The sequence below is a fragment of the Cololabis saira genome, chromosome 23 (genome assembly GCF_033807715.1).
Source record: "Cololabis saira isolate AMF1-May2022 chromosome 23, fColSai1.1, whole genome shotgun sequence".
Taxonomy (NCBI): domain Eukaryota; kingdom Metazoa; phylum Chordata; class Actinopteri; order Beloniformes; family Belonidae; genus Cololabis; species Cololabis saira.
The window spans coordinates 16907283-16975936 of record NC_084609.1 but is presented as its reverse complement, the minus strand read 5'-3'; the positions used below and the strand labels follow the sequence as shown (position 1 = coordinate 16975936).

The window sequence follows — 68654 nt, the reverse complement described above, 5'->3', positions numbered from 1 at the left end:
CCCTGCACAATTTTACAGTTCTCAGGAAAAATACTAGAACCCAAGACGAATCCCCTGTATGTGAAAACATTCTAATTTTGATTCTTATTGAACATAGGACTTTACATTTACATTTGTATCATAACAATTCTGTCTCCCTTGTCGGACATCCCTCCTCGTCTTTCATCTCACGCCAGCGAGTGAACGCCGGGCCAATGTTTATTCTTGTCCGGGCATTTTTTTTTAATTTATTTATTTTTGTAAGGGCATTTAGCTTGTTACTCTCCCGCTTTCTTTTTTTGTGCCTCCTCTGATAAAACTTTTATTTTCTTCGTTTTTTTCGCTGCTTCGGCCATGATACCAGCTTCTGCTGAGCTCTGCGCTCCACGCCCCGCCCATTTTTGTCTCGACTACGAATCGGGAAGGAGGGGGAAGTGACGTATGCCGTAAAGCAGTCAAAGCCGTAAAAATTTGTAGTTTTTTAGTGTGGCAGGGTTCCTACCATGTTCCTCAAAGTTACATAGTGCCAGTTAAGGCGATACAGACCCCTCAGACCATGACAGAGGTGACATTAAACCTGTTGGAAGTTGATGTACCATCACAATGACTCTGGAAATATGATATTAAGGTGGAAAAGTTACATAGTGCTGCTTTAAGTGCTGCACAGATACGTATATGTCATAAGTATAATATTAAGTATAATAATATTAATATAATATTAATATTATAATATTCGTATATAATAATATTATATAATGTCATCTTGTTTCGGCCAGAATAAACGGGAAAGAGCGGAGCGGTGCTACTGCTGCTGTGACTGGAGTTGTTACCATGGTAACAACTCCCCCTCCCAACGGCAGGAAGTGCCGTGTGGCTCTGAGTAGTACGTCCGAATTAATGCATACTACTGATATTTACTCAAAAGTGTGCCGGACTTAAGTATACTTTTTGAGTATATACTGTTTAGTATGGCATTTCGGACGCACCGACTGACTAATTCTATTACTGATTAAAAGAACATTCTGGTGTTCAAAAAAAGGAAAAAACTCTGCATCTACTATAAGATGGTAGTAAGTGTAAGAACCGTTAGAACAGATTGTTTGTTTTGCAGCAAAACAGTAATTAATGATTGCACTCGGGGGGTGGACCTTCTTATAAAAAGATGATAAAGTACAACAGCCTGAAAACAAACTCTTGACTTTTGACCTGCCCATAAAGCATAGACTGGGACATTTCTTTAACCTATATAATTAATATTTCTTGGCATAAAAGTGTGCTTCTGGTACACTCACTAACTGGTGCAGAAATCTGCAGAAACCACAAGTAGATGAGTGCTACTTACCTACTTTCAGTAGTGTAGGTTCATTTTGGAGCTGTGTGTCAGTCTGTATTTCAGAGTACAAACTGAAAGTGTGTTTGATGGTGGGCTCATTCACCTCAACAACGACTCACATTTAAATTAAATGTATGTATAACAGAACTAAATAGATTGCGTCGCTAAATGTGTGTTCCTGTTTAATGTGTATGGGTGGGTGATGTAATGTATGTATTTATGTATCTTGAGGTTGTGTGTGGCGTACGGGGGTGAAAACAAGTTTCCTTGCAAAGGACAAATAAAGCTGAATCTGAATCTGTTGTTGCAGCTTCAGTCACAAAAGCTTGAACCCAAATATACAAATATTACAGATATTCACCTTGGTGTGGTTTTGTGAGTTTAATTGAATTTTATTTTATTCATATCGTGGCCATTACAATACAAATCGTCTCCAGGCCCCACAGCATGACCCCTGAGCAATCATTTGATAAACAATAGCAGGTTAAAACTCCCCTCGCAAGAGAAAAGCCCGACAGTGGTAAGAAAAAACTCCCACCCTAGATTTCATAATGTAATGTCGGTTATATGTCTTTTGAGGCCACTGTTAATTCAGAATTAAGGTTGCAAAGGTGCAAAAAAATCATTAGTTGTTAGATGCAGTGGCCAAGAACAACAACAAAACACACACACATCAGCTATCTGTACTCAAGACAACTCCAGTCAAGAAATACATAAAACACTGGGTGATGCAAGAAGTAAAACTACAATAATTATTAATGTGGCATTTCCCTGTAGAATAAAGCCATTGTGGCTATGTTTCTGTTAAACCATTAGTTATCCTTTTATCTTTTCAGATACTTGCTACTCAGATGAAACATGAGGAGAACTTATCTCTGGCTTGCCGCCTTGCCCCAAGCACCGAGGCGCAATTTCCATCCATGTCAACAACTACGTAGCTCTGTGATGCAGCGGGCACTGAGCTGCATGGACTTTCCCCATTGTATTATGTTTGCTGGTCACTTCAAAGTTTCTGTCCCAGTGTCTAAAACAATAAAACTACCAGCTTCCTTTAATGAAATGACACAAAACAACTTGAGGCCAAAGCCAAATAAAATGGATCTGTAAACCCAGGCTGAAGCAAGTTTAGTGATTTAAGTAACTATTTCAAATTTGAACAAAGGCAAGTAAGGAGAAGTGCTGCTGTTAAGGTGTTATTTTAATGACGCTTTGATTTATCTTTTTCTGCACTTAGCATGGAGTTAATCTAAAACTAAAAACATAGGTTATGTGAATTTTTTAATGCCTGAAAATGTTTCTCTCTTTCATCTTCACTATCTTTCAGTAATTTCTCTCTTAGAGGGGGGCGGGGTCGGCAGATTTCTACCTGTGTTATGTCACCCCAGGGGATTTCCTCAACAGGTGCGACCAGGAAGACAAGAATCACCAGCAAACTTCCCACCCGTGTGTCTTTGAGGGAGATCTATATTTAGCTGCTGTTTGGGTTGACACAGAAGCGAGAGCAGATAAGATCTGTTGCTTCAAACAATGATGCTTTATGGTTTTAAGATAAGATCTTTCAAATTTGAAATATCAAATGCCTAAATAATTACTGTTAAATTCTGTCACATTTGCTATTCACTTAATTCTTTGTTAATAGAAATTTGGATTAGAACCAAATTTGAGACTTGGATATGCAGTTGTTATTTATAAGGGTGAGATCCCCAACACTCCACAAGGAGGTGCTAATGTCTTTCAAGACCCTAACTGAATCTAAAACGTTCAAAAGCAGTCCAAACTGTAAATCCACTTAAAGGAGCTTGAGGCCGGATTGTGGCAAGATTTATGAAAAAAATCCGTATACATTTTAAGTTTTCTAGTAATAATGTCAGATGAAGCGTTCCAAACCCAAAAGGATGATTCCTCTAGTGTATCTCTCCTTTGCCTTGAACAGGCTGTGTGCTGCAAAATGTGCTGCAATTCGGTCCCGAATTTCCCGCGCTGGGCTGCGGATGTGACGTCACATGACGCTGCATGCACGTTCTCCCCGTTCTCCCATGCCGGCTTCACTGTTGGCTGCAGTACCCCCAACGGCCGTCGTGGTGAAGGGTGGCGCTAGAGAGTCTCATTTCTTAAAAGGAGCCTCATGCTCCTTTAAAGCACAAGTTTGAATAAAGTTTAAAAATCAGGCAAAAAAAAAAAAAAGGGTCTGAAATCAGCCTAAAAAAATGGGCACGGAAGCTATTTGAAACTGTCCAAAAACGGTCAAAAATCAGTTTACATCCATATCAAAACAAGACAAAAGTAGTATAAACTATAGTCCAAAAGCTAAACCATTTCTAAAACCTGTGCTAAAAAGTAATTAAAAAATAGTTAAAAACCAAATTTAAGCCTAAACATCCCAAAGCAATCTAAAACCATGAATAAAAGTAGTTCAACCAGACTAAAAGCAAAGCAAACAAACCGCTCAAAATCAGTCCACTACAAACGCTGAAACTAGTTTTACACCTGTCCAAAACAAACTTACAAACACATATATAATCATGTTCCACAGCACTTGTGTTCCTCTGCATAATGACTTTTGGAAACATATCCAGATAGTTTTCTTACTTTAAAGATGAAGTAAAATGTGAATCTGTGGACAAAAAAAATGCATAATGGGGACAGTCGCTAATTTTGATGCAAAATGAGGTTATGCATATCATCCAAGTGACAATGAAATATCCTCATATCTTAGAGCAATGCGATATTTATTTTTAAATCGACTGTCTTCAATTTTACTTATAAAGCATATATTACAATGCAAATTGTCTCTTGGCACTAAAAACAGAACATGACCTCCAAGCAAATTTTTAAAGAAACCATGGCAAGTAAAAAACTCAGTTACTTCTAAACATGACCCATCTACAACATCCAAATATCATTAATTATTGAGGGAATGAAGATACTTTTAAAATCGGTTTCACTGAGGTAAACAGAGTGAAATGTGCAGTTTGTTCTTGACTAACCGCTGGTATGTCAGGAATGTTGATATGGCTGGCATTTAATAGCTTTCATCCTCAGATATGGTGGCAAAAGCTGCTAGTCCATGGTTGTATCGTGTTCCTACAAAACATAACTTTTTTTACTGACGTAAAAAAAAAGTTATGATGACGAACTCCAATGACAAACGCTAGTCAGCACCCAAGAATGTCGTCTCAGCTCGTGTGTTGCGTTACAACTCACAGAGCTGCAGACTGCTCTATATTATTTTTTTCTTTTGATGTAGGCCATTGCATGACTATGGAAAGTTTATTGCTGTTCCGCCTTCTTCTCAGCATATTGAAGAAATTGTAGTTTTCTGTCTTGTTATTTTGCCCACACCGACTCTATTTTATACATGATCAAATAGGATCCAAACACCAAACATGTGGCCAAGGTGAATATACTGAAAACCTTGTGATGTAAAGTCCAAATTCATAACTGAAGTAGGTAGAGCTGCCCTACAAGACACCAAATGAACAAAAAGTCTTGGTAATCGTCCAACTTTTACTTTCAGTTGCTCTTAGCACCTGTTTAGTCACATATTTTTTGCAGCCATCCTTCTGATGTTGACTCACATCTCAGACTGATTAACAGTGACAGATTAAGCTGCAGGGCTCTGCATTGTTTCAGGAACTGTAACATCCAGGGAAAAATCCAGAGAAAATCCACTTAAATGCCAAGAAAACATGAAAAACTCCACTTAAGAAGATCTGGTGTTCAAACTCAGGACTGCCCTTCTTCCTTTCCAGGATTTGAATTCCCCGAAAGCTGACATCATGAGCTGTTTGTTGCAGCCACTGAGGTAGTTGATCAGAAAAAAATGTATTGTGGCATCACTTTCTGAAAACTACTCAAACCGCATAGTCACCAATTTTCAGAAAAGCGGCAACCTACTTTTATCTGATCCGTCATATGAAAACCTGCCAAACAAGACTGTTAATAAACAGCTCTCATCACAAAGGCTGCATCAATTCAACGCATTTATCAATGATTTGTCAGTGCACTGACAAACTAAAAATATCCAAAGATAGTGAGGTTACAAAATCTTTTTTTAATAACGCGTCTCACATCTAAACATATATAAAAGAACTGAGCTTATATACCTAAAGGAGGCCATGCAACAAACACTGTACTTAGAGATCTGCAACTACATAATCGAGAACATTTCAACTCAAAAAACTAAATTAACTCAGAAATAGTTAGGGTGAAAATTTTTTTTCTTAATTTTCTTCATGCCTTTTTAACTTTTTATGCCATCCATGTTCTTTGGTTTTTTATTGCTCAGTACATTTTATATATTTCAGGTCACATATTATATTCATGTCTGAATATTATTCCAAATTTTTCTGCACATTTTATATCGAAAATGTAGCCGATACGTTTTTTCTCTAGTTGTGCTTGGTGGTCCACGTGCTTGGGGAAAAAACAGACACGTTAGAGACCAAGATAGAAGCCTAGGGGTTGTAGTTTCTTTTCTTTCAGGAAAGGCCGGTGTCGGTTTGGACCGAGGAGATGTGACGTAGCGGCACCAGATTTGATGACGAGACAAGCCTCCAGGACCAGCCAATGTTTACGCGTTTACGTTAGCCACGTGGTGGTCGTCTTTTATATTTCACCTGAGGTTTAGTCGGCGTTAATCGCCTGAGGATCAGTGGGTGAAGAGCCATGAACTCATGATATTCTGTACAATAAACACGTTTTGATCAGATTTTGATCAGATTACTTCCTCCTTCCAAGTTTGAACACGCGGTCAGACTTTCTTTGGAAAAAAACTATCATAGTGCAGCAATCTTATAAAGCCAAACTTTGAGGCTTACTGTTGAATTAAAACTGAAAGAAGAAAATGTACAGAACATGGACATTTCTTTAGACTGCGCTATGGTTGAATTTCAAGAAATTGTATGAATTCCTAAAAATTGTGGAGACTTGTGAGGCTGGTGCTGCTCAAGTAAGCTAGGCTATTTAACTTTCACCCACACTTCTTAATCTGGTGTTATCTATTTTTGTATCCATAATGACTTATATTTTAACTTATTTAAGATCTAACTAAATCTTAAAGGAGCATGAGGCTCCTTTTAAGAAATGAGACTCTCTAGCGCCACCCTTCGCCACGACGGCCATCATGGGTACTGCAGCCAAAAGCGAAGCTGGCACGGGAGAACGGGGAGAACACGTATGCAGCGTCATGTGACGTCACATCCGCAGGACAGTGCGGGAAATTCCGGCCCGGAATTGCAGCACATTTTGCAGCACACAGCCTGTTCAAGGCAACGGAGAGATACACTAGAGGAAACATTCTTTTTGGTTTGGAACGCTTCATCTGACATTATTACTAGAAAACTTAAAACGTTTACGATTTTTTTTCATAAATCCTGCCTCAATCCTGCCTCAAGCTCCTTTAAGTAAGGGGGAAATGGCTTGAATTAGCATCAGCTGAAGCTAACATCTAAGCACAGTTCCTGCAGTTAGATTTTTAGACGCGTTTAGTCTCGTTCAATTTAAATGCTATTAGACATTGTTCATTGTCACCAGCTAAGATGTTAAAAGATTTAACTGTGGCCAGAAATTGCTCTTGATCTAAGAGTGTAACTGTATTGGTTTTTGGGGGGAAATATTGCTGCTGAAAGTTGGGGTTGGGCAGCAGGTAAATGTGGGTAACTATTTGTTTAAAATATACTTACAAGGATAGGCAACATCCTCTTGCATTCACGCCTACTTCCATTGGTACAAAATGTACCGAACCAATCAAAACAGTGCAGAGGCAGTTTTTATGTGAAGACTCATACAGGAGTGTCCAAGAGCCATTAATTAAAAAAAACAAAAGCTGCCATTAAATGCTTCTTTACTGGGGTTTTATAACTATCTAATGGCATCTTACCCAGACATCAAAATTTGTTTTACACATTTAATTGATCTTATGTGACTTGCAAAATTCCAGACTTTTATTTCATGCTAAAAAACAGGAAACAGCAGAGTCCAGCTTTGTTTTCAGTATATAAAATAATAACACAACACAACCATAAACATAGATCACACAACCATCCATGTTCACTGGGCATTCACACACAAGTGAAAATCGGTTGAAAATTTTACTGGAAATAATATTTGGTGAATTGGTGCAACAATATCAACGTTTCCAGATTTACATTTATGTCCATCTACATTAGACGGCCAGAGTTGCATTTCCGAACTGAAATGGGGTCTATAGCAGGTCAAGCTTTTAATGTTCTTGAGGGTCGGAGTAGTGTGGATGCCTGGTGTATCTTTAAAAAAAGATGGATGTTTGGAAATGACAACGTATTAATGTGGATGTCGTCTATGCCCACTAAATGGCAGACTACATACATTTGTCATCAGTGCTCAGTGAACTGTCTGAATTGTTGTTGAAATTGAATTAGTTGAGATAAAATAAAGATAAAACAAGTAGATTGACTTTTACTCTAGGTCCGATGCCAAAAAGACGCGGGAAAAACCAAACTGAAATAGGTTGTCAGTAATTCAAAAGGAAATACCCTTGGCAAACACAGTAACGTGAGACATAGTGTCTCCTGTAATGGCAACACCTCTCACTAGAGGATAAAACCAAGAGGATAAAAGGAGACTAATATTACAAAAGACAACAAGCTATTTATACTGTTAAGAATATATAAAACTGAATGATTGTAATTTCTATTTAACCAACACATTTCTAAAGTTACAAGTGTTGCAGTTAGCACAGTAGAAATTTGCGCAATTGCGTTGTCGATTTAAAATGCACAGCCTAAAAATTGTAAGGGGCTTCAATAATAGCAGTAAATTCAGTATGGAACCCTGAAATGCAGCAGTAATCGGATAGAGATATACATGACTCAACAAAATCCCACTTATGCCCTTTAAGCATACAATAATACATTCAAATAGTCTTAGTGTCAGTGTGGCTCCTTGACCTGGTTACCGTTGAGACTTCCAGGAACAACAACACATTTTTTGACTCAGAAGTTACTTTGCTTCGTTTTCTTCCTCTCCTTCGTCAGTGCTGACATCTTTGTTGTGTCTTTAATCTGGGTCGGATCTGGGACGGCGGCTTTCTGAAACCTGACGAGGTGAAGAACCTGCACCCTCACCAAAGTATTAGCTGCATTTATCAAAGCCACAACCTAGTTTTATCTCACCACACATCTGAACACCAAACCCAGATGCTGCTCACATGTGACATCATCTCTGGAGCTGGAGACAGAGACTCAGCAAAAAGTAGATAGTACAAGGAAAGTTAGAAGAAGGGTAGAACATAGAAGACCAAAAGGGTGGGAGAAAGGAAAGAGGCGAAAGTACAGGGGAATAGGAAATTAGAGAAAAGGAAGATGAGATCACCAAGGGAACTCCTTGGAATTTTGCAGCTATTTATCAGTGATGAAGAAATTTCTGAAACAGGAGGAGAGTAAAAAGGAGGGGGAAGTGTCATCAGAGAAGGAAAGGTGAAGGAGGAGGAGGAGGAGGAAGAGGGGGATGTATAAATGGAGCACAGGGTGGTGGACCTGCTACAGTTGAAGAGGCCTCTCATCATTATCAGGATGTCTGCTCTTACTTTGCTCATCACTCTCATCACTGGCGCCATCGCCACGGCAGCATCTGCACCGGCAGCATCTGCACCGGCAGCATCTAAACCGGCAGCACCTAAACCGGCCCTCACCTGCCGGCAGGAGATACACGCAGAGCTGATTCGAGAACTGTGGAGCCGGACTAAACTTCTGACCAATAAACTCCCGGTAAGATCAATTATCTGTCAGAATGGTTTTATAATGATGCCCATTTAAAAATCAAAATATAAATAGGTTTGTCATTTAACAACTAATCAATATTTCAGTTTACTAACCAATGTCCTGACCACACTGATTGTTATTGTTAATAAATGATTAAGTCAATGTTAATATCTTGAACATTATTTTATTTATTAATTAAAAAGCTCAGTTTTTTGTCAAATCAAAGTTTAACTTATTTGTCATTCCACTTGGGTATGATCTGAGCAGTTTGTGTCAGTTAATTTCAGAAAGATATTGATTATCAATCAATATCCCAATTGACAGTGACTATTAAAAAGACAGCAGGATGTTTTAATTTTCCTTGTTAATAATCAATACTTTTTTGTAACTCCAAAAAAAGATTAATAATTTGTATTGATTAGCCAATGGAAAAATAGTCCACACTGCAATAAATGTAACATCTCAATAAAACTATTTATCCATCTATCCGATGTCAATTTACTGATAAAATATTTATGGTTATTACATTTGCTTTTGAGTTTAAAGTCAATGTAGTACCAATGAGTAACACTTATTGATTTGTTTATTAGTCATCATATTTTACTTGTTGTTTTGCTTATATAAACTAAATGATCAACTATTTATCAGCAATGTTATAGTTAATAACAGTTCCAAAATCATTTAAAAATGAATGATTAAGATTGATTTTAGTTGTCACTTTTTCTTGCAATAGTACAATTTACATGTTGGTGGGAATTTTTTAACGGAATGTTTGTTAATATTTTTAACTTCCAAACCTTTAACAACTAGTTCACTTGCACAAGTGGCTTGTTTGACATTTACATAAAAATCAATTGAAAAAATATACATACATGAATAATAATGCCTTGTATATGTATTTAATAATTTAAAATGAAGCCAGTAATATAAGCCTGGTTTCTGTTTTTATCTGCAGAGAAATGAAAGCATCACCACGGGACAGAGACTACTGCCCAAGTTCTGCACCAAGTGCTCAAAGGTCAGTAAAATCAACCTTTGCTTGAACTAATTTGTAGATCTTTGAGTCCGGAGGGCATTAATAGAGGTGAATCTTTCCCCGAGGTTCCAGCTCTCAGTCAGGATGGTGCTCGGTTTACCTCAACCACAACCTCCGATCCGTCACCAGGCCTGAATCGTAAACCCTGAACCCATAAACTCAACACAATCACAACGGCACGTTCTCAGATCAGATCAGATCAGATCAGATCAGACATTTTTTCCACAGAAAACATTAACATGTCAAAACAGTGATTCACAGCATTTCCAAATAGTTCAGAGATGACACCTGCCCAGTGGAGCATACTGTACAATGTGGATTCCAAGGAGGAAGTATTTTAGCTGAGTTTCCTCAACTAAATTGGTGATCTATTTGTGCCTCACTCATGCTCAACGCTTGTTTATAAAGCACCTGTTGTTGCTTCTATAGCTTCTTCATTCGACTGAATTGAACAATACTTTAATGTAATCTGAAGGCTAGTCTCAGTGTGTCCACCTCAATTGTCCCCCATTCTCCATTTTGTTCTTGGCCTAGATCCACAATGTCTTTACTACAATTTTGGGGAAATTTGGGATCTTGTTCCAGGCATTAATCCCCGCCCCCCGTCTGCATATATATTAATGGTTGATTTAATCTTGTAACGGAGGGGTTTTTTTGTGTGCGTGTGTGTCACGGGTGTGTGCGAGTGTGTTTCCTTCACCAGCCCAGTTAACAGTCTACCATATTTAATTGGTCCTTTGAGCGAAAGTAAAAAACATGAAAGAGAATTTTAAGAATTCGGCCAAAGATGACTAAGATAACCGAAGGTGAAAGGTGAAAAAGTAGAAAAGAAAAGACAAGACAGTGATGGACACAGTTTGGTGTGTGATGTGTTGGAGTGTGTGTATTAATGTATAATGGGTTGTGTGTTGGAGAAAAAGAAGACATAAGACAACCAGGTATTAATAAACAGAAGAGCCAGAAAGGAGCATTCTGTTGACCATTGACTAAATTTAATGTGCGATATGTGTGTGCAGTTCGCGTGTGTTTGGGATTCATGTAAGTCTTTGAGTGTATTTAAGTGTCAGGGGAGGGGGGCTGTGTACATATTATATATATATATATATATATATATATATATATATATATATATATATATATATATATATATATATATATATATATATATATAAGCTTAACTTCCTGGATTAAACCTGAGGTAACTAGTCTTGGCGTCATCCTTGACTCAGACTTGAATTTCAACTCACACATAAACAAAGTGACCAAAACAGCTTTTTTCCACCTCAGAAACATAGCAAAGGTTCGTCCATTCATAAATCAAAATGATGCTGAGAAGCTAATTCATGCGTTCATATCTAGCCGACTGGACTACTGCAATGCACTCTTCACTGGTCTTCCTAAGAAAACCACTGAAAGACTCCAACTTATTCAAAACTCTGCAGCTAGACTATTAACCAAAACCAAGAGGCGAGAACACATTAGTCCAATCTTAGCTACTCTACATTGGCTACCTGTGACTTTTAGGATTGATTTTAAGGCCCTCCTTCTCACATACAAAGCCCTAAATGGACAAGGACCAAGCTACATTGCAAACTCCCTAACAAACTACACACCAGCTAGAACACTCCGATCATCTGATGCAGGTCTATTAGAGATCAGCAGAAGTAGACATAAAAAGATTGGTGATGCAGCCTTTTTTAACTATGCCCCAAAGCTGTGGAATGCACTACCCTCAAATATCAGGGAAGCAAACACCTTAGAGATATTCAAAAGGCAGCTTAAAACATATCTGTACACCAAAGCATTTGATTGATCATCACCTTCATCACCACCTTGACCCACCTTCATCATTAAATACCCTAAATACTTGTTCCAGTTCTTACTGCACCGACTTGCACTTTTAACTTACTCTGCACTGTACGCACTACTGTTTAATGTTTTGTAAACTTTTATATTTTTAAACTTTACATTTTTTAACTGTCACTATTTATACTCCGTAATGAGATTATGTTAATTCAGGTAACCTATTAGAACACTAGGATCTGATATGATGCTGATTAATGTTTTTAATGTGTGTTTGTAATGAGATTATGGTAACTAAGTAACCTATTAGAACGCTAGGATCTGATATGATGTTGATTGTTATTTTATACCTTTCTCTTTATTTAAACTGCACTTGCTGTTTGCCTTATTATTGATGTAAAGCACTTTGAGCTACAATTCTTGTATGAAATGTGCTATACAAATAAAGTTTTATTATTATTATTATTATATACACACACACATACATACATACATACATACATACATACATACATACATACATACATACATACATACATACACACACACACATATTATAATATATATACTGTATATATATATATATGTATAAAAAAAAAAATATATATATATATATATATATATACACACACACACACATACATATATTATAATATATATACGCACGCACGCACGCACGCACGCACGCACGCACGCACGCACGCACGCACGCACGCACGCACGCACGCACGCACGCACCACAGATAATATACATACAAATATACACCAATACCAATACATTAACTCATGTTCCATTACGACAAACAAAGCCATTGGGTGCGTGAAGTTTGACAGACTGAGATTCACACTGGAAATACCAGTTTTTAACTTCCATACACACACAACTTCTTGTTCAAACAAATGGAGAAGTGTGTCCAAACTGCATGTATTGCATGACTTCTTATATGTACGAGCAGTCAAATATATTATGGATATGTCTATATATATCAACCATTTCTCTATTATATATATATATATATATATATATATATATATATATATATATATATATATATATATATATATATATATATATATATATTTTTTTTTTTTTTTAATTATTTTAAATTTTTTACCAAACTTGGTATTAACCATTAATATATATGCAAACAAGGGAAGAAAAAAAAAAAACTGCAGCGTACAAGATGTGCTAAATGTATGGATCTTTAAGACTTTCCAGTTCACTGTTCACCATTTTTCTAATTTGATACAACTGGCTTATTGTTTTTGAGCGGGGCATAGTTGGTCTGGAAAACAAAAACAAAAAAAAACCTGGTGCTAACAAGGTTAAAGTGGGCACATCGCCAGCAGTGTGTGGAATACTTATTGTCAGTTAAGCAATTATCTCCATGTGCATTTATATTGGGATTAAGAAAGAAGTCTGACTGGTTGATCTTGGGTTGAGGCCAATCAAGCTGAAAAATCGCTCATCAGCTAGATTGATTCAGTCATTCAGTCATTTCATCTCACGAACATAGTATGGACGTTGTGACATCAAGGAAAAAATCCTCCATTTATCTCCATGATCCGTTTGGACAGTTGTGAGTAAATATGCTGTTGTTTTCTCAGAATGCAGTTGGCTGGGTGGAGATGAAGGAGCTGATTGACGTCTACCAGAGGAGTGTGTTCAAAAGAGGAGAGGTCAAGAAGCTCTTCCCCCTCCATTATGACGACCTTCTCTACCGACTGCAGCAAACACTGGAGGAGTGTGTGAGTACACAACTATAAACACACACACACACACACACACACACACACACACACACACACACGTGCACACACACACACACACACACACACACACACACACACACACACACACACACACGTGCACACACACACACACACACACACACACGTGCACACACACACACACACACACACACACACACACACACACACACACACACACACACACACACACACACACACACACACACACACACACACACACACACACAAAAATCCTAAATGTAATTATTGTTGTGTTCTTTGCGTTTTAGGTTACTTCCCCAGAGCCTTCAAAACATTTGGAAAGCATCAAGGCAATGGAGAGGAAAATTAAAAAGGTAAACATGAACACGCTGTACAAACAATTTAATTCTATTCACAAATTAAAAACACTTTTCAGTTTACTACAAATTATTATTTATTCTAAAAGGACCATCAATTACAGCATCCAGTGTATAAAAAAAACATTGAAATTGCTTGAAAATGTATATGCAGTTTCCAGAGTTACATGGAATTTTTGTTTTCTTTTAAATTGAAGTGACAATAATACAAGCACATTAAGTTATGTCATGCAGCCTTGGATATCAGTTAAATATAAGTGCTACCTACCACACATCCTTCTGCAGGCTCCATTCCTTTACTATACGATGAATGCATGCTGTACCATACTGAACGGATGACATAAAGCGGTCTGAAATGTAGGGGCAATCATAAACATGCACCGTGTAGGTCTTTTCAACAGTGGAGAGTAAGACAGTCTCCTCTAGGCCTGCAGCCTCTGCTACGTCACTGACATCTATCATGTATTTGAAACACATCGTTCAGCGTAATTGTTGTTGATCACGTTCAATGTCCAACAGCAAGTAGTTTCATTCATTTCTATTAACTGATCCCAGCGCTTTATTGGCTTTAACTTATTTATCAGACTGATCATTTGTCTAATAGATATTGTGCATCCCTAATTAAGATTTACAGTAAGAGTTGGATGTTAGTTTTTTCCTGCAAGTTCATACGTTGCTGGACGGTTAGTAAAGTGGTGCAGCTTGCATTGGTCAGCAGCTGGATGTTTAACCTCTGGATTATTGTAGATGAGGCGATTTGTGGCGCTTGTGACCAGAGTTAAAATAGTTTTGAATTTAACAGGTTTTACGTTTATTTCATTTTTCAGTTTCTCTAATTATTTCAGTTTAACAAGTGCAGCCATAGTTTTAGTTTCATTTCAGTTATAGTTTTCATCGTGGTGTTCACAAACAAGTCATGTCTGGCTCCTTCTTCCTTTGAACATTATAAGCAGAAAGTTGATGAGCAGTGTCTAGGTAACTTCAGGAACAACTAACATCTCAGAAAAACATCTTTTGAAGGAAAAGATTAGTCCATTGTGTCATTTCGAATCAAAAAATAAAAACAATAAAGCCATTTTTATATACTTTATGAAAACGTATTTTTCTTGTAATCTAAAATGAAAAAAACAAAACACTTTTTGTTGCTCTCTAGAAGAAAAACAAAGGAGCACTAAAGGCTGTGGGAGAATTCATCTTCATTATCAGATGGATGGATGAGCTGGCAGGAAACCATATTCAATAGATCATGATCATCATCAAGGATTTCCTTCACCTCCACCAAACACCAGCGACAGCAGCTTAAGAGTCTTCATCATAAATGTTATCATCATCATAAGGATTTTCATCAAGTCTACTAACACCAGCAGCGGCAAGATAAAAGTCTTTATCGGCAGCTCTATCATCGTCATGTTCAGTATTATCCCTATTATCTCCATCATCACCCTCATTATCATCAGAGTTTTATTTTTTATTTAATTGTAGAAATTATGTGCTTAACTGACTTGAAATATGATTTTGGCTGCATAAAAAGTACTTTAATGTTTCACTGCAATGGAAAAAAACAAAAAGCTCCTGTTTTTACTTTCATCAGCTGAAAAATGTATCTAAAATGTGAAGCCTTGAATTCAAAACAGGTGAAACATGAAAAATATTAGTACAAATAATCAGATATGCAAGCAGCTGCTTTGTTGGTAAAGTCAGAATTTTTTTTTAAAATGTGTATCAATGTAGCTTTATTTACAAATTAAGTTATTTTTTAGAAAATATTTATTATATTTGAGTTTTAATTTATATTCTTGAGAGCTGAAAGGAGTTGAAAGTTTAATATATTGAATATTTATGTATAAATTTGACACATTCTGAGTGAAATAAACTAGACCTATTTTCATCTCGACTGCTGCGTTTGTGTTTGGTCTCCCTCTGCTGGTCATCGCTTGACACTACAAGATGAAAAATATTTAGAAAACAGGACATTATCTGCATGTTTTGTGTACACTATTAGTAAATACTAATAGAGGTGAATTATACCAGGCCTCGAACTACAACTTAGCAAAACAGTGAATCTCAGTCTAATGCAGGAGTTTTTTGGTTGCTTTTTTGCATGCAGCCCTCTGTTAGGCCCCCATCTACAGGTAGGATTATCAGTACTGGACTTTTTTTTCCCGATACCAAATGAAAAGCTATGTCTCAGTTTATTCAGAGTATTTTCATCTTTCCCATGATCACAATGTGACTTACAGTTGATCAAAGCCAAATGAGTGTCATTTGAATGCCCAATTGAGGTGGAAGGATACAAAGTCTGTTAGTGTGTGTCTATCGTCTGCTTCACATTGATTACACTGAAAACAGCAGAGTCAATTTTTTTCATTGTCATGAAAAACGATGTTTTTTTTCATGCCCCACCCCGAAAAAAAAAAGAAACATACCTGCCATTTAAACGGAAAGGGGTGACAAACTAAATGAGTGGAAAATTGATCTTACGAGTGTCTGGATTTTGAAGTGGAGGAATTCAAGAAACGAACATAAAGCTGAGTCATGATCTCCTCCTGTACTTGGAAACTCCTACAAAGACGTTTAGGCAACAGATCTGCATCCCCCGTAGCTCCGCCCCCACAACTGCAGCGATGCATCAACAAAATCTTTGATACATCTGCTTATTTAGCTTTCTGTGTTATGGTCAAAGTATTCCTGCATGGACTTTTAAAAGTAAAAAATAACAACTGCATTATACATGATCGTTTTAGGTATTTTTGTTTATCTATTCAGTTTCATTAGTCTTGCATTGAAGAATCATATTTATCATTTTTAACAAGCCTTTTAATAGTGATTAAACTATGTGCCTAAACTACAAGAAATACCTTTACTACGACATCAGTATGACATCAGTAAGTGAGCTTTCTGAACCTCCCTCTACCACTTTTAAACGTTTCTGCTGATGTTACACATTAATTGAAAAGGACAAATGGACAAAAGGACAAATAAGATCAATAATCTGTTTTCAAACAGAGAAAAAAAACCCATCTGGGCTCCAACTTCTTGACCAAATCTGCTCAGTATCAGCTCCTAAAAAAGGCCAAAATGGTGTCAGTCAAGCGCCAAACTCTGCAAAACAGCAGTCCACAAATCGGAGAATAGTTGCATCAGTTACAGTCCATTAAAAGGAGAAGTCTGCACCCTGAAATATTACAATCTCACCCAGAAACAAAGTGATTTTCCCTTATACAGTCTTGAAAACCACTCAGTGTTTCACAGCAGGAGCCACTCGTATTCTGTACATCAATTGTATTTCTCTCTCAATTAGACATGGTACTGAGCACACAGAGGGTAAAGTGAGGTAGATGGATACACCACTTTTGTGAACTGTGGGATGTCATTTCTGATGACGTGACTTTAGCAGCTGTATTGGGGCTTAAAATAAACTACATCCCTGACTAGTTTTTGACTCCACCCCTATCCCCAGAACCTCTCTGTCATCTCCAGTTCTTATTTTCACTTTGACTTGCTGGCATTATCTTTATTTTTCCACATAGAGTACATGCTACCGTCATACATCAATGAAAAGGTCAAGTGGTTATTAAGTGTAATGTGCATGAAAACCTACAAAAAAAAAAAAAAAACTGATTTGATGACCACACTATCTTATTTTAAACAGAACAAATAACGTTAGGGAATATCTTTGACATTACCACAAAAAATACCCATACATAATAATGTGGTATTACAAGTCTTCTAAAACAAATGAACAAAAAAGTAACCTGCAATAGAATCGTAAATATATATATATGTTTAGGGACTCACAATATCCATCAAACCATTGAATAATTGGTTGATTAAAAGGAAAATAACATCCTTTTCATTAGTTCGGGGGAAATTGCTCGCTGGGATGTAGCAGCTTTTTAAAAACAGCCTATTTTGCCCTCATTACAGCATCTACTGCAGTTTAGTGGCAGGACCCGAGCATGGCCCCAAGTCGCCTGACTGGAAATGACTCCCAACTGCAAATCAGAATGAACAGACTAGTCTAGTTATTTTTATTAGTGGCAGTGGATGATGGCAACGCCATTGCTGTTTACAAAGCATGTTCAGGAAGGATTCAGATGAGGAAATTATGGAATTATTGGTATCAACTGTGCAGAATATAGTGCACTCCTATACATTTCTATATGTATGTTATTCATTTCAAGACATTTTTTATAGTCATATTTAATCAGGCATTTATTTATTTGATTAACAGTGTTGGATTTGAACTTTTAAAATGCTTCAACTGGAATAGCAAAGACAGTATTACCACTGCGATCATTCATTACCAGAACAAAATTAACAAGAACACAATGTGTAGTTATCTATAGTAAAAAAGACTAAAATACTGAAGCAGCATTTTAAGCTACCAAGTATTGCTTGATTGTTTTCACCACCACATCAGTTGCACATGTCAGTTTGTGTAGCATTGGATAACTCCACAGATCACCAAGACTGCAGCATCAGTTTCATTTAACACTGTTCTTACAACAAACTTGGCTGGAAATTTAACCTTTTACCACACAGAAGAGAAGAGGATGTGGTGTGTGTATTGATGCGTGTGTGTGTTTTAGAGACGGTTGACCTGAGGGAAAAAAAAAAAAAGTTTTCTAGGAAATACAGCAATACACCCACTAATGTTTAATTTAAATGTTGAAGATGATTGGTTAATTCCAGTTATTTAATGTCTAATTTGAAAGCCAAAAGTGTGTGTGTGTGTGTGTGTGTGTGTGTGTGTGTGTGTGTGTGTGTGTGTGTGTGTGTGTGTGTGTGTGTGTGTGTGTGTGTGTGTGTGTGTCTTTGTGCATATGCATGCATGCCTGTATGTGTGTGTGTGTGTGTGTGTGTGTGTGTGTGTGTGTGTGTGTGTGTGTGTGTGTGTGTGTGTGTGTGTGTGTGTGTGTGTCAAATGCTGATACATTTGATGCATCCTGTAACAATGGCATAAGTTTAACACATGCATAGTTTAAATGTGATGTAGATTTCCTGGAGAGAACTGCAGCGGATTGTCTGCTTTATTCTGTCTCCAGTGACAATAAAATTAGCAACTTTAGCAGCTACACTTATTTCAAACATTCCGTTTGAGTTTTATGGAGACATCTTTCTTCCCATTTTGCCCATATTTCTTATTCCTTCATGAATGTTTTAAAAATGTATTTAAGTGAGTTAATATGTTATCTGTAACCATGTTCACTTCAGTTTTTATTGTTCTTGCTCCCCTGAATGGAGAGGAACCCACGAGGTGGTTTGGGAAGCTGGTTAGGATGGCACCTAAATGCTCGAGGGAGGAGTTTCAAAAATGTCCAACTGGGAGAGAAGCCCTGAGACAGAATCAGGACATGCTGGAGAGAGAGTCAGGGACGGCCTTGGTGCCCTCCGGAGGACAAGGAGTAGGTCATTGGGCACAGGAAGGTCTGGGTCTCTCTGCGTTAGTTGCTGCCCCCACAATAAAGCAGATGTTTTGTGTTTTTTTTAATAATATTATTATCCCGATTTCTTTCCCCATTTTTCTTCATGGACATTGCTCCCACTACCAACCCCGGGAGGCCCTGCACTGAGCTCAGGTCTCCTCCTTAACCTGAGGAGTGAGCAGGCCGCATCTTTTCACCAGGCAGGGTTAGGATTCTCTGGCCGGACGTAGCGCATGGAAGGATCACGTTATTCCGGCCAGATCCTCCCCACCCCATCTGGTTCCCCGGTTGGCCAGAGGGGGCATGTGTAGCCCAGGACTGTGTGCATGTTTTTGTGAGGGTAGCTCACATTAGCTACCCAAGGGAACACGGGGAGAACATGCAAACTCCACACAGAAAGGCCCTTTCGCCAACCCCACCCAGATGTGGCCGCTGAAGTCATGGGGGAACTAACACGCACTTCAGCACCCAGGACCTTCTAGCTGTGAGGCGGCTGCCCTGTGCCCCCCACAATCAGCAGATGTTAAGGGAAACTAAAGGCTGAGTTATGGTTCTGCGTCAAATCGACGGCGTGCCTACGCCGTGACGCCGTCGTGAACCCTTCGGACTTCTCCGTCACTCCATTTCGCCGTGGTGTAGTACCCCCCGTGACCGCTAGGTCGCGATCTTTTCCTGAATGGTTTATCCGACTTTTCCGGTCACAGTGAATGAAAGAGATAAAACAACTATTGTGCAAAAAAAAAAAAAAAAAAAAAAAAAATCACATACACGAAGAAAAGAGCACTGAAAGTTCAAGACTGCTTCAAACCGGAAACCGGAAATGCGTTGCTACCAAGCGAACCAATCACAGCCCTCTCGGTCTGCGTTTGGTCTGCGTCGCCTTGACGCGTAGTTACAATTTTTAGGAGGTACGCGTCAGCGACGGCGTAGGCACGGCGTCGTTTTGACACAGAACCATAACTCAGCCTTAACCCTAATCTAGTACTTTTTAAAAGCGTAAACTGAAAAAACTAACTGTATAACATTTATTTAAATACCAAGTAAAATCACTTTTAGTGTGGTTCAGATCAGACAGGGTTTATTATAGTTATTTTTGTGCACAGAAAAAAAAACAGTTTCTAAGGATTATAAGGATTATATTTGGTAACAGTTTTACAAGCATCTGTGTAACAGCTGAGAATCAAAGGAGTTGCATAATAACATTAAATAATTTAGTATTAGACGATGTTGCATTATTTTTGTGGCAGATACTTTTTATTGTGCATTTGCACTTAACAGGCAGTTTTTCCAAACCAACTTCTTGGTAACAATGTGTCATGCCCTTCAATGAAACGTACTACCAGAGAAAGCTGAGCATGTCCATGTTTTGTGGTTGTTGCTACAGTAACTAAACTACACTTGTAAAGATGGGAAAAAATTCAAATGATCAACTCAGTAGGTATAAGCAAACTCAAATTTGGATTCTTATTTTTTCACTTCCACTATATAAATTCCGAGTTGGATCAAATTAGATTGAAATTTACCAGGAAAACCCTGACACTGCATTTGTTACCACAGCGATGATTCAGGTTTCGCAGTACGCCTTGTGGTGGCATTTCCACCTGCACGGATGATGCATGATCCTGCATCTTTCTGTTGCAGTGACATTTCTACTCTCAGCAGCAACACTTTACCTCGACGGATGATTTTTCCACTACGGCAGTGATACCCGTACCAACCATGATGATTGCATTCCTTCCAACAAAGTGACGTTTGCCCAGCACATGTTCAACGCCTGTTCATCATCTAGGGATAATAACGGGGTCTAATCTAAATAATATAATGCTGTGTGGCTGTTTAGCTACTTCAGGCAAAAGGGGACATTGCTCAGGTGCATCGTCATGGGAGGAAACAAAAGATGGATTATTATATTATTATATTATTATAATTTATTTGCAAATTATAGTGGAAAATAAGTTTTTGGTCAATAACAAAAGTTAATCTCAATACTTTGTTATATACCCTTTGTTGGCAATGACAGAGGTCGAATGTTTTCTGTACAGTAAGTCTTCACAAGATTTTCACACACTGTTGCTGGTATTTGGGCCCATTCCTCCATGCAGATCTCCTCTAGAGCAGTGATGTTTTGGGGCTGTCACTGGGCAACATGGACTTTCAATCAGATCTGGAGACTGGGTAGGCCACTCCAGGACCTTGAAATGTTTCTTAGGAAGCCAATCCTTCATTGCCCGGGCGCTGTTTTTGGGATTATTGTCATGCTGAAAGACCCAGCCACGTTTCATCTTCAATGCCCTGCTGATTTCACTTAAAATGTCACTATACATGGCCTCATTCATTCTTTCCCTTACACAGATCAGTCGTCCTGGTCCCTTTGCAGGTCTACAATTTAGTTTCTCACGTCCTTTGACAGCTCTTTGGTCTTGGCCATAGTGGAGTTTGGAGTGTGACTATTTGAGGTTGTGGACAGGTGTCTTTTATACTGATAACCAGTTAAAACAGGTGCCATTAATACAGGTAACGAGTGGAGGACCAAGGCGCCTCACATATACATACCCACCCGCGCGCGCGCACACGCGCGCACGCACACACACACACACACACACACACACACACACACACACACACACACACACACACACACACACACACACACACACACACACACACACACACACACACACACAGGATTACGCTCCTGTTGAAAGGACTGTAACAATATGAAGAATACTGACAGCATCTTCTCCTACACTATGTTTAAAAAAATAAAAATAATGAAATCAAATAATTAAATTTCTCCTGGCTGTGCTGCACTATGCTGTTAAGGTTCACCCACTTTCAGTCCAAAGCAGCGTCTCTGACCTATATACGCATCCACCAGCCGAGCTGAACATTTCCCCTTTTAATACCCTGTTGTACGGAGATGACTGTTTTATGACACAATGTAACGTGTTACCACCGTGAAGTGGGCAGAGCGACTCCGTGAAAGCAGTAGCAAATGATGAGTAATGATTCAGAACTCATTGTTTCATTATTGGTCCTTTATACAAGTGGCAGCAGAGCAGACTGAAATTCTCTCGGAAGCTAATTTCCTTCAATGTTTGCAACAAACCGTTGCAGATCTTCTACAAGTTTGTGGTGGAGAGTGCCATTTTAGTGACCCATATACAGAGCATTCAGTTTTTGCACAGGCGGTCCAAGTCTGAGTCATGGTCTGTGACCCTTTCCTGCTTGTCTTTCCCTACTCGCTCTGACCCTACAGCCAATGAAAGGCCAGTAGTCACACAAAATAAAAACCTGATCTTTACTGTTAAGGGGATGAAACTGTGTCATGGTGTTTGAACCGGTTTTCGGTGGATACAGTACATATCCTCATCCTGCTGTTGATGTACCAACTAGGGTTGCCACCCGTCCCGTAAAATACGGAATTGTCCTTTATTTGAGAAAAACATGTTGCGTCCCGTATTGAACTAATACGGGACACGATTTGTACCGTATTTTCATTAACTTTTACACCATATTCTAGTTGAATTATTGAAATAAGTTAACTTTTACACCATATTCTAGTTGAATTATTGAAATAAATGAACCTTTACACCATATTCTAGTTGAATTATTGAAATAAGTTAACTTTTACACCATATTCTAGTTGAATTATTGAAATAAGTTAACTTTTACACCATATTCTAGTTGAGTTATTGAAATAAGTTAACTTTTACACCATATTCTAGTTGAATTATTGAAATAAGTTAACTTTTACACCATATTCTAGTTGAATTATTGAAATAAATTAACTTTTACACCATATTCTAGTTGAATTATTGAAATAAGTTAACTTTTACACCATATTCTAGTTGAATTATTGAAATAAATTAACTTTTACACCATATTCTAGTTGAATTATTGAAATAAGTTAACTTTTACACCATATTCTAGTTGAATTATTGAAATAAATTAACTTTTACACCATATTCTAGTTGAATTATTGAAATAAATTAACTTTTACACCATATTCTTCACCTGTAGGCTATATTCTACATCTGGGCTGATGTGGACATACGTAGCATAGGAGGCTATTTCAGTTGCTAGTATGGTCGGCTGTCTGTACAGTCATGCAAGTTCAATGCTATTAAAGCACTTTAAACTTTAAATCAAAGCATTTAGTTTTTTCACATAAAATAAACACATTTTTATTCAGTTTAGAAGTTTTGGGGCTTTTTTTTTGGCTCCTGCGCTGCTGAAATCAGGGCGTCCCTTATTTCTATTTCTGAAAGGTGGCAACCCTAGTACCAACTGCATGTTTAATATTTTAGATAACACAGGAATGATCAGACAAGCCCACATCTGATACAGTAACCTTTGAAATGCTTAGACCCTTAGAGATCAATAAGAGTAGATTGTGCCCCCTATTGTGCGTGGCCTCTGTTACATGCTGAGTCATCCCAAAATCACTCAGGTCTGTAGTCCCTTTGTCCTGAGGGTTGTCCACATGGATGTCAAAATCACCAACAATACTCACACGGTCAAAATCAACACAGACTGTGGACAGCAGTGCACTGCAATCATCAAAAAGGTCTGCACAGTGTTTGGAGGAACAGAAACAGGACTCTGGATGAGGCCTTCAGACTGAAACATTCCAGGAGATAACTGCTTACATTGAAAGGATTCCTTAAATAAAACTGCTACCATCAAATGGCAAGTTATTTGTTTGGCCAATGTTTCTGTGCTCACCTGCATCATATCAGGTCATCAAGATTCAGACATGCGAGGCTGGAGCTTGATGTTGTTCTCTGCCAAATCACAGTAGTTTTACAGCTTGGTACTTTGCCTGCACACCTGCCCGCTCTCAATCTGCCAACCCCACCTGACCCTGGATGTACCTGGTGATACCGCTTGGAAAAGCCTCTGGAATTCAAGTTATTTTTGTCCATTTCCAACTTATTGATGTATCACCATCCATTATTAGGCTCATACAAACTGGATCTCTTTCTGGTAGAAACAACCTATGTGCTCTTGGTGACCATCCATCTCCTGCACCCAGTCAGATTCTGCCCAGTCCTGTAAATAAACCGTTTTACTTTTGAGCCTCACTGCAGACAAAATCTGCTCTCTTACTTAAATCTACCTGCATTTCCTGATCACTAGCACCTTCTAAATGTTCAAACTCTCACTTATCTATATTTCTCTACCCTTGAGCACAAATGGCTTTTTGTTTGCGTTAGCCATTTTGCACGTCAGGCACTGAAGGTTGTTGTGTTGGTGAGGAGCAGTGAGAGCTTGGTATTATGGGAGAATGATAGTCCTTCGGTTGAGTCTCTCAACAGAGTCTCTTGTCTCTTTTCTCTTGTTTTTACTTTAAAATTAACTAATTGAGAATTGACTAACTAACATCAATAAACATCAATAACATCAATAAAAATGTATCAAATGTCAAAAGTATTAGGGTTTAAGCATGTTAAGGTTGCAAATATGAGAGGGACATGATTGGTTGGTCTTGGAAAATTTTAAGATAATTCACACAAAAATGTAAAAGTGAAAAAAGCTGCACATGCAAACAATGTACTTGCACAAAAGCTTGAAAAGAGAACATACATGACACAAAAAGAATGCCCAGTTTCTAAGAACATTAATGAGGTTTTCTTCACTTGAAATGTTACTTAAGCATTGGTTGCAATACTGCATACATTTTTCTGAACAATTGTGAGGGCCTTCCTTCAATTCAACCACACTGACCAAGGATTTTCTTCACCTAATGCATGTGTGTGGGCTCAGTGGAGGGATGTGGATGGAAACCCAACCAGGGATTCTCCTATGTGTGCAGGTTTAGAGGCAACAGTGAGTTTTAGAAGAACACTTGAGCATATGTTGCCGTTTCTGTTTCTTCTGATGAAAGCCCAAAAAACCACATACGCATAACCACACGCACACTCACTGAGAATAGGTTATACTGGCGGCTGTATAAATACACGTACAGGTCATTAGATATCGTCAGTGAGTAGAGAGACAGCGCATTGTCTTATCTCAAATAGGACCCTTTTCACTTGACATCTACAACAGAATTTACTGATCCAGTATGTATTCCTGCAGAGGTTCAGTGTGTCTACTGGTCTTGCTGGGAGCGGTATTGGCATCTGGGGGCCCTATTCAATACATCTCAGAGAACATCAAACATGCCCAGGAATCCATCGCAGACGAGCTGGTAAGTTGATGTTAGAGCCTTGGTTGGTTAGTCCTTTTTAGCTTTCATTTTAGCAGCGTGTCTTCACAATGGAATTTTTTTTAATTATATTTAAGCGTGCATATTACATTGTCACTATATAATGAAGTTTCTACTGACAGATTTTCTATTACGTCCTCAAGATATATTCAGATTGAATTAATAAACATCATTTACAGTGATAAAAACACTTTAAGATGTCAAAGTTAAAAGCCATTACATTATATTTTAACTTGTGGCAATACTGTGACGTACAGAATTAAAAAAAAATTCTCTTAAACAAATCATGTCTCTGAAGTAAATGGAAAACTAGCAGTCTCACACTTGTAGAAATCACCTGAATGTTATTACTCAGCCTGTGGTTTGATCTGATTTCTACCCTGCAGAAGGTCATGCGGGCAGTCATTACTTGTTCTGACAATCAGTGTGATAGACAAGTTTTTATGATCTTCTAGGTAAAAACATTCTTCATCCTATCCCTAATTTAAACCTTTGGTCCTCTTAAGGACAGAGTTCAAAGGCTGACTAAATCTATCAGCTGATCTTAGATGCACATTCACTTTTGAGTTCAGAACTGATTTCTGATATCTACACCCTGATAACTGATGGTGATTAAGAAAGAGGGACTGTTGCCGTTTTCAAATAGAATATTTGTAATATAAAAAATAAAAATCTGAATTGATTTTTTTTGTCTTGATCACTGCTGTTATTCCAATATATAAATCAGTGAATTGTTTATAATCACAACCTGATACAAATATTGGATCGGATCCATCTCTAACTGCCATAACTTCAGATTCTATTATCTAAAGATTTACCTAATGAAAAAAAAATCGATGACAGCCACAACCTTTTATTCCAGTCTCAAATTCTAGAGGTTAAATTGTAAACTAAAAGGAGCATGTACAAAACTAAGCTAGTTTTGTTTCTTATGTGTAATAAGTGCCATGCAAGAGGTGGTTAAATCATTTTATGGTCCAAATAGCATTAATGTTTGATCATGATATACCCCTGTATGCATTTCAATGTGTTTTGCTTTAATGCCTTACTATAATACTTTACTTTATGTGTATATATGTGTATATAGTTTTTGGATTCTTGTGTTATCACAGGTTTTTGTCCTTTGTTGTCTCCATACAAACATCTGCAAGGACGGCATGACCTAGCAGTGAATGATTGTGTTGTGCTCACTAAAAGTTTTAACAAAACAGTTGTCGTCATTAAATGTGTTCTGTGACTTTAGGGGCTGAAGATGCCTGAGATCGCCAGTGAACCTGTCTTCACTTTCATCATCAAGAGTGTCAACACCACATGCTGGGTAAACACCAACACCTATAGACTCACAATACACATACATATACACACACATCCCTTTACTTTATTGCATGATGAGAAAAATGTGGAAATGTGAAATGCTTTTCTTCTGGTTCACATCAAGTAAAAAAAAAAAACAACCAAAAACCATGTTCCCAAAACAATCTGTAGTCACAAGACTAAAGCACTTTTTTTTTTTAATTTTAAACAATCAACCCTTGAAGCTTGATTTCATAATTTTGTTTCCTTTCACATCCCTGTTTTATTATCTGAAACTGAACATTTGCTAGTGAATAGTTTTCTAAGTCAAATTAGTGATAGATAGAATTCTACCTGTTGAGCAGTGGCCAAAACATTAACAGTTTTAAAGGAACACTATTAAGAGTGCAAATAGTCATTTTTTTATGCTTGGAAACTGTAGGAAGGAACAAAAACATTGACTTAATTCATTGCCAAGAATCTAAGTATGTTAAAGATGCCTGAGTATTTTCAAGCAACTTTTTATACATTTTGTTTAGTGCCCCTTTTCTCATCCCACTCTAACCAGATCAAACCACAGAGCAACTCTGATCTCAGCATACTGATTTTTAGGCTTTCCTTCTTTTCCTCCACAGAGAAGAGATGACATTCAGCTGATGAATGCAACTCTGGATGTCTACAAGCGCATCTTCTCCAGCATTCTGCACGAGCACTCCAATCACCACAGCAAGACCCAGAGTTCAGGTCTGCTGGACCACCTGTCTGAAGTAAAGAGAAGCAATATCTCCAAACATCTGAGGAAACTGCAGCAAAAGATGGAGGACCTGAAGAACCACCTTAACAGCCTGAATTCCAATAAAGACCGTGAACTCAGAAAACTTGAGGCGATCAAGGTAATGATGATTTTTGTTGTGTAGAGTGCTCAGCTATATCTGATGAGTTTATTTGTGGTAAAACTCACCACAAGCATGTCAAATGTCAATACCGGAAAAATACGTTTACAAACCAGTTATATTGTTCTTGCCCACAAATTCATTGCTTGTTGTTGCAGAATTAAGTAGTCCTAGAGTTAAGTAAACAAAAGGTTTGGGGTCTGGAGACCATTGGCTGTGTTGAGAGGAACTTAAAGAGACCCACTTTAAGTGGAAACACACCCTGCATTAACATTTACTGACATATAACACCACAAAACACCCATATTCACAGCATAGTTTGTAGTAAATAGGCAGCAAATCATGACTTGCTCAATGGAATCAACCATAAAATGTCAAAATTCAAACTGACACAAATAGATAAGCTAAGCAAGCAAAAATCTACTTCAAGAGCAGAATAAACCCATAGTACCACAAAAGCCTTCCAGCGGTGACCAAGCTGAGAATGTTATATAGGGTTATAAGTGCAAATAGTTGGCTTGGTTTCACATTATAGATGGATAATGGATGTGATATTACAACAATATTAAAATACACCCAAGCGATGGATAGAACATTCCTTAGAGCTTTCAGTTCTGGTAAAGGTTTACGTAATTAATATGATGAATATGAAGGAAAATGCAGTTGAATGACTGTCATCAGATGTTTTCTTTTCAAGTCAGAATGACAGGTAATTACTCTCAGCTAGAACTGCTACCCAGGCAAATGAGGATTTAACTGATTTGATCATTTTGTGAATTAAGAGTGAACAATCTGAAAGCGTCTAAATACCATGGTCATCAATAACTTTCCTTAGAAAAAGGCCACGCATGGCAGAAATGATACATTTCAATGCATAGGGATGTTACTCTTGTTCTAAGATATGCATTTCTTTATCAACAAATTTGTTTCGATTTGGTATAAAGTTGCTTTTTAACCTAAACTAAACTGTTAATATAAGCCTCCGCACAATAGGATCATGCTTTATTTTAAGAGAAATTTAGTGTAATGTATGTGTGCATTAAATGGATAATAACTCCAATTCTTGGTTGTCTGCAGGTTGACGACCCCATGGTGCAGAAAAAGGCGATGGCTGAGTTCTTGGAGGTCTTCCAGACGGCTTCTGTGATTGGCTCTTGTAGCCGTTGACCCCACCCACACTGCTTCTTGCAGAACGACAATCATCATTCCACGACAATCAACCTTTCATTTGCCCAATCCATTTTATTTTTATTTGCTTAGTTGTTTTTTTAAATTGTGTTTCTTCTCTATAACTGAGTTAAACTTTGTCTGGTTTCCATGATCATTGTCACTTTTACAGTTACTGATATTTATTTTATTATTTAATGATCTTACAGTACTTTAAGCCATTTCTCATTCCAGTGCTCAGCTTAACTGAGTTATATTTATTTTGCGATTATTAATTTATGATTTATTTATTGTAACTTATTTTGTTATTTCAATAAAATCAGAAATAAACACCATCTAAAAGCTTCATTCTTACCTTTTTTTATATTTTACAAATCTTTTCACATGTACTACTAGTTTTATAGTAAAATCCTTGCTTCAGTACACAATCTGATTTCTGAAAAGCTGTTAAGTGAATTTTGTCACGTCAGAAAAAAAAACAAAACCTTCCACTTACATTTACGGTTTGAACTGTAATCTGAAAAGTTGCATGAACAATAACAAAATGGGCAGAAAATTAAGCAGAATGAGATATGCCTGCAAAAACAGCCTCCACTTTTCCAGTTTCAGTCTTTGATGATTCCGATAATTAAGAGGCATAGAAGCAGTTACTGTTGTTGGGCGTCGCCCATATGCCCATGTGAACTCTGGACTTATAAATGTATGAACATTTTGTGATTATGAAAACCAGTAAAGCCAGACTTTGGCCCTTCTTCCTGAAGTCAGAGTTTATGACCCCCTGCTGCTAACTTCTGGTTATCTCGGCCTGGCTCGAGATAGTCCGTTCACGACCCCCGCTGCATGGCCCAGATCAAAGCAGGACAGCGAGAAACCAGGCCTCAGAGGGGGGTACTGCCTCTTTGAACAGACCCAAAACCTATAAATACCAGCAACCCCCCCCCAGCCTGAAACCCGCTTTAATGTGCCTCCTAAAATGGCCACCTTGCCATGAACTACAACCCCCAGCATGCCTTGCGTGGGGGGGCGGCGCCTACAAGCGGCGCGCATCCAATCGCAAACGAGGCACCGATGACGTCACTGCAGCGCGCGGAGGACTCAAATCCCTCGGTTGCTCCCTTTTTCTCTCTCTTCCGATCAACCTCTCTTCCTGAGCAGCTGGATCATCTGGCTCCGGGCCAAAGATCCCATCTCCCTTCTCCCCCCCGGCTGGGGGGAGGCGGAAGGCCCGCAACGGACCGGGCCTGCGGAGCTCCGGCTCCCATTGACTCTCGGTCTCAACTTTTCATCCGGAGCTCCGACTCCCACTTCACGTGTCCCCGGTCCCTGGGAGCTGGAAAGGGGGGGGAGAGCCGCTTCGAAGCTCGGGCCCTGGCCCAGGGTGAGACCCGTTCCTCTTTCCTAACCTCTCTCTCTGCTCTCGAGTTTCTCCTGGAAGGACCTGTGGCCAGCCTGCCCCGCGCAGACCGAGACGCATCCCGCCGCCCCGTCCGGGGCCACGCGCTCATCAGCCCGACGGGCACCCGCACTCTGAAGAAGTGGACCGGCCCCGCGCACACCCGAGACGACGTGATAGCCTCCGGACCGGGGGGGGAGCGCCGGCTGCTTCACGCTGCACCACCGTCCCCTTTTGATTCCAGAGTCAGGAGGAGGAGCGGTAGAGGCGGGAGATCTCTTTGATTGGGGACTCCGACCAAAAGACCCGGCAGGAACCCCTGGCACCCAGAGACCCGAGGAGGCGTGAGGTTTTGAGACCTGGGTGTATTAGTTTAACTGGGAGTGTTTCAGAGCTAAATCTGTGTTCAGAGCTGAGATTACATTATCATCATGACTGTTGTCATTAATTTGTAGTCACCACTTTCTGCTAGTCATTCATGTTTTAAAGCGCCGTTTCGCCAGTTGATCACGGTTTAATCACCGGGATCACCATCCGGTCTGATTGCACGTGGTCAGGGCTGGGCCATCGTTCAATACCACAGCCACGTTTGCACGGCAGAGGTTCTTAATCATCTTTATCATTGCATTTGATTCTTTTTTTCATTCCATGCATTTAACTTTCATTCCATTTTTATTGATTGTTGTTTTTCTAGTTAATTAGTGGTTTTATAATAACGTAGTGTGCCATCAGGATTTATTGGGTATTTATTTACATCTGCTTTGATACCCATATGTAAATAAATTCTGATTGATTTTTAATGAGTGGTTGTTGTTATTTCATACAAGATTTGGTCACTAACTGATTGTTTGAGCAGAGCCAGTGTTCGGATCTCACTCCTTCAATTGTTATTCTGTAAGTGATAGTAAGATTTACTGTTCTGCAGGATAATCCTAATCATCTGAGACTGATTTTCTGCTGTAAGTTGTCATTTTCCCTGGACTAAGGCCCCAGGGTGGTGCCCCGAGGATTTTATTTATCATATTGGTCATTCAATTTGATAAATAGTCGACTTTATTAATTATTAATAATTCTTGAATGGGGCACGGTGGCGCAGCTGGTAGTGCAGCGGTCTCACAGCAAGAAGGTCCTGGGTTCGATTCCCGCCGGGGGACGCTGTGGGTGCTGAAGTGCGTGTTAGTTCCCCCATGACTTCAGTGCCCACACCATGGGTGGGGTTGGCGAAAGGATCTTTCTGTGTGGAGTTTGTATGTTCTCCCCGTGTTCCCCTGGGTAGCTAGTGTGAGCTACCCTCACAAAAACATGCACACAGTCCTGGGCTACAATTCAATTCAATTCAATTCAATTTTATTTATATAGCGTCTAATACAACAGAGTTGTCTCTAGACGCTTTACAGAGACCCATACCCAGAACATGACCCCCGAGCAGTTATTACATAAACAATGGCAGGTAAAAACTCCCCTAGTGGGAGAAAAACCTTAAGCCAAACAGTGGCAAGGAAAAACTCCCCTTTAGGAGGGAAGAAACCTTGAGCAGGACCAGGCTCATCAGGGGGGACCCTCCTGCCGAGGGCCAGACTGGTGGGTCAGGGACGGCAACAGCACAGCAGGCAGGTGGAAGCAGCAACGGGATGACCGGGGGTGGGGACCGCAGGCCAGCACACAGCTCCCGAAGCTCCGGCCCAATCAGCAAGTCCCAGGTTGGGGTGCAGGGTCAGGAAAAGACTTGTGCTCCGTAATGCAAGCTACAAGCCACCCATGGCCACCTGCAGGACAAAAGAGAGAAAAGGGAGGAGAAGGGGGGGGCAGCAACGGGATGACCAGGGGTGGGGACCGTAGGCCAGCACACAGCTCCCGAAGCTCCGGCCCAATCAGCAAGTCCCAGGTTGGGGTGCAGGGTCAGGGAAAGACTTGTGCTCCGTAATGCAAGCTACAAGCCACCCACGACCACCTGCAGGATGCCCCCTCTGGCCAACCGGGGCGCCAGATGGGGTGGGGAGGATCCGGCCGGAATAACGTGATCCTTCCACGCGCTACGTTCGGCCGGAGAAACCCCACCCTGTCTGGTGAAAAGATGCGGCCTGCTCACTCCTCAGGTTAAGGAGGAGACCTGAGCTCAGTGCAGGGCCCTCCCGGGGTTGGTAGAGGATGGCAATGCCCAGGACTGTCAGTAGGTAGGAGCACGGGGTGGTAAAAAAATGGGAAAAAAACCGGGATAAAAATATTTAAAAAAAAAAAAAATAATAATTCTTGAATAAAATTATTAATAAGCCTTCGATAACTGGACATCCAAGCTACCTGAGTTGCACAACACTGTCAATGTGCAAGACATTCCCGTTACGTGCTGACTGAAAACACTGATATAAATTTACTTCAAAGGGAACACAAACACATTAATTTGACTAGAAAAACAAATGTTTTGGAAAATATTGAAACATGTTTTCAAACGAATTACTGATTTAGACAAGAAACTACTGTGGCCCCTTGCCTAATGCAGTAATTAGGGAAAAGTAAATAAAGAAATTAACTACATCAACTCTGGTGGGGAAGAAGCTTGAGCTTGTGCCTGAGGTTAAGAGGTACTGATGATGTAGTCAGGCCACCTAAATGCACAGCTTGGCTTCCAGAATCGATGTCCTCGAATGTGGGTGGACTTTATTCCACTCTAATGTTTGTTAGAACGAGAGACGTCAAGCTGGAGTGAACTTACACATAGCCCCGAGGCTCGAATTAAGCTGTGGCTGCAAAAGCACTAGTAACTACTGTGGGAGTAATCCTCAAACCCAGCGAAAGCTGCCAAGCTGAAAGACTCCCATCAGGATGGGTTAGCCCAAGGGATTCTGGAGGCAGCAGACAGAAACTAGCAAGTAAAGTACTATATATTGAAGTCTGAATTGTTGCAGAGGGAAAAAAAAACAACCAAAAAGTTGCAGCAGGCGGTTTGGCAGAATCTTGTCCGAGCCAATCGAAAGTCACTTTCCATGGGCTCAGAGAAGATTCTGGCTGGGGGATAGGGTGCTGGTGACCTCAAGTGGGGGATGTTGTCAGGTGATTGGGGGAGTACTTTGAGGGTCCTGTCAATCCCACCAGCATGAGATGGGCTTGTCCATTACTGGAGCTGAGGTAGCCGAACAGCTCCGGGGTGGACGGACTTCAGGGGTGGATGAGATCCACCTCTACTTCCTCAAGGCTCTGAATACTGTGGGGCCGTCTTGGTTCATGCCCCTCTGCAACACTGCATGAGAATGAGGGGCAGTGCCTCTAGGATGCCAGACTGGTATGGTCTTTTTTAATAAGGTTTAGAGAACTGGAGAAGCAGGTCCACGTGATCAGCAAACCTCAGATGAGGAAGCTGGATAAATCAGGATATATGACCCCAGTGAGACCTTGCACTATAATCCATTTGGAGAGGTCCAGCCAACGCATATACAGTACAATGTCTGAGCACATTCTTGGAAGGAGTCAGATCTGACTAGTCAGGATGCTTATGAAGGTAGTTTAGGACACTTATGTCCACATTCTTTTTTGTAGTCTGAACCTGCAAGTGTCCTTGGGCAGATTCAGGGACCACCCAATAACCAAGGTGAGACCAGGTGAGAACTCATTCGATTTAGCAGACAACAAAGCTCTTTGCAAGTTTGCTTTCATGACTCACACTGAAACATGAAAAGGACTTTGCAAGTCCTTTTCATGTTTGTGGAAGATCTTTCCTTGTGTTGTACACACACTTGCATGCTACATATAGTCATCATCTTGAAATGTCTTTCTACTGTAGGTAGATAAACCTAATTATTTGAAGCTGCTGGCTTTGGTAGTTACAAAGAAATGATTTGATATTAGCACGTGAAAATGGCATGCATTTGCATATAGACTAGAAAGATTCAATTCGATTACTCAAGACGGTGTGAATAGACATGTCCTATAATTAGATCTCCAAGAACGCTTTTTATGGGGACTTTGATATCACAGAATCCTGAAAAATCTTAGCTACTCATTGAATGAGGCATTTTCAGACTCAGAAGCCCCCCCCCGCCCCCCCCAAAATAAAATTAAATAATTATGGTCTCTAAATGTTTAAGTCGGTAGTTACTTCAGGGCACACAAATATATACATATTCCAAACAAATAAAATTAATCGTGTGTTTCTTTAAAGATGGTATGAGAGACAGAGACACAAAGCTAAAGGTTACAGGAAGTTCAAGCTGCAGCTATAACAACTGAGTTACAGCTTTTTAAATGGTTTCAGTTACGCAACATGGCAGCAGATATCAACGCGTGTTATAATGAAAAGAGTAATCAATATGATATAAAGCAGCCTGGGGTGTCACTTCTTTACAGATCATGACGACTGTTGCTGGTTGAAACAAGACAGACACACAGAGCTGGAGTTATCATCTGTCTGTCATCTAACAGCAAAACTATGCCTAAAAAAAAGAAGGTAAATCCTTGTGAAATAACAAAAAAAAAAAAAATTTAAGGAAGAAAGTGGGAAAAAGAAAAAAAGCAAGATGATATGGGGGAGAATGATTACACAGGGAAGGAAAGAAAGTTTGTTACCGAGTGGAATTGGTGCTGTATGGCGACTACGTGATGTAACTGACGTCACTGGGTTCCCCACCTGTCCACCAATCATAGAGAAGGGATTTCCCCTCCACCTCATGATGTAATGCGACGGAGTACGGATGAGTGGTTAAGCTGACTGCGAACTAGGACTCCATCAATGCCCCCCCAAAAAAAGATGAAGGAAACTCAATAACCATCAAGACATTTAAGAACTACATTAATTTATATATTAAGATCAGATACCTACAACTTCTACTGCTATAATTTTCAAAATTATAATCAAAATCTTCTAACTCTGGTTAAATCTAACAAAATCAGATATTTATATAAAACGCATAAATTAAGTATACTATGTACTCATCAGTAAATAAAATAATTAAGTTATTCAAATATTAGTTTGAATTTTCCGTTAGGAGATATTTTAGAAATTAAACATAAGAGCAAATTTGGGGCAAATCCAGCTGCCCAGTGTATGGTACAGTAAAAGGGACAACATTCAGCAGCCAATGGAGGTTATATTCTTGGTTAAGCAAAACTTAATCTGACCACTGAGAGGTATTTACAGGTAACAGACGCTAGTGGTGGCGACCCAGTTTACCCATGATTCTTCAAGGCCAACTGTACTCGATATATTGATCACCGCAGCAGAGAACTGTAATGTCAGCACAGTATCACCTTTTTACTGGTATTTAAATCATAAAACAGTCCCGGTCCTCACAAATTTGCTAAAATGGAAGGCGTGACGACAGCTACATGTGCAGTCACATGTTATTAATTGATGTAATTAATTTAACTATATCATCAAGGTTTATATTTTTTGATAGTGTCACCCATAAATCACCTAAATCTTCACTGATAATAAAATGACAACAGAAACCTGATAAGAAATTAGACTAAACTGTTTACAATAACCTCAAAATTTTCAATTAAAACAATGCTCTCCATTTTTTTTAAATATTTAATCTCTTCATTTGTCTCCTCAAATCTTAAATAAATCGTAACAAGTTTTAGTATAAACTGAGTGAACAACTCACCAGACCACTAGTTTGTGTAATTAAAAAGGGGATACCCCCTTACAGAAAACCAAGTGAATGGGACTTCCTTCTCATATACTAAATGGAAAGATGACAGATAAGAAAAACGCCCTGATTTCTGACTCATCCAGCCAGCATGTCATTTGGGAAAAGTCAGTCTGTGTTCTCTGTTTGAGTCGATGGACAGCAGCTGCCGGACACATTACACACTGGAGGTCCCGGCCAGAAGGAGCTTTAACTGCTGAGTTGCACTGTGATTATTACACAAATTTACCAATATGATGGATTTAGGATTGCTAAATTAAGATCGCTAAATTTAAGTGGTAAAGCAATTTGACACACAACCAAAAAAAAACACTCATTACAGAGGAACAATAGATTATGTCTAATCATGAGAGGCACCTACTGTAAGAAGAGCCTTGAGGAAGTTCGTTTTTTCTGTCCACTTGTTTTTTTCCCCTTAGTATTATAGTCAAGGTTGTGTTAGCCCATTTAAGAAAAAAAAAAGTAAATCACAGGCTGCTGCAAAAAAACTAAGGGTTTACTTTGAAAACACAATAGATTTCAAAGGGAAAAAAGCAATGTTGGATATCTACTACAAAAAAATACAACTTGATAAATAAAGAAACAGGACAAATAAATAAAAGTTCACTGAAAATAAAACCCTAGCAGTGATAACCTCTTCTAATATAAATAAAATGTGCAAATTAACCTGTGGTTGGAACATGCCACAAATTAGATACTATTGCAATTTATTTTCCTAATAGTCAAACGTTATATCAAAATGTAACAACCATCTCCTTCTGTTTTTGCAGACTCTGCATATAATAGATGATGTTTGCTCCTCGTCACTCTTTTTAAATCCAAACCAGTTCCAGATAACGGAGCTGGAGCCTCGTTTAACAACGAGCTCCTCGCTCTCAGATCCGCCTTCCGCCATGTTTGTTACACAAAAACGTCATCAGCGGGAATTTATCGTTTTTACCGCGAGATGACAAATTCTTACCGTGGGGAATTTTTTTGACGGTATATCGTAAAATATCGCCCATTCCTATAAGACAGTTTGGCTTATTTCTAGAGGGGCTGTTTTTTTACAGTAAGGGAACTACCTGAATACTCAGATGAGGTCGGCCATTGTTGTGGACCAGGACGAACACAGGACCCACTGCGCCACCAGATGGGTCCTACAATGGCTCCAAGGTTTCATCCTGGTATCTAATGGCAGTGTGTAGCCTATAAAAGGTCTGTGTGTCTCTCGCCACCAAACCAATAATACTGAATGTTACAGGCAGCAAAATGTTCTCCACAGCTTCTCTGGACCCGTTTATCCGTTACATGTGTCAGGGTGGACCTGGCCTCATCTGTGAAATGCACAGGGCACCAGAGGTGTAACTTCCAATTCTGGTTTCTTGTGGCAAGTGCCAGTCAAGATCCACAGAGGAGACAGGGGCATAAGGCCACCCTCATGAAGTCTGTTTATTTGGGCAGAGATATTCACACCAGTGGAGGTCATTTTGTAGGGCTCTGTGGGAAACCTGTTCCTCCTTGCACAAAGTAGCAGATACTGGTCCTGCTGATGGGTTAAGGGCCTTCCACGGCCTTGTGCAGCTCTTCTCCAGCAACTGCCTCTCTCCTAGAATCTCAAATGTTAATGTGACTGCTGAGAGAGACTGCTGTTTTTGTGATTGTTGGGAGCCAAAATTGAAATTACAATTAAAATTCGAGGCATGATCAAAATTCGCACAACCCTGGGCTTAGTGGGAGTTCCACTAAATGCGTCAAAGTATTTTTATTTTGTTATCTAGGTTGTGCTTTGAGATGCACCCTGTGTGTTAAAATGTGACGAGTTCTCAGAAAAGACTGAACCTTCAATCAATGGCAGTCTTCATCAGAAATTCAACACTCGGATCATTTAAGTTCATTCTGGCGTTTAAAAAGAAACTGATGTGAATTCCAGATAGCTTCTACCTGTGAAACCCCTCACATTGTTTGTGGCTGTTTGTGAGTAGGGGATACCCACACACTGCAACACCTGAATTTCATCAACGGGGCTTACCTGTCTGCCTTCCTGTTTTCTACTTTTCTTTGTCTGCTTCCTGCTGAACTGCCTTCATACAAGCATGTCAAAAGGTGCCCTACCTGTCTGCCTTCCCGTCTGTCTTCCTGCTTTCAACCTTTGTCCGTCTGCTTCCTGTTCCTGTCTTCATACGAACATGTCAAAGGTGTCAGGTAGCTCCTCACTGGCTGTCTTCCAGAGCTAAAGTGGAGAGAAAAGAGAAATTATTTAGTTTCCAGCAGCAGTTTGGGTCAGTTATTTGCTTTTGAATTCAAAGTTTTTCACTTTTTCATATATTTTATGAAAACGTATTAAAGATTTGATTCTCGATGTTTTCCTGTATTTCAACCAAAAGCACTCAGATACATACATCTGCGTCAGAAATGAAAATGATCATTTCAGCCCTGGCTCATCTGCATTTAAAGTAATGTTTATATGCTTCTGGATAGAAATCAAAAATATAAATTGTGATTTCCAGCTGACAGTGACATGAAAGCAATTTTTTTAGCTGCAATGTGTACATATGGGAAAATGAATGCGTTTACACACACAGAGGGATGGCACTTATGAACATCAAGACGAAAGCAAAAGATCAAACCTGAAGAGAAAAATCAGTGTTCAGAATAAAAGATGTCAATAATGAACACTGTAAAAGATATACTTTTTGGCTCTTCAGGTGCATAACAAGGCCAAACACAGTCTATATATCTTTCAGATGCATACGTACAGTAGATATTTCAGTATTTGTAAACACACAAAATAGTTATCAGTGAAATATGGTTGTTCATTCAGGTTCTCAATGGAATTTGTCAACTAGATGTAAAAGTAAAAACATGTCATCAAACTTGGACACCAAACAAATTATTGTACCTGATCACAGAACTAATATTTACAAACATTAAATGCTTGGATTAGTGCACTTCTGCAAAATCCTTCCAGATCTATTTAGGTTTTGACTTGTAGACTCAAGGCTTCCAGCATTGATACTGTATGGTAGAGACTGTAGACTCGGATCAGCCACCCAAATCAACTCAACATGAAGGGACCTCTAAAACTCTCTTAGAAGCTCTGTAAACAAAGCAAATGGAGTTTTTTAGCATCACAAAACCTAAACTCGTCAATAGCTGGCATTCTCAGATGCCCACCCTGTGTTCATCAGAAATGTAACACAGATCATTTAAGTTCATTCTGGCATTTGAAAAGAAACTGATGTGAATTCCTTGAAGCAGAGAGGAGCGTCTACCTGTGAAACCCCTCACATTGTTTGTGAGTAGGGGATACCCACACACTGAAACACCTGAATTTCATCACCAGGGCCTGCCTGTCTGCCTTCCTGTTTGTCTTCCTGCTTTCTACATTTCTTTGTCTGCTTCCTGCTGAGCTCTGCCTTCTTACGAGCATGTCAAAGGTAGCTCCTCCCTGGCTGCCATCCTGAGCTCAAAGTAATAACTGGAGGGAAGAGAGAGAAAATATTTAGTTCTATTATTATAACTATTCAGTTCTATTATGTAGTAAGTTATGAGACAAAGTTACCCCCTTCTGGAGTTAAAAATCTTTTTTTTTTAACCAAAAATAATTGAAGGAACAATATTTGATTCCTATCATTGGCTGTATTTTAACTAGACACACAGACTGAGATGATCATTTCTGCCCTGGGTCATCTGCATATCCTGTTTAAAGTAGTATTTATGCTTCTGCATCACAACTACACAGAGTTGGAAAAAACTGATACTTTTCATACATTTTATCAATAATGAACATTGGTGTAGTTTGCAGTGCTAAGCTTCCCCTTTTTTTTACTTATTTCAAACTCAAACATGGGAACTGAAAAGAAGCATATCTTTTGCAAGCTGGATGGTGAAGAACAGTTACTTTTACAGAAATTACAAAAGTGTACCCAATTTGAAAAACACAGAGAGGAAGTAGGAGCCAGAAACACGCAGAAGGAATTACAATGCTCCCAAGTGGACCAGTCAAACTCTCGCGCTCCCTATTATGTGTGGAGTTACATATCTGAAAGGTGCAAGTCAAGCTACAGCAACAGTTCAGCGCAGAAGGATAGCTTTAAGGTTCAGGGTATTTGAAGCAAATTTAACGTATGACTGTGCCTCCTTAGTGGAGTGTCAGAGCTGCAGCACTGGTCCCAGCCGCCTTTACAGAGCAGCTAAATCATTAAATGTGCTTCAGTTGTATTAACCATAAACTGAATAGGAACTACACAAACAGCCTACTCATCGGTTTTGTTGAGACTGCTTTGAGGCCTCTTTTTTTTTTTTATCTTACTGAAGAGCACCATGTTGAAAATGAGCAGAAAAGGCAGGTCTGGAAGACGGCTGAAACACGCTCACCTTGGTTCAGTTACCACAGTTTAACCATTTTGGGCTTGGCTTAGTTCATCCTAACCAATGGTGTTAACTAATATTATTGCTTATTCATTATGTTCAAGTTTGTGAATTCATCCTATTTTTTTATGTCACCACTGAAACAAAATTTGAAACAAGTATTAGCTGGGTTAAAACAAGGAGAGTCAAAAGTCCAGTGGAACGAGGTCCAAGACAAGCAGAGTCTAATGATTGCAGCCTTGCACCGCCCTCAGGTGGGTGAGGATCTGCAGAGCTCTTGGTTAGGTCCTCAGTTGGACACTAGGGCTTCGTCCGAAATTGCATACTTCCACCCTAATGAGTATGCAAAATGAGTATGCGAGATTTTTTAGATGCATCCGAAACATTAGAACGTACTTAGTAGTATGCTCTATCCATACTCATTCCGGAGAAATGTATTAGTGTGGATTGATGGACACTAGCTAAGCAGAAACTTCCCACAATGCAATGCAGCAACGTTTGGTTGCTAAGTGATACGTACAGGGCCGCCGCAAGGGGTGTGCGAACCGTGCGACCGCACGGGGCCTCGCGCCCCAGGGGGCCTCGCGCTATGGGCCGTTTTTTTTTTTTTTTTTTTTTTTTCAAAACGTTTTTTTTTTCAAAAATTTTTTTTTTTCGTTTTCTCCCTTATAAATATCAACAGTCACGTTCCATTACAGACCTAAATGTGTACTAGTCTGTGCATATCAATAAATATATGTGCAATGATGCGCGTGTTGTTCAATACAACTGATCAGACCAAGCGCAGACACAAGGTGCTCTGATCCAGACGGGTGGAGTTGGAACAAACTGTCACACAATGTCGAGAGAACGAGACAGATTCAGGAAATTTCCATCAGGGGATGAAAAAAGAAAAAAACTAAAGAAAATGGAAGAGTTTAATGCCTCTCTGAAAGGCTTGTTTGATAAATTTGTTAGAAAAATCACCGATCCGACCGGGTCTCAAGCAGCCATGGGGCCCCGCGTCGAGGCAAGCCCAGATGACGATGAGGCAGGGGAAGGTATCCAGTATTTTGCTAATTGGAGAGTTAAAATTGCGCATATAGACACCCGATCCGACCCGAAAAACCCAAAAATTTTGCGCGCGCTCGCTACACTCACGCGCGAGGGCCCCCCCAGCCATTTCGCACAGGGCCTCGCAAATCTCCCAGGTGGCTCTGGATACGTATATGTCATAAGTATAATAATATTATTATATAATATTAATATTATAATATTCTTATATAATAATATTATATAATGTAGTCTTGTTTCGGCCAAAATAAACGGGAAAGAGCGGAGCGCTGCTACCGCTGCTGTGACAGGTTACCATGGTAACAACCCCCCCCTCCCAACGGCAGGAAGTGAGGTATGTGCTCTTAATAGTACGTCCAAATTAATGCACACTACTGATATTTACTCAAAAGTGTGCCGAACTTAAGTATACTTTTTAGTATGGCTTTTTAGTATTTCGGATGCACCGTTGGTGGCAACATCAGAAATGATGGGGCCTTGCAGTCCCCATGGATTTGTCACAGATGGGACTCGGAGCTGGGATATGCTCCAGCTAGGCTTGCCACCCGTCTCTTGAAATACGGAATTGTTACGGAATTAAAAGTTGCATTCCGTATTGAACCAATACGGGACATACAGTATATTATGCTCTTATTTATTGATATCATAATATACAGGTGAAGATTTGAATTTGAAATATTGCAAAACTTCATTAGTAGTAAATTCAACTAAAGTTGAAACAAATATGTTATTTCCCACTACATTCAAAGTGAGATATTTCAAGCCTTTATTTGTTATAATTTTGGTGATTATGAAAACCCCAAATAAGAAATCTAAAAAAATTTGAATATTTTATTAAATCAATAAAGAATTAAATCATCAAAATGATAACAAATAAAGGCTTAACATATGTTTCTTTGCATGTAATGAGACTATGTAATGTATTAGTTTCACATTTTAAGTTGAATTATTGAAATAAATGAACTTACACCATATTCTAATTTTCCGACCTTCACCTGTAGCTATATTCTACATCTTGGCTGATATGGACATACGTAGCATAAGAGGCTATTTCAGTTGCTATATCGTTGGCTGTCTGTACAGTCATGCAAGTTCAATGCTATTAAAGCACTTTAAATCAAAGCATTTTGTTGTTTCATATAAAATAAATACATTTCTAAGCAGTTTAGAAGTTTTGGGGATGTCCCTGTTTTTGGCGTCTGCGCTGCTGAAATCAGGGCATCCCTTATTTCTATTTCTGAAAGGTGGCAACCCTAGCTCCAGCTGATCCATGTGACCCTGAATAAGAATGACTGGGCACAGATAACAGATGGATGGTTTACATCAGACTAGCAAGGCAGATGTTGTCTCTTGTTATTAAGTCAAAATCTTTTATTGTTCCACAATTCTGTGTGTTCACTACTTGTTGGGTCACATCACCACTTCATTGACCACAGCAGCTTGTGACTTGTGCATTGTCTTCTCAGATGCTTAAATATAACATGAATGGCCAAGTTTTTGTTGAAATCATAGCTGAGATGACTGAAACAGAAAGGTGAAGATAAGATGCTAAGAAAATTTGACTGATCAGTAGGGGTGTCACGGTACACACAAGTCACGGTTCAGTACGTACCTCGGTACAGGGGTCACGGTTCGGTACAACGGGAAAAAAAATACAAAAAGTCCCAAATGTATAAGACGAGTTTTTTCTTCCTTTATTTTGATCATAGCACAAAGTTTGTTCAAAACTAAAAAGCATCTCTTATTAAAGTGTAAAATAAATAGAATAAAACATTTAACTTGTGCATTAGTGTTTTTAATTTTTTATGTTTTTTATGTGAGCGCGGGATGGGACATTACAACGTGGAAAACGGGTAACATTCAAAACTTTGTACATGCTTAGTCCTCTTTTAAACTTTAGCGCTAATCTCCTTTGCTGTGACTGTTAAGGCTGATTTATGGTACCGCGTTACACCAACGCAGCGCCTACGGCGAAGGTTGCGCGTATGCGCGTAACCTTGCCGTAGACTGCGCCGTACCTGTCGGCGTATGCTCTGCGTCGATTTAACGCAGAACCATAAATCAGGCTTTACTCCCAATCCGCGCTGGCACACGGCCCTGATGCGTTCAGGACAGTTGTAAATTAAGAATTAGAACATTTTATCGTTATTATAGCCTACAATTTATGATGATATATGAATTGCACATATATTTATTGATATGCACAGACTAGCACACATTTAGGTCTGTAATGGAACGTGACTTTTGATATTTATAAGGGGAAAAAAAAAAGATGATTCATTTTTTTTTTTTTTTTAACTCAGACGTATTCGCCGTATGACTGCGTGTACCGAACCGTGACCCCCGTACCGTGACGGGACGGGACGAATACAAATACCGTTACACCCCTACTGATCAGAGATTCTTACTATGCAAGGCCAACCTAAAGGTTCAATATACAGTTATAAGTTGTAGTCGAGGGTCCATTAGAATACATCTAGGATGGTAGCATTGTTGTTATTTTACTCTAAGTTTCCAAAGAAAACCGAATTTCAGCATTTTTATGTCCAAAGCCAGGCAGCACAGTGGCTTAATGGTTAGCACTTTTGCCTCACAGCAAGAAGGTTCCTGGTTGACTCCCGTGCCCGGCAGGAGTCTTTCTCTGTGGAGTTTGCATGTTCTCCCTGTGTTTGTGTGGGTTCCCTCCAGGTGCTCTAGCTTCCTCCCACAGCCCAAAAACATGCGTGTTAGGTAAATTGATGATTCTAAATTGCCCGTAGGTGTGAGTGTGAGCGTGCATGTTGTCTGTCTATATATGTACCCCTGCCTCTCGCCTGAGCTGGGATAGGTTCCAGCAGACCCCCGTGACCCTGTACAGGAAAAAACGGGTAATGAAAAATGGACGGTTTATTTCCAAAGCATTCAGAACAAACCTAAAGGTGCTTTATAGCATCATTTATTTTCATTGACTGCCGTTCCAGATAAAGGGCAGCTTATAAAATGTGATCTCAGTTATTTACAGCCTGGATGTACAGTAATCAATTATGTCACGCCCAGTGCATGAAGCAAACCAAACAATGTGCTGAATACAAAATACCGGTACTGTACTTGTGAATGTGCGGTTTGGAGAGCACTGCAAATGCAAATGCATGCACAAAAGGTTAAGCTGAGGACACACATACTTCAATATCAACAGAAACATATAAGTATACCTCTTCTATGTTAAAAGTACAATGTTGTTGATAAACTCAAACAGTTTAATATTGTATCTATAGGTTGTACAGTTAATACATAATCAATGAGCTTAACCAAACCCTTTTGGTTTTTTTTGTTGTTTTCTTTTACCTTCAAGATGCAAATATCAGTGCTTAAAAACTATTGGCATCTATATTGTCTTTTTGATCAGTTTTTAAGTTTGTGAAATATTTGATTTTCAGATACTAAAATTCCACTCCTTTTTTCTATAAACTTTTTTTTCCTTTCAATAAAAAAAATATTGTTCTAAAATATAAATTCACATGTAAGTGTAGGATTTAATGAGTCTGTTCCAAATCCCAGATTGATGGAGACAATCACACATTTATATGTTAAATTCCTTCAATTCAAGTCATGAAAAAATATAGGCTATAAGCAAATCCACAATTTTCTTCTTCTTTTTTTTTTTACAATGATCCAAAACAGCATCTTACTACTACTACTACTACTACTACTACTACTACTACTACTACTACTAATAATAATAATAATAATAATAATAATAATAATAATAGTTTAACGTTTCATTCATTTCACTTTCATGACAAATGTAGGCTATTAAATTGCACAATATTCAATATATAAAAGTCACTTACCCCAGAGTTGTGATCTCACCTGGTAATTATGACCCCTCAATCTGCGTCCTTGGTTCTGTTGTTTTTACCCATGACCTTATCCTTTATACAAGAAGTTGTTGCATATCTTAAAGCCCTCAGGTTCTCCTAAAGCTGTTTTACCACCTCAATTTTTTAAAAAGGAGGTTTTTTCCACTCTAGGGCCACCAGTGCTTGTAATCATAAGCAGCTGTCTGTCTTCAGCTTCTTCAGTCCTTGTAAAATATAGGCCCAATTCTAAATTACCATTTTTATCCAAAATCCTTGAAAGAACAATTTACTGTCATTAACATTTAATCTACGTAATGACTTTAAGTTAATGACAATATTGCGCAAGAAAGCACAAGAATACGTTTCCAGAGACCGTAGCTAAAAGTGTGTCACTAAAAACGTTTAAAAAGGCTGATTCAGTTCTATGTAGTTCTTTAAAACCAGACTGGAAGACCTGCAAGATACTGTGCTCTTCCAGAAATGCTGTTAAGAATTTTATTTCCAAAAATATTACCTTTATCAACCATTTGGACCCATAGACATACAGTATCCGCCCCATCGAGCTGCTGCGATACGTCAACGACGCCGCCATATTGGATGTGGCAAGACTGCGCTGTAAACTGCGCTGACAGTGTCGCAGCTTCTCCTGAGTGTAAACACTAGGTTTCTCAACCAAATACAGATGAATATCCGGCCATTGGACATCGGGCCACTTTGTGATATCTTCCTCCGGGAAGGAATTGCTTTCCATCCGCCAAAGTTAGTTTAGTAACGTAATTTCCACGATCTTTTTCCGTCAATCTGCTGGTGTAAACTGACATGAACTCCGTCTTTCTGCCGCAACAATGCGCGCGCAGCATGCCTACGTCATACTTGTTTACAAACACGGAAAGGGGTCTATACAAGTAAAATGACTTATTTTCATAAAGCGCCTTTCTACAAAGAAATTTAAGTTTTACGTCTCATTTATTCATTCACACACGCACTAATATACTTGGGAAACAGTTAGGCACCAAATATAATATATTTAATCTTCTCAGATGGCAAAAATAAGAACTTTATTGATCCCACATAGGAGTAATTCATATCAGCTATAGGTAGTGCCGAAAAACAATATATCCCCCCTCACAAAAATAAGAAAAATAGAGATACATATTTTCTCATCAACAAAGCATATTTTACATAAACATATTTTAAAATTTTCAAGTAACAAAATAACATATTTGAACAATTTTTCAGATTTTTTCATATTTGACTGAGTTGTGACTGGTCCAAGAGGGCAGCGACGTTTTTCCTGTTCCAGTAGTAAATGCAGCATTTACTCTTTATTATGTCTATGGAAACCGTGACATAGGTGTAAGAAAAAAAACTAATTTCTTCATAATGTTCATATACAATATCAGAATTTGACCTTGAAATATTTCAGATGGCAGAGAATGTTGGTCCCAAACATGCCTTCTTCTACTTTAAGAGAAACTGTCAGAAAAACAGCACTTATTTACCAGATGTGGTTTAAATCTGCTTTTTCTTAAAACCATTGTACCTCATGGCCCTCACCCCTCTTGCTGTAACCCATAATAAAGCCAGCTTAGACATCTGGCTTACATGGTTTATCCCAAAACCTAGGTTAAACCCCCCTGGTTATCCTTGGGCAACATCTAGCAAGCATAACACTCGCCTGTGTCTTAACTGAGGCAAAGGTGCCAAATGTAGCCGAGGTATGACTAATTATCCAATGCTGTTGGAGTGGATATGGACTGAACCTGCTGTCCCTTACCAGTTAAATGTTAAACAATGTCAATCATGGTAACTTTTTTTTCATCAGCTATAATTTGTTTCTCAAGATTGCACATTTTATTAATCAATATGTAAATGTGAAAGACAAAACATAGGCTAAAAAGGTAATTAGCTCCATTGCTATCAGGCATGCACTGTCTTTACACGAGTATCTGGAGTCAGTCCATGTCTTGTAAAAGACATGGTATCAGAACAGAGCAATGAAGGCCTGATAAGAAAACAATAAAATTAATTTACTACAAAAAAATTTGAAAATCGTTTATTTCATGTATTTACAACTCAAATGCCTAAAGTTTGTCATTCCTTGTGACGTTTCCATTGAGCGTGATAAAAGCATCTTTTCATTTACAATCAAGCTTCTTTGAAAAAAACAGGCCTCCTGTGGTTTAAGTTCCTCGGTTATTTTTCTTTGATGTAAATTACGGCAGTTGTTTCCATCTCGTAAATGTTGCACTGATATTGTCACAGTTCCAAGTCATGTCAATGAGTGAGCAGTGAGCTCATAGAAAGGTGTGAATGTGACAGGAAACCTGTTTTCTTTGTCACTTTACACTAAATGAAGGATGCCTGTCTGTCTCATGTTTCACTTTGCTATTTCTAAAACTTGACCAGAAAGCAAGGTGTGAACGGCTGAGAAAGCACCTGGGGAAGCTGAAATGAAGTTGAAAGTAGAGGCCACCTCCTCTGATTGACGTTGGATTTTCCCATTTGACGTAGATGGCTTCTTTGACTCCTTTGTCCAACTACGTACAGTATATGTCTTCTCATGTCCAGAATTTCTCAAAGGTGGGTCCCTTTTGTAGCAGAACCACTGAGAGTTGTTTGCTTTGAAGTTCACATGAATATCCTCAGAGGAGATCTGTATAAAATTACACATATGGGCTGATAATATCTTTTGTCCTTTTGTTTTCCGGACTGTATGATGCTGTGGTTTGACATTCATGGACTTATAGTCTCCACAATTTATTGAGGATGATGAACTGTGTTGCCTTTTCAGTAACAACTTTTTTCAGTCACCAACATTCAGCTCTTTTCAGTCTAGCCCTGGGTTTTCCCAGTCTTTTCTCTTTTTCTTTCAAAGATCCCCAGCCACTGGAATAAATCTTGTGTTAGCATGTTTACATAGTTCCCGGGAAAATTAAGCTGTGAAGACCACTTTCCTTCAGTTCTACCAGCCAGAGCAGGGATTGCCAACCATCCCACATGCTCTCTGCAGGAATGTTAAAATAAAGACAGTGTCTAAACTTAGAATATGCCTCAGAATACAGAATTGATTTGTGTACTCTGAAAAACAACCAAGAATATCTGCAAACCAACTTTTTAGTGAACATGTAAAGTACTGTGCGTACCAAACCAAACCAAATTCTTAACATTTAAACTGAATTTGACAAAATAAAGGCTTTTAAGATGATAAATATCCAAAACTTTCTGCCTTTTATGTGGACTGTCTGAGTCTTTTTGTAAAGCACTGTCTATGCTAATTAAACAATTTTGTTGAGAGAAGCTCTGCAACATAACAAAAAAATACATTTTCAGTCTCAACATCTTATGCTGTCTTTACATTTATTACATTTAGTCTTTTGCTTTGTTTTTTACAATGTTTTACACAGTGTCATCACTTATTATTTGGAAACAGGCTCATAAATACTGGAACTAAAGGGTCCGAGATGCACTCGGTGGACGGCCAAAATGCAACAACACAGGCCTATTTGACGTAGACACTTATTAATCCACTAAAACACTCCATGCTGTATTAACGTAATGTCTTCACAGCCGCCATGCATATTTTACATAATCCCATACTTCATACTATTTGGCAGATATTCTTAGTATATGTAAACTATGTTACAAGGAAAATAAAAATAGAAAAACATATTATTATTATTAGTCCATGGACTTCCAGTGGCTTTTAATAGCTCCATTGGGATGTTGCCTCATAACAAATTCTATCCTAAATTAGAAGAAGTTATGACAATATGAAACATGCAAATTAAAAAGAAAATAAAAGGTTCACATTTACATGAAATTGTATTTATAATAGATAGTATGAAGACATCATATCTCATGTTTTCTCTCACCAATGTATCCATTATTGTGTCTCTGGCCTGTAGCACATTCCAAAAAGAGTTCAAAGTGTACAGGTTTTACCCCTTTGTGATGTCGCCAGTCCTTCTTGTTGTACTTAAAAGATATCCTTGTATTGGAGATATCCGGTGATGAAGTGCTTCTGTTGTTATTTTGTTCCATTCTCAGTGAAAACATGTCTAAAAGGTGTGCAACAATACAGCGTTATTACACACTCTCTACCGGAGACAAGCAGGCTGATTCAGAACCTGTTCCCTCTTCAGCTGTGCATCTGCAATATCAATATGTGCTGAATCTTGTTCTTGAAAAGTGCATGGACCTAAAAATAGTGGAATCTTGAAGGCAACATATGTTGCTCCACAATCTCAATGTAAATTTCTGCAATAATGCTGCCATCCAAGAAATCTAAATGATCTTTGTAAATGGCATTGACACAACCAAAACGGGGCTGGTATCTGGACCTGTTACTGACAATAACATGTGTGGTCCTTTGGTCCACTCAAAAAAGATGTGCAATACTGATTTATTTGACCATGAAAACACAAATGCATTTCGACCATGTGCTGGTCCATGCCAGGTGCATCATTCTTTTTAAACACTTTAGTACATTTCTCAAGCATTTATTGCCACTTTTGAATCACTTCATTTACTAGCACTTTGTTTTTATACGTGTTAGAGGCCTATATTACAAAAATGGATGCATAATAACAAATTAAATGAAGTCGGTGAGGAAAAAAAGCATGAAATATCTTGGGTTCATGCTATCCGTAAAGAAATAAGTCAAAGCAGATATAAGCTCCTTTTTTAGAAGCTGAACGTGTATTAGTGGCTTTTAATTAGTAGTAATGAGTTTAATGAGACTTAATGTATTTCAGTATGCTTCCATGTGATTCTGAATGATTCTCAAAGTTCCGATGAAACCCCACATGCAATGGATTGGTAGCGTTTGTAATGATTTCCATTATGTTTTGACTGGATCTAATAATTTCCGACCGTGACTGCAGCCTAACCATGTGTTTTCCAATGGTTCCTCCTCAAGCGTCAGTATCGTCTGCAGGGTGCATGCAAATAATGCATTGCATTCCCCAGTTTATTGAACAATGCACTAATAATTACAATAATACAACTGGGCGTAGTGACGTTCTGCACAGAACTGAATATTTAATATATACGAGTGGGAGACCCTCTACCATTTCTATGAACTTTGTCAATTTAAAGGAAATAGCAACCACAGTTTTCACACCTAGATCATCGCACCTCTCTTCACCACTCGCTCTCTCTCTCTCAGCCGTTATAAATGAATGCTTTCGTGACAAGTCAAACAGTTTGAGCCTTATTCAAGACAGAAGACACACAAGTGTCAGACAAGTCTCCACTTGGCCTATCTCCATCCTCACTGTCGCTCAGTAATTGAAAAGCGGGAATCGGACCCAGGGCAGGTTGGAAATCAAACGGACAACTCGACAAGCACTCAGGGGTACTACAAGCGATATGATGGCTGCGACGGTAAGGACAGTGGTCTGTCTGACCCTGTGGATATCGGTCTGTCAGGTCGGGGGCTCATACATCCCTCAAGAGATGAACAAGACCATCCAGAACCTCCGGCAACACTATGTGAGTATTGATGTGAGCACCTGGAGTACTGGTCTTTCTGATAGGACTGTGCTGTTAGGTGGTACCTGTCTGTGAAGCTCTAAATGCAATTATACTTTCTCTGTTTCCTGGTGCCCTAACCACAAACTCACACACATGCGCAAACACAGTTTTCTCAATGTGAACAGCAAGTTAAAGGGCCATACTGGTCTTCTTACTCAAGACCTAAACTGTCACATGTTTTTATGTACTATATCATACTTTATGAACACTACATTTCAGTCAAGCTGTATCACAGGGAGAAAAAACGTGTATTCAAGGAAAGTATTAAAGGTTAAAACTTTTTATGCAAGAACTACTTCCACATATTGGAGAGTCTATGAATGGACCAACACGTTTTTATGTGCCTACAACGATTGGTTAAGCTTAAGTCAGGATAAACTCATCAACCATATTGAAAGTCAAGAAAACGGTTTTCTCTTTTTTTATGTATTTTTCATATTTATAGCTTCACAATTTGATTTCCATAACATGTAGCCTGCACAGACCAATCTAAATTCTTAGACGCTTGACTGTGCAAGACTGATTGCATTAATCAGGCTAACTGTTATAAACATAAACTGTTGTGTTTGAATTGAGGATGAACTTGATATACATCAAACATAAGCTGAATTATTTGTGTTGTTTTCTTTTTTGCAGAAAATCTCAAAGAACGACTTGTTTGACGGCAAGCCAATCTTCTCCAGAGACTCACTGAATGGGAAAATCGAGGTAAACGGAAAGCAACTTTATGAGAAATTCAAAAAATAGATTAAAAAAATTGGCAGATGCTTCATAGGTCTGTAAGGAATGATGCATCATTCTAACAAAATAAACTGAAAATGATGTCTCGGAGTCTCAAGATATGATGATACTATCAAAAGATATAGGCTAAATATCTTTAAAGATTACTTTTATTCCGACAATAATGAAGCCTATCAATAATCTAATGGATAAAATGCTAAGTTATTATTAAAAGATGTGTCGATTTGTAAAAAAAGTTTTCACCCAGAAGGAAAAGTTAAGTTTCCAAGTTTCAATTCTAAGTTTTCACCCAGGAATTCATCCCGAGCCAGACCTGCAAGGCAACAGCTGACTTAATCATAACCTTGAGATAGCATACTGAGCATCTGGGAAATTAGTTAGAAAAATAAATAAATAATCAGGCCTCATTATCTGGACAAACAGCAGAGTAGCTATTCACAATACAATAGAGAATAAGTCATTTTGACTTTTATTTTTAAAGACAGATTTACAGCCAAGGTGCTGATGTTAATCAGTTAGCTGAAGCTCGGCTTGTGGTTCCTCAGTTTCTAGGTGCTATGCTAAGCTAAGCTGGCTGCATGAAACTTTTGAGGCAACCTGTTTATTTTCCTGCAAAAGTTTGGATTTGAAAGTGTAAGAGAAATATAATATCCTTAAAAGTCTTTTAAATCTACTTTCTTAGACTTAGTCAACAGCTCGCTTTTATTTTCCTCAAGTTTCTGTTTGCCACAGTGTTTTCTGACTCTTTTAAGCGGTCTGAAAATCATCTCTGTGAAGTTTAAGTTGAGGTTTCTGTATGCGTGTTTGCATTGTGCAGAACCTTCAGCAACTATCCTCAGACTCCTGAGTTAAACTTTCACTCTTCTCCATCTATGATACACAGTCGATTCATGGATTTTTTTTAACGTAGTGAAAATGAACGCAACAAAAATGAGCCTCAGAGTCTTCAAATATTCAAGCGTGCAGCATGTGTTTGTTGTTTTTTCATGAACTCTCATGTGGTTTTCATGATAAGATAGTGATCACTTTCGGGGTTAATCTTCCGATTTGAACAGGAAACAAGACAGACGAGTCTATACATTTGTTCACTATGATTAGAGTTTCACATCACCTTTCAAGGGCATTGAAGGGCATTTTGAAAACACTCTAATGTGATCAGTTTCATAGCTGCAGAAAGAAAACTGAGAAAATGCAAAGGAATAAACAGCTCTTTGAAAAGCATTCAACATAAATTAATTTTGTGGATGTGGATAGTCTGTAGTGCTGTGATGATCCAAAGCTTCATAATAGCATTGAGGTGTATGGAGGCCAAGATGTGGCAAATCTGGGATGACAAATATTCAGTATTGTGTTATTTTTTGCAGATTTGGCAACTATTTTCTCGTGGAAACAGCCATAAAAACTCACAAAGACTGAAATTCATCGAAAACGTTTATTAATCACATTTGAATGTTTATGCAGGTAGACAAAGTAAAGGTTAACACATTTAAAGTGGAGTTTAGCATGGACTTAAAGGAAATATAGCACATGCAGCCCCCAGGGTTTTCCCACATGTTCCCTTCACCACAGCAACACTTTTTTTTGAATATGTTCCAGTCCTGAGACTCCTGTTGACTCATCTGAGCTGAAAGTTAAAAATTACCAAAAATTACCCTTTCTGATTCAAATATGTTTTTAAAAGGTGTGGTTGAGGATTAAGGAAATGAATGATTGATTGTTGCCATTGGGTTGATTTTCTGATTGGCTGAAGGACCTGTCTGCAGGGTCTTGGAAGTGTAAAGGTTGTCAGGCTCAACTTAAATTAATTTTGCAGCTTCTGATAATTGACAAGGATTTGATCAAAACTCATGTTACACTGGTCAAAACTTTCAAAGTGATTCTGTGTTTGCATGAGTGTGACATTCATGTTCACAGTCATTAAGTGGTATTCCCCCTTTAGGCCTACGCTACATGTTCAACTCCTATGTGGGAAACCACAGAACCTTTCCACTCTGAAGTAAAGAAAGTAAAGAAGTAAACCTAAACTGTTAGTGGGTTTAATAACATGTTCATGAATTTATCCAAAAGTCAACTTTTGAGTGTGTATTTTACAAACTAAAATAAAGACAAAAGATCATTATGTCTAACTAAAGCTGTTTTGTCTCTATGTCCATCTCTTTCTCAGTCCAAGATGATCTACCTGGGGGGTGTTTTAGAAGCTTATGAAAAGCTGATCTCTCACATGCTGAAGCAGTTACCCACTCCCAGTCCTCAGACCACCGGAGACAAAGCCAGCTCTGGTACTCCCGGTGATGCCGGGTCAGTGCCCAGTGACGTTGGGGAAAAGCTGCATTACGTCCTGAAGAGAATCAAGGATCTGAAGACGCACCACTATGAGGAGCAGGAGAGGGTTCTGAAAGGACTGCAGTCCCTCAGACATATTCAGGTACGGAGCCAAGCAGTGGCTTGGGAAAAGTTTATGTAGGACTTATGCAAGGTTTGAGCAGGTCTTTTGTTGGTTTTCCTGAAAGCTTTACATCAGGTTTACTTTAAAGTAAACTTAAGAAATGGTAAGGTACGAAAGGGATTAATTAACCTTGAAGTAAAACTTGTATAAAGTTAATGCAGGAATTACTTATACCTTAAAGTTTTGACAGGCTTTCCACAAGGTCTATTGTCATATTCATCAAGGAGTAACTTTGGAGGATTTGATTTGCAAAAGGCCTGAATTCAGACTTTTGTATGGCTTATAAGTGGCTTCAGTTAAAGCATATGACATGTTTATTTAAGGCCTTCCGAAGCCATAATGAAAGGCTTTTGAATAGTTTGCTCAGGCCTTTAAGTGGGCTTACAATATAGTAGAAGAAGAACCAAGAAGGTTTTGGTTGCAAGGCTTAACTATTGTGGCTACTGTGCAAGTAACAGAGGCCGTTAACAAACAAACCTCCCCTCCCTTCTCCTCCAGATGGACAACTTCAAGGTTCAGAGCAAGGCACTGTGGGAGCTGCCGTGGCTGTTCGAGGAGGCGAGCTCGATGCCCAACGCCATCAAGATGAAGAGGAGGCGGCGACGCCAAGCAAGAACCAAAAATCGCCCGAGCGCCTGAACGATAGGAGAAACAGTGACAGCAATGCATCAAAGAATACAAAGAAGAAGCAAAAACAAGAAGAACATGCAAGATATGCCAATTCAAACTTTTAATAAGATGAGAACTGTTTCAAGACCAAGAAATATCTAAAGGGAATTAGATGTGCCTATTTAATTATTTTTTTCTAACTTAAATGGAATCATTAGATAGATAGATAATTTATATATACAAATATATATTCATTAAAATGACAGAAACCAGCACCTTAAGCCAAATGAATATATATGTATATATGTTTTTTTTAAATTCTAATCAAATGTTGTTTTTAGTGTTCACTGTAAGGCCATTTGATCCTGTTAACTCCAGGGTCCAAAATTGTAATTGCCTGGAAATACTTGATTTTAATGTATTTATTTATTTATTAATCCATTTTAAAAAACAGAGATATTGCAATACTCAGCTAAACATGAAAGCTATTCTATTTAATCTTCAGTGGATCAGGTGTGTTTTCTGCAATAACGTCAATAAGAGGAAAAGCTGGGAGAGCAGAGGGAGTATAATTCACCTTCTAAAGTGAAATATTACAAAAAGTTGCACGCAAAGCTATATTTTATCAGTTTTTCTTTTTTTTTTCTTCCTTTGTCGATTTTTATACATCTGTTCAACCAAAGTCTTACAAGTCAGAGGGGCCATGTTGACCCTCGACTCTCGAATCGGGGAAATATTTGATAACAGCATAAACCGTCTTCCACTGTTGTGCCTAATAGAGCTGGTATTGATGAAGTTTACAGTACAAAATACAGCAGCGTTTATTGGTTAAGTGCTTAAGAATAGTTTTTGTCCTTTTGTACTCTCCTGCTGTAAAAGATGTACTACACTGGTCAGGGATTTTTCTGTTTTACTAATATCTTTTAGTTTTGTCTATTTATTTTGTATTTAAAAGTTTATTTAATGATGATGAATTGTCGTGTTTTGATTGATGTTGATTATTTATTGTGTAATTTATTGATTGGGATATAATCACAATTTGCAACTGAATAAAGCAGAGATGAACTTCACTGTGATTTTTTTTCTGTCTAATTGGTTTAAAGTCGCCACTGAGTTTTTAATTTGAAGCTTGATTCATTGGAGCTTTTGATGGATGGAATGAACTTCCGATCTTCCCAGTCTTAGTAGAAATATAGCACTTTGAGGACCGCTGTCTGTGTATTTCAGTGTCTGGAAGTTTGCTGCTGGTGACAGCAGTAAATGACAGCAGTAAATTCAGCTCACTGCTATTCAGTTCAATTCGATTCAACAATACTTTACTAATCCCCAAAGGGAAAATAGATAACTAGATAATTAGATAATTAGATGTTAGCGGCTCGCTGGCATCACTTGAGCTCACTAGCATCATTTCTGGTAAACTTGACATGAGCTGGAATAAACTTAACAGAGTGTAATTATTCTTATTCTAAAGATAATACAGATACAGACGCTTACATATATGAGCAACCACCTTGACCAGGTTGGAGTTTGCTTGGAAGGCTTCAGGGACATCTCGTTCTGTCTCTGTAGTCTGATGTGTGATGTGTCGAGGGTCCGGGCGGCGAGGATTACGGCAGTCATGACTTTTCTCAGGACAAGCTGGAACCCTGTTAATTAGAAGGTTTTAACATTTCTGTGACAGAAGGAGAAATGCGGCCCAGTCAAAACACAGAGAGATGCACGCTAAAAGATCTTTAAATAAACTAAACATACTTTGTGGGGCACAGACTGCTCCCAAACATGAGGGTGCAATATCACTTCTAAAACACTTACGTTGGCTTTATTACATGTTAGGACTTTGGCTGGGAAAACCCTTTGATTTCATGATTTTAATCACTGAGCAGAGCCTGGATTTTATGTTTTTAACTAAAGCTTAGCTGGACCAAGATAACAGTGCATCTGCTCTCATCGGGACAACCCCTCCTAACTTCAGTTTTATCAGTAAGGCCAGAGTGAGTAGGAGAGGAGAGGGGATGGCAGTTGTATTTAATTCATCATTTTAATGTAAGCAATTATCTCCTGGAAGATTTCAGTCATTTGAATACGTTGCTATACAGCTGAAGGCCTCATCCATAGTCCTGTTTCTGAATGTTTAACAGCAAAGACCTGGAGGACATCTTACATCAACTGAACTCCTCATCTTGCTGTTTAGACATCCTGCCAACATGTTTTTTCATAAAGGACTCAAAGATTCTGGAGTCAGACCTATTACTGATCGTGAACTTGGCCTTAATGTCAAGTGTGTTCCCAGAGCTGAAAACAGCTGTAATTAAACCTCTGCTGAAAAAGGACACAAAATACAACAGTGACCTCCTGACCCAGTATGAACCCTCCAGACCCCTCAGGCCATCGGGATCAGTTTCTTTATCGGGATAGAGTCAGAAGTGTGTTTAGCTTCTATGCTCCACATGTCTGGAACAAACTCCCAGGAAGCCTCAGATCAGCTGAAACACAGTTGATTTAAGTCCAGGTTGAAGATGCACCTGTTCTCAGTAGCATTTGAATAAAGTTCCCAATCTGTACTGTTACTCTAAAGCTTGAGTTTCAAAACTTGACCACATTTTAACCACTGTTTTTATCTATTGTTTGATTTTCTTTCTCTTTCTTTCTTTCTTTCTTTCTTTCTTTCTTTCTTTCTTTCTTTCTTTCTTTCTTTCTTTCTTTCTTTCTTTCTTTCTTTCTTTCTTTCTTTCTTTCTTTCTTTCTTTCTTTCTTTCTTTCTTTCTTTCTTCTTCTTTCTTTCTTTCTTTCTTTCTTTCTTTCAAATCATGGTTTTTATTTTTTATTTTTTTTCTACTATGTGATGATGTTTTAATGTTTCTTTAAAGCACTTTGAATCACCTTGTTGTTTAAATGTGCTATATAAAGAAACTTGCCTTGCCTTACAATGGCGCTCCAGGGAAACTCAGGGTCAGTTAACCAACAGTCTAGCTAGTCGAGGTCTTGTAGAGGGGGGTCGGAGCTTCTACAGGCCTCATTTCAGCTTTGGTGGTACTTCAAATGTTTTTAGTAGTGACATTAGAAATATGGAGCTTAAATAGCTAGCTTGTGGTGACTGCGGATAGGTGGGCATGTTCTAGCATGTTGCCAGATTTGTTTATTTTGCCTATTTCACCATTATTTGATTAAAGAGTGGTTTGGTAGAGTCATGCATTCATTTTTATATACCCACTTGATATAAGGGCCTGCTGGGTCTTATGCCAGCCCACCACACGTGAAAGCCAAGGGTACAGGCAGGGCCACATAGACAATGTATGATAAACAAACACATGCTCACACTCACACCTACGAGCAACTTAAAATCATCTATCAGCCTAACATACATGTATTTCAACTATAGGTGGAAGCCTGAGTACCCGGAGAAAACCCACCAAGGACAAGGAGAACATATGAGCTCCACAAAGAAAGACTCCTGCTGAACCAGGAACCTTCTTGCTGTGAGGCAACAGAGATTACTCCTAAACCCACGTGCTGGCCTGGGTGGAATCAGTTCTTGTCAATTAGGCGTTGTCCAGAACAAACGGAAAAAAAGGCTCCAGACTAACTTTTCCCGAAGCCAGTGGTCAACCAGAGGATTTGTCCATTTCTGTTTTGACAGTCCATGTTCTCCACGTGTTTTGAATGGCAACCAGTGATTGGATCTCCCTGCCCTTCCCTATATTCAAATAAGCCAATACACAGATTTATGTCTGCAAAGATCAGTTTTTCATCTGCAGGAAACACCAGCGCACTAAAGCAGGCTCGCTTGTCCCTTCTCTTGGAACTTTTTTTTTCCAGCTTTGTCCAACAAACTAAAATGTATATTTACAACAACAATGACAAAAAGAAAACATCCAAAAACATTGAAGATAAATAAAGACTTCAGACACATCGAAACATAAATAAAATATGTGATAAAGTAAAAGAAGAGCAACTAGAGAAGCAAATCAAAACAACACAATACAAGTCGATGATACTGTAGTTTTTGTCCGGCATTATGTCCTTCTGCCTACACTGAAGGTACTGTAGGCTTGCCTGCAATGTGACTGAGGGCACATATTGTTTACACTGCTATAAACAATATGTATCCTGGGTGCATATACACCTGTGCTCAATGCTAACTATACACTGCACAATTTCTGTATTCATACAAGATCATTACGTCTCAAACTGTGCAACTTGGGGGCAATGCTAGACGGTAGAGGAATGTAATGATTGGCCAGAAGTAGATGCCTAAAGGAAAGAGTATAAACAACTGGATGCATCCCCAAAAGTCATTTGTAGTGTTGGCAGACTTAAATGGTGCTGCTACCTTCATGAAATGTTCTCTACAAATACATATTGGAGGATCATCAGATGGGACTGGTGCAAATACATATTTTCTGGCTTTTGGAAAAGTATGTTTTGGGGTTCATTGGCAAAGAGGTTCATGGGTGTGTGGGAAAACAGGGTGTGCTTGGAAAACAGGACAGGGGCTGTGCTTGTGTAACTGGTTGAGTTTTTATGATCTTAAGTGTTGAAAGTGTTATTAGTTAAGTCAATTATGTCTTCTATATCCACATCATTGTATTTTAGGGCCATCTATCTATCATCTATCATTAATTAGGGCTACCCATTTATTAAACTTGGTCTCAGTCTATCCAGTGTTATCTATTTAACCAACATACTGTATATCTATAATATCTATGTATTGCTTGATCTTCACCGATTCTTTACAAAATATACAATATGTACATTACTAACTCTCAGATCAACGTATAACAAAACAGCCCAAACCCAACATACTCGGCGAAAAAACCCCAAAAAACCAAAGGAAAGCCACATATAGAGATACCCTACCCAGTGATCTGATCTGCTAAATGAGTGGACAAGCTGAAGGCATTAGGTGTAGGATGTCTGAATCAGTTGAGTATCACTCAAACGTCAGTAGTCACCACAGTGACCACAGTGGAATGATACAATTGTTTCATGAGCTACCACACATTTCTTTGGAGCCTTGGGTGTCAAGGAACAATAACTAGTCATTTCGTAGGTAAACAGAAGTGAGTTGAACGTTATTTGGGCAGCCAAGGGTAGCCAGAGCAGATCGGTGGAGATCAGCCAGTAACCCAGCAGCCCATGCTGCATGCTGGACCATACGTAGAGGTTTAAGTGTGAATGCTGGAAGACCTGCAAGAAGAGCATTGCAGTAACCTGGGCAAGAGATAACCATGACCTGAACCAGAGTGGTGAGGCATATTGAGGTTGATGCAGCCTTTTCTTATGCTATATAACGCAAAGTGGCAGGTTCAAGACAGATCAGATCCCACATGGTCATTGAAGGACAACTGGTCATCCATCATGACACTCAGGTTTCTCAGAACCTTGGCAGGATGTCGATTTGGACATTGATCAGGTTCTGGAAAGACTGACTGCCTGGGACCACCAACTGCCACCAGAATTGGTGGCAGTTGGTGGCAGTGAGACGTGGGGGAGTTTTAACTGCCATCAGTCAGTTCTGACACTAAATGACTGTTGTTTTCCACTGCAAGTAGTGTCCCCTCAAGGTGGGTGGGACCAACTGCTCATCATTGTGCCACCAAGAAAACAGCAGTGCCATTTTGTAAATTTGTGACACATCAGAACATGATGTTGGTTACAAATGTCCGCTCTAATCTAATATATTCACATGCAAGAATTTGCAAACTGCCAAGCGAAGCACACATAGTTTTACCCCTTCCTTTCAGGATTTCCTTTCAGTCCTTAAATTTATACATTTTATATTTTTTAATAATGGGAATGTTTTTCATCAGGCTTTCAACTGTTTTTCAGATGAAACTATGAGTGTGAGGGTGAAACTATTGTAAGTAAAACATCTGACAGCTCTTCTGAATCATGTAATTATGAAATCAGAAGTCAAAAAGAATATAAACCACAGGCTTATTCTTTAACTACATCTTCTATGAGCTCTTTATGCTTGTAGTATAAAGTTTCAGTACACAAAGAAATGATAGTTTAAGGTTCAACTTCAATTTAAAAAAGGTAATAAAATGCATGTAGAATGTGCATGAATGTGCTCTCTGCACAGTAATACTTATAGTTTAGTTATATTTTATATGGCACAAACTTGAGCACAAAAAAAAAATCCTGTTGCAAGCTGTGACCATCATCCTCTGCTAGCGGGCAAGCAAGCTGCAGTGTTTCTGCGGCTCCAGAAAGCAAGACCCCAGACTTCAAACCCACAGCTGTGATGTCACTTCCCATGACATCCCTTCTGGTAAACCAGAGTCTTCTCTTACAGTAACTGCTGCGCTACCCATAATGCACCCCGAGCGCATGTAGTTGTGTGTGTCTGGTACTTCTAAGAACCAAAGATGTACTTTCCCACAGCAGCTGGCGAGGCAGCGCTGGGTGGTCTATGAACAGAAGCCGAGGCATCAAGTGGATTGTTGTTTTGTTTTGCTTTTTTATGCACAGTAATGTGGGGCATTCCACAGGACTCAATAGTAGAGACTTTTTAGTTCTGCACTGACTTGCTTTTGCTGAAAGGGAAACAAAAACATTTAAATTAAGGCCAAACTAGTTACAAACAGTAGTCACTGCGGTCCCATCAGATTAATTCATCGATGTTTGAATAGCTTCAACAATGCCACCCATATATGAAATTCACCAAATTTGACAGGAAGAAAGAAAGTAGGAATGATCCACTGAATTTAGTTTCTTGAAATTGACCACTTTGGGCCCATATGGGTTATTGTGCCACTTTAACAACTTTTCATCTGCAGGCAGTCATTTAAAGTCTTATGAAAGGCCTTATCGAAGGCTGCTACATAAATAAAACTTCCCTTGTAATGTTATATATTTGCTATTATAAGTGATAATCTGCACGAAAATAAACTAAAAAAAGATGTTATAACGACTCAGTTCCGATGTACAGTACTTCACATACATGTGATTATCATCCCAGTAAGGAGAAAGAGCATAGGCAGAAGTACGAGTTTTAATTTCCTTTCTTTGTACTGCACAATGAATATTAAGATGTTTACCTGAATGATAAAAATAGTTGCTTAGAGGTGTGTTACAACCAAAAACGTAATAACGGCCAATAACGTAATAACTGCCAATAATGTAATAATTTTGGCCATTTCAAATGTAATAAAGCCAATAGTGTAATAATGTGCCAATAATGTAATAAAAAAAAAGTTTTATTACATTATTGGCACATTATTACACTATTGGTTGTAACAATCCCGACCCCCCCTCTATATCGGATGAACCTGCTTGTATAGCTGATGAACCTGGCTTTCTGTTTCAAACTGAAGCTAATTCTGATAAACAGTCTATGGCTAACCCTTTGGTTGACAATGACATTGAGGATGCTGGAAATGAGCTGAGAGGCCAATACCTGCCTCCAGAGATTTTATCAAGAATTATTGAATTTGCTTTAATTCAAGATATGTCCATGCTGGGGACATTTAATCGGGTCTCACACTTATTCCAGGCACTATCGGCACCATTTCATCCCAACCTCTATATCAGAGAAACACTTGAGGAGAGCCTAGAACTAGAGAAAGAAAATGACTGTTCTATTAGTGTTATGAAGCTGTACAAGGCTGCTGGACGCAACAGTGGTCTGAGCATAAGAATAAAGGAGTTGTTTAGCAAGGACAGCCGATGGATGAAAGCCTGGATAGTCCTTACTCATCTGACTTTCGGGCAGTACAAAATCAAAGACATATAATGGAAGAAATAATGCCAGTTGTCTGTTATGATTCCTCCTTTGTCAACTATTTTAAGTTTCTTTTTCACATTTGTAAATGAGCGAAAGCTACTTTTCACTTGAGGAGGAACAGTTTTTATTTTTTTTGTTCATGTTTTTGCTGTATGTATATTATATATTGCAGTTCAGATTTTTTGATTGGAAATAAACAATAAAAACAAGAAGAAGAAGAGAGAGATGCCTCAGGACGCTTGTAACACACTTCTGTTAACCAGTCAACAAATAGATCACTACTGAAACCAGCTGTTGGAGATCTAAAATGAATGCTCTGCAGGGTTCATATGTCTAACTTTGTTTTACATGTTTGAAAATTAAAAAAATACATCAACACATTGAGCTTACAGGCCCCATGTTGGCTAAAGTGACGTTTCAAAGTTGTTTTTTTTTACAGTAATGATAAAGCAGCTGTGTAGATGTTTGTATTGCTCCATATTTTGTGAATATGAGTGAAAGCTACTTTTCATTTGAGAAGGAACAGTTTTAATTTAATTTTGATTGTTCATGTCCAGGAAAATATATGGTGAATTCATTTGACAGCTCAACGAGACACTGATTTTATGGTATATGCATGGTACACAATTGCCTGTTTAGACAAGAACATCTATGAATATTTGGCTAAAGAGGGAAAAGACCACACAATTATGAGAGAGAGAGAGAGAGAGAGAGAGAGAGAGAGAGAGAGAGAGAGAGACATATCTTGGATGAATAAATATGACGACTATATGTCATACACTAACTGCCCAAAAACTGCAAAAAAAAACTTTATTTCCAAGAGCTGCTGTCATATTTATGTGTTATTACATTATCGGCACCAGTTATTACATTTTGAAAGTTTTTTTTTAATACCAGGCCAATAACGTAATAACCAGCCAATAATGTAATGCCTTATTACATTATCGGCAAAAAGTTATTACGTTATTGGCTCAAAAGTTTTATTACATTATTGGCCCATTATTACACTATTGGCTTTATTACATTTGAAATGGCCAAAATTATTACGTTATTGGCAGTTATTACGTTATTGGCCGTTATTACGTTTTTGGTTGTAACAAGGTGTGAACGAGTTGGCTGCTTGTATAAATGGCAGGTCATTTCTGCAGGACTGCAATGGAAACCATGACCTCACTGAGAGTGTTGCTTCAAGTTATCTTTCACTCCCCCTGGCTCTTTTTCTGAGAGTGCAAGCATGTGTGGGTCTAGGTTTCAGTGTGACTCAGCTTGTTGCAAGATGCCGCAAACATTGACATGCACTGCAACCTTTTCACGTTGCAGTATTTAAATCTTTACTTAGTAAGTAAGACTTTATTTATATAGCACATTTCATACAAGAGTAATAGTTCAAAGTGCTTTACATAAAATCAATACAAATAGCAGCAGGACCAATGCATTGAATAAGAAGAAGAAGAAAAAAAGTTTTAAAAAGTACATAGATAAATTGAAAGTAAAACCCCTTCTGTAAAAAGAGCATATTAGTGCATAAAATAAATAATAGAATGAAAACAGGCAAGATAAAATTAATAAAATGCTTTTTTGAAACGATCGGTTTTAAGATGCCTTTTGAAGGGGTCTACCGTGTCTGCTTCCCTAATATCAATGGGTAGCGTGTTCCATAATTTTGAGGTGTAGGTGACAAAGCTCGCATCAACGATCTTCTCATGACACCCCCGGTGACCTAGTCCTGCATCTGATGACCGCGGTGTTCTAGCTGGGGTGTACTTTATAAGAGAGGTGGCAATGTAGCTGGGCCCCAATTCATTTAGACCGTGGAAGTGAGGAGGAGTACCTTGAAGTCACTTCTGAAGGTAAAAGGCGGTCAGTGTAAAGTAGCTAGAACAGGACTGATGTGTTCTCTCCTTTTGGTTTTTTATCCATAATCTGGCTGCAGAGATTTGGATGAGCTGGAGTCTTTCAGTGGTTTTCTTCAGAAGACCAGCGAAGAGTGCATTACAATAATCTAACCAATAACCAATAATCTATGAAAGCCTCTATTAGTTTCTCAGCATCATTTTGCTTTATGAATGGTCGTACCTTTGCTATGTTCCTGAGGTGAAAGAAAGTGTTTTTTTTATCACTTTGCTAATGTGGGAGTTAAAATTCAAATCTGCGTGCTAGGATGACACCGAGACTTGTCACCCCGGGTTTGAGCCAGGGGGCTAAACCTCCTAGATTCTGGGTTCATTCAGTTAATTCTCTTCAGTTTTGTCCTCATTTAATTTGAAAAAGTTATCCATTTGTTTATTGCTAGCAGGCAGTTAGTGATCGAATGTATCACTGTCACATCATTAGGTTCAGCGGATATACAGTATGCAATTGCATGTTTCGTTGTTTACTGTCAACACATACTTGTCAGGTATCTTGTAAGCCACGTGTTTAACTGGGCCCTTTTGGTAAAACCCTATTCTGCAGATAGGAAAAGACCAGCACCAATAATTACAGCTTTGCACGATTTTAAGTTGTAAGAAAACACAAACCTGAGGAAGCTGGGTCATTCTACTCAGCATGGCTAATTGAATGCCTGATCTGGGAAAGCCGAGACAGTGACAGAGCTGAGTGGTTTCAGGGCTTTTGATCTGGTAGTCTCTCACCTAAAAATATGCTCTCGAGAACAGACAAAAGTTATTCAGAATTTCATAATCTGTAAGACGGGTACCTGCACGCGCACACGCACTCACACCCACATACACAAAGATCACTATCTAACTACTGACGGCAGCTGATACAAACTGAAAAACAGGATTACAACAACTGAGGAAGCAGCTGACACAACAATTATATATAAGTTGTTATAATAAACCACAGTCTGTTTCCTATTGTCTACCAGCAATTACACAGGTATCTGTCATATAATAGCCTGTTTGATGCCACCAGTTTTAGAAAAAACCACAGTACAGAAAGTGGCCTCGTCAGAGTTATCAATGATCTGAAGATTAACACAGACAACCACAAAGTTTATATTCGATTACTTCTCAACCTTAGTGCAGCTTTTGATACTGTGGACCATGTCATTCTACTTCAGCGCCTTGAACAGTGTTTGGGCCTCAGAGGCCTCAGTTCTTAACTGGTTTTCATCATATCTAAGTGGTAGATCTTTCTCTGTTTCGGTCGGCAGCTATGAATCTGATAATGTCAGCATTCAATATGGAGTCCCACAAGGGTCAATTCTAGGTCCCCTACTTTTCAATTTGTATATGTTACCACTTGGGTCCATCATTCGGCATCATAATATTCAATATCATTCTTATGCTGATGACACACAATTATATGTATCTGTTACTGCCAACAAACTTTTTACAGCTGAATGAAGAAAAAACTGAGATTCTTTTAGTTGGTCCAAGTGCTCTGAGGCAACATATTCTCCCTTTATTAACTCCTCCACCTTGTCAAAAACTTGGGTGTTATGTTAGATGCTGATCTTAACTTCCAGAAACACATAGCTAATGTCTCCAGGACTGCCTTCTATCATCTTACAAATATATCTAAAGTAAGATGCTTTCTGTCACAATCAGACTCTGAAAAGTTGGTTCATGCTTTTATCTCCAGTAGATTAGATGCACTTTTTCCGGGACTGAGGAACACTTTTCCTCATGCAAGTTTTGAATGCACGAATTTCTGAAATGCAATTTTACCATACCAGCTTCACATCACAATGGGAGATGGTTTTCAAACAAAAGGTGGGAAGCTTACTTCCCACCTTTCCTCAAAAAAATTGGGATTTTTAAACGGTAAATATGGAAAAAAGTTTGGTAAGACATTGAAAAGAGGTATTGTCCTCGTGTGTACTGCTCGACAACTATAAAAAAGTATCGGACAGCACTGAATGTTTGGCCCAATGATGGCCCACAACTGCAGTATTCCTTGGTTTACATTTCCTCTGGATTGATGGCATTCAAAGACGTGAATGTGACCAATAAACTCCACCAGACATGGCTCAAATCTTAATTTGGGCCAAAGACCTTTGGGTCACATCTGGCCCTGAGCACAACTATCATAGTCATAGGTGTCATGATCAATAGCTAGCAATTTTGATGGTTGCATTTTTGTGATAAATACGATGAACTGGAGCCTGAAGAATGAACTTTCTGAAGTGTGATATTGCCTACTGTGAGAATCTAGAGAATCCACCTCCAACGCCATGTCACTAAGCGAGGAAATGCTGAAAACCTGTCCACTTATGCGTGTAACACAACAAATTACATGGTTTACGTCTACGTTAGCGTTTGCCCAGGTTTCTTTTCTATCCAAGATGGTTGGAAAACTAAATAAAATCAAGATTATTTCGATTTTGCAGAATTGTTATGCAAAGTAACAAGAACGCCTAAATCTGACAGTCCTTCTGACTTTTGCAAAGCAAAATTTTTTGATGCAAACATATCAAATCCATATCAACTCATTTACATGTTTTTTTTATTACTATTTTTTTCAAATTTCAGAAGTGCATGCTTCATACAGGTATAGTCTAAAATTAGCCTTTAAGGGACCCAGAGTTTACATGAAATGCTGCATTTTTTCCGTGCACACAAAAAAGATGATTCAGCTATTATTTTCTGAGTTTTGCTTAACGTATGTTTTTCCCAAAGACTTTCATAGTTTCAATGAGAATGCTGACTGAAGAAAAACCTTTTTAGGTGTCATACAACACACTAAAATGCGGGCACATGCACACACGCACACACACACACACACACACACACACACACACACAAACACACACACATAAAACACACACACACAGACACAACTCATTAACATATCAAACTGAAGTGCACTGTGGCATTTCCATGAAGTTGTGTGTTATTTCCTGTTGCAAAGGAAGCTCTGAGTGGCTTCACTGCAACTACACACACACACACACACACACACACAGAGTGACACACGAGTTATGTTATACATCATGTAATTTGCATATTGACTGTGCAAGTATAAAAACTATAGGGTATGAACCGAGAATGAGAATGAGTCATGTGAAAAAGAAAGTAGTATATATCAGAGTGTAATAATTAAAAAAGCAAAAGTTTCCTGCTTCTTTTTAAGGCTTATAATCAGGTAATTATGGGATGAAACATAAGATGACATATTTCATCCATGCACTTTAAATACCCACCTAATGGCGAAGTTTTGGAGGGGCTGGGCCGATCCCAGCAGCCACTGAGCGAGAGGTGAGGCAGCGAGGTCACACCAGCGAGTGTATAGGTGCTGGTCTCTGAGTTTTCTCAAGAGTGGTTTTGAAGCCTCTTCTTTGTACTGTTCAGCAGCGTGTTGCCAATGAGTGGAAGAAAAAGACCTAAGCAGGTAACTAAACACCGCGTTTAGCTGACACTCGTCTAGCACAGTTTAGCTAAGCTTCGTCCTGGCACGCCTCCAGGGCAACTCACAGCCAGTGACAGCGGTCTAGAAGTGCAATGGACAACACAACAAAAACATATAGTCTTTAAAACATGAATGACTCTGCTCTGTTGGGCCTTTTTTCACAGCTCAGAAGGTCCATACCTATGATAATACCCTGATAGCTGGTCAGGGAGTGATAATCCCTAGCATCTGGCTACCAATTAAGTTAGTTCCCCTTATTATCTATACATTTGTTAATGTATATTCTTTTAATTTTATCTAATGTGGATCAAAAAAACTAAATCATGTGGGCAAAACTAAGTACCCTCCTTACTGCTTTCAGAGAAGGTCTGTAGGAATGCAACTTTTTGACAAAGGCAGATATTTTGGTAGTGTGATTGTCTGGAGCATTCAGGTGTGTGTAAACAGAATTTCAAAGGAGGAACAACATCAGCATTAACGTCTTTAAAAAGCAATTTGTGCTCTCCATCCATCTGAGAGGGCTTATGTAAGGCCATGTTGAAACTAGCTGGAGTACATCAGTGTAAAAGGTTAGTGGAAAACCTTCAAGACAGTTGGCAGTGTTCCCAGTAATGAACATCCTCATAAGTTCATCCCAGGGACAACCGTCAAACACTCTAGGAACTATGTTTCAGAATCTTAAAGCCTCAGTTAGCATGTTAAACAACACAAACGGGAAAAGAATGAACAAGTGCGGCTTGTTTTTCGAAGGGTAAGTGGGAGAAAACATCTTCCTTTTAGAAAGAACAAAGTGGCACAGTTTAGGTTTGCAAAGCTGCATCTGGAGAGATAAGATATCTATAACAATGCCTTCTGAAAAGAAGGGATGAAAGTGAAAGTATATTTGGTCACAGTGCTTTGCACCACATTTGATGAGCACAGCTAATTTGCACAATCACTTCATGCCAAGTATCAAG

The 68654-nt window shown here is 38.8% G+C and overlaps 3 protein-coding genes across 3 annotated transcripts; all 3 read left to right on the top strand.

Moving 5' to 3' along the window:
• Positions 1-8808: 8808 nt before the first annotated feature.
• On the top strand, positions 8809-15454 carry LOC133424590 (uncharacterized). Its single transcript, XM_061715274.1, has 5 exons — positions 8809-9060; positions 10010-10072; positions 13502-13642; positions 13936-14001; positions 15158-15454. The coding sequence occupies exons 1-5, from the start codon at positions 8809-8811 to the stop codon at positions 15245-15247; spliced, it is 612 nt and encodes a 203-aa protein (XP_061571258.1). The 3' UTR covers positions 15248-15454.
• A 10049-nt stretch (positions 15455-25503) lies between these two features.
• On the top strand, positions 25504-29042 carry LOC133424479 (interferon gamma 1-like). The gene is made up of 4 exons (XM_061715115.1): positions 25504-25629; positions 26891-26965; positions 27576-27833; positions 28911-29042. Exons 1-4 carry the CDS (start codon positions 25504-25506, stop codon positions 28998-29000), a joined length of 549 nt encoding a protein of 182 aa, XP_061571099.1. The 3' UTR covers positions 29001-29042.
• Positions 29043-50653: 21611 nt separating this feature from the next.
• On the top strand, positions 50654-54759 carry LOC133424102 (interferon gamma-like). Its single transcript, XM_061714524.1, has 4 exons — positions 50654-50788; positions 51455-51526; positions 53724-53984; positions 54504-54759. Exons 1-4 carry the CDS (start codon positions 50654-50656, stop codon positions 54642-54644), a joined length of 609 nt encoding a protein of 202 aa, XP_061570508.1. The 3' UTR covers positions 54645-54759.
• Positions 54760-68654: the final 13895 nt, after the last annotated feature.

Excerpts from the sequence above, each read along its gene's own strand:
- LOC133424590 (XM_061715274.1), top strand. The coding sequence starts at position 8,809 with ATGGAGCACAGGGTGGTGGACCTGCTACAGTTGAAGAGGCCTCTCATC. Across the intron at positions 9,061-10,009 it reads TTCTGACCAATAAACTCCCG|AGAAATGAAAGCATCACCAC; the intron begins GTAAGATCAATT and ends TTTTATCTGCAG. Across the intron at positions 10,073-13,501 it reads TCTGCACCAAGTGCTCAAAG|AATGCAGTTGGCTGGGTGGA; the intron begins GTCAGTAAAATC and ends TTGTTTTCTCAG.
- LOC133424479 (XM_061715115.1), top strand. The coding sequence starts at position 25,504 with ATGTATTCCTGCAGAGGTTCAGTGTGTCTACTGGTCTTGCTGGGAGCG. Across the intron at positions 25,630-26,890 it reads AATCCATCGCAGACGAGCTG|GGGCTGAAGATGCCTGAGAT; the intron begins GTAAGTTGATGT and ends CTGTGACTTTAG. Across the intron at positions 26,966-27,575 it reads GTGTCAACACCACATGCTGG|AGAAGAGATGACATTCAGCT; the intron begins GTAAACACCAAC and ends TTTCCTCCACAG.
- LOC133424102 (XM_061714524.1), top strand. The coding sequence starts at position 50,654 with ATGATGGCTGCGACGGTAAGGACAGTGGTCTGTCTGACCCTGTGGATA. Across the intron at positions 51,527-53,723 it reads CACTGAATGGGAAAATCGAG|TCCAAGATGATCTACCTGGG; the intron begins GTAAACGGAAAG and ends TCTCTTTCTCAG. Across the intron at positions 53,985-54,503 it reads AGTCCCTCAGACATATTCAG|ATGGACAACTTCAAGGTTCA; the intron begins GTACGGAGCCAA and ends CTTCTCCTCCAG.